At 37.8% G+C, this 72,089-nt stretch overlaps 1 protein-coding gene across 2 annotated transcripts; it reads right to left on the bottom strand.

The window, feature by feature from the left end:
- Positions 1-21,465: 21,465 nt before the first annotated feature.
- Positions 21,466-47,215, bottom strand: LOC134171354 (desmocollin-2-like). Of its 2 annotated transcripts, XM_062633521.1 has the most exons (17): positions 46,922-47,215; positions 44,255-44,339; positions 41,418-41,628; positions 40,817-40,934; positions 39,429-39,584; positions 38,428-38,572; positions 37,128-37,294; positions 35,915-36,049; positions 34,459-34,644; positions 32,777-33,036; positions 32,434-32,576; positions 30,692-30,907; positions 28,867-29,103; positions 26,777-26,898; positions 25,355-25,591; positions 24,681-24,726; positions 24,540-24,595 (listed from the first exon to the last, which is right to left on the bottom strand). In XM_062633521.1, exons 1-16 carry the CDS (start codon positions 46,958-46,960, stop codon positions 24,691-24,693), a joined length of 2,493 nt encoding a protein of 830 aa, XP_062489505.1. In that variant the 5' UTR covers positions 46,961-47,215; the 3' UTR covers positions 24,540-24,595; positions 24,681-24,690. The 2 variants fall into 2 exon arrangements, with proteins under 2 accessions (XP_062489504.1, XP_062489505.1); XM_062633520.1 differs by lacking the exon at positions 24,681-24,726 and having other exon boundaries at positions 21,466-24,595.
- Positions 47,216-72,089: the final 24,874 nt, after the last annotated feature.

Genomic DNA, 72,089 nt, shown 5'->3' with positions numbered 1-72,089 from the left:
GGAAGTACAGAGTCCTGTGTGTTCTGTGTCAGGTAGATAACTGAGGGATGAATGTGCACGAGATGAATGTGTGCCAGAGTGCTCCAAGTGATACGCCTTTTCAGTTATGCAAGAAAAAGCAGGTTTTGAGTGACTCAACAGATTTATATATTCCCAATGAGCTAAAAGATGAAAGACAGGATTATCCTTCACTGTGGTTTACTTTGCTTTATAAAGAGCAAAGAATTCAAGTAAAGTTCAAGTGGTAAAAGGGAGTACCACAGTGGTTTTGCAGCAGCTGAAACACTTGTCATGACCAAAACTGGTTCAGTGACTCACCACAGCTTGAGTCCCTATGCTGAACCTATCACCAAATGCAGTGCAGGATACTTCAGACTTCCTGCTGATTAGCATTTGTTTCTAGCGAGTATCTTGTTCTTTAATTGAGACAATCTTCTTAAATGTAATGTTAGTAATGGTATATTTTTAAATGGAACAGACGGAGAGAAATCCAGGTGGCAACTTCTTTAATGGGAATGGAAACTGTGAAAGAGATTTTGTCACAGGATTCAGTTTTAATAAAGTGATAAGAGGGAGAAATATCTGGAATATGAATATAAAATTTTCATTAGAAACAAGGAAATATTATGATAGTGGGGGCCTTCAGTCAAAGCAAAGTCAACTTTTAAGTAACAGCAGGCTGTGTTGCTCTCTAAAACTCTTTATCCCTACTGAGTAGAAGACTAACTTCCAAATCTAGGCCGCTATCAAAAGTGTGAATGCCTCCCAGGGTACAGGCTGATGTCACATAAAAATCCCAAAAGGTCTAGGTGGCCTTACCAGGCAACTTATTTCATGTTGTCAGCTTGTGTCTTATCTAGGAATACAGAGATTATTATACAAAGATTATTATGATCAGGAGACTGGAGCATCTCTCGTATGAAGATAGGCTGAGAAAGTTGGGGCTGTTCAGCTTGGAGAAGAGAAGGCTGCGTGGAGACCTCATAGCAGCCTTCCAGTATCTGAAGGGGGCCTATAGGGATGCTGGGGAGGGACTCTTCATTAGGGACTGTAGTGACAGGACAAAGGGGAACGGGTTCAAACTTAAACAGGGGAAGTTTAGGTTGGATATAAGGAGGAAATTCTTTCCTGTTAGGGTGGTGAGGCACTGGAATGGGTTGCCCAGGGAGGTTGTGAATGCTTCATCACTGACAGTGCTCAAGACCAGGTTGGACAAAGCCTTGGATGATACGGTTTAGTGTGAGGTATCCCTGCCCATGGCAGGGGAGTTGGAACTAGATGATCTTAAGGTCCTTTCCAACCCTAACTATTCTATGATTCTATGATTCTATGATTATTATTAACAATCTGACATAGTATTATAAAGACTTCACAGTCCCTTTACACACAGTGAGCTGTTGACTTGAATTTAATGAAATTTCTCCTGCAAAATCATCAGTGCTTTCTCCTTTGTTTTTTCCTGATACTTCTAATTGTTAAGATACTTAGTCATTCTAAGCCTGCTTCCCTGCTCTACTCCCTTTTCAGCATCTGATTAAGTGATAAGTGGAAATATCTAATTAACAAATCTTTCTTAGCTGTATTTTCCTCATTTTAGGAAACCATTCTTGGTCAATTTTGAAACAGCTACTGCAGCTCTTGATATGACTTCATTATTGTACAAACTTATCCCTCATCTAGTAAGTGATGTCCAAACTGGCTGCAAACCAAGAACTTCACATCTATGGGCTGCAGCAAACATTGCTTTGGAAAGACTGACATATTATTGTGTGATTTCTGTGCTTTTACAACCTCTCTAAATGGAGGTTCCCAAAGTAATTGCTATTTGATGAAACTCCCTCAACATTTCCTATACTTCATTTGGCTTGGATCCCCCATATACACACCATGAAAGGACAGTAACAACTTCGACTTTAAATTATACTTTTTTCATTACTCTTAGACATTTTCAGGATGATTCAGCTCTTCCCTAAACCTGGGTTGACTCTCTGAGGATCAGATGAACTGCTTCCTATTCACATTCATTAGTGGACTGTTGGTTTCAGAAGGAAGAAGCCTGCTTATTTATGTTCTCTACCCCTAAGCATTATTTTCATGAGCATACAAATAGTCTCTTTTCCCATTATCACAGTTGCAATACAAATCTATGTAAAGATTTAAATTCCATTTATTTATTGCTTTTCTTCCTATACTGTTACCTTCATGTAAAGTGAGATTTTCTAGCTCCCAGTGAATTCTGTAAAGAGTTTTGAGTAAAGCTCTTCTTGCTGTTTGAATAACAAGTGATCACCTGTGATATTTGATGCACGTTTGCCTCAGGTAGAGATAGTCAATGGATAAAACTGGAAATTATGCTCACTGTCTTTCTTACACATTTGATCTACTCTTCCTACCCTTGCAGCAACAGTAGAGCAACACATAAGAGACTAGCTACTGTTTCTTTCCAGTGTAAAACTAACCTGAAAGTCTCTGTTCAGTTTCGAGCACAACACCTTTAAATAATAATAATTACTCCTCTACTAGGGTTAGAGAACAGCAGTCATGCAATTCAACAAAAAGGGTTCTTAAATATGGCATCTTTTGACTTCTATCTGATGGGCATGAGGGAAAGAAATTTCCACACAATGTCCTTGATATAGGCCAAAAAAAAATAAAATAAATATAATCAGCTTCTTCTCTGACTGACTGACAGTGGGCAAATCGTAGATATGGAAGGGGACCCTGCCTACAGGTTCAGTAATGGGGTTTCTTGTTGTCAGATAAAGGGAATTCAAACCATTTTATTTCTCAAGGGGCTTCTTTCCCACCTAAGGGCAAGAAAGGAATCCTGTTTGAACATGGAAACTTACACTTAAGTGTTACATGCTGTGCAGGCAGGTTAGAACTAGATGATCTTAAGGTCCTTACCAATCCTAACTATTCTATGATTCTGTGATTCTATGATTCTACGATCATTATGATCATTGTCTATTAATCATCCACAAACAGATGCCAGAGGATAATTTAATAGAAAACCTAATTTTCCTTATCACGCTTTTGCATTAAGACTGACTTTAAGCTCTGATATAACTCTTACCAATGGATGCTATAGGATATTATCTGTCATTTATGCAACATTAGATGCAATAATATTGCTTGATTGGTCCAAATTCTGTGAAGTAACTGAAAAAAGCTTAGTAACATATAATTTGTTTTAAGGTGAAAATCACTTAGGGGATCTTAAAATATAAACCATTTTCTTAATATTGACTCTTTTAATAGCATACTACACTAAAACAGAGTTTAGAACATTAATTCAGAAAAAAAGAGATTATATTTGTAGAGTTACTCAGTGAAGCCTTTTCTGTTCTCAGTGATTTCCTTCTTTCTTTTCCAGTTTTCAGTTAATCTGTAAAGCACTGCTGTATACAATCGATTTCTCCCTTTCAAGACATAGATACAATCAATGGTTTAGGTTCTGCTTACAATGCCAGGGGAAAGAAATTTGATACTTTATCCTTCTGAGTGCCATAAATAACTAGCATCAAATAGGGAAAAATAGACCACCAATACTTTTGGGCATAGAAAAGAATTGAGAAAGCACATGCTATTACTTTATTTTTACCGTGTTCCCCAGTCTTCCTTTTTAACCTGATTGTGCCTGTGATTATTATAGTAAGCTAAGCATCTGACTATGTTTTGTTCTCTTAGGGTCTGTTGAAGCCTGCAAACAGTAACAGTGCTCTGAAAAACTGAAGTGATTCTGAAACAGGAATTTCTCTTTCTATCTTCATACGTATTCCAGAGGATCATGTAGGATGTCTTCACAAGCTGTTTTAAGAGATATCTGCAAAGACTTTTGTCTCAGCTTTCTAGAACAATCCAATATAAGCACTAAAGCAATGTTATACTGCATTAACAGTATACTATTTTATTCTCATATATTATTTCACAGTATTTGGGATTAACATTTTTAATTCTTTATTTCTTACCAATCAGGACAGGAGTAAGAAAAAGTTTTATTTAGTGAAAAGCTTTTTTAAAAGGAAAAGCATGCATGCAAATTTCTATTTGATTATTTATCAAGTATGTTTGAGTGGGGTTTATGTTTTGTAAATAAACATACAGTACAGTGAAACTTCTAACAAAGTCTACTGGAATTCTTTTCAGAGAACCAGTATGGTTGTGACAAGCTTATTTAAATGACGTTTGATAGGAAAAGAGGGGTTTTTTAAAACTAAGTTTTGGAGGTGTAACTGAAGACATCAGACTCCTATTAGGAATCTTGGTCACAAGAATGGGTAGAGAAAGTTTGTTATTAGTATTTTTACATTCTCATCATTAAGAGGATGTCCACAAGTCAAAGATGTAGTATGACTGCTTTTGAGAAGATTTTTCACCTTTTTTCAGTGATGTCTTATGAATGTTTTTTTTTCTTTTTATTTATAAGTGCCCCTTTGGTACCTCAAACTAAGGTACCTCAGAAGAGGTAATGATGCAAAGTTTGGATATTTCTATGCTTTTCCAACTTCTGTAGAGTTGTCAAAATAGTTTATTTTTAACAAAGACAAGCCTGAAGTATCAATATTATCAGTTCCACCTTGTTCATGTTAGATTACTGGTGAATTCATATTTGTTTAAACAAATTTTATAATCACAGAATAATTAGACTGGAAGGGATCTCTGAAGGCCATGCATTCCAAAACCTGCTCAAAGCCGGTCAAATCAGGTCCGAATGCTTAGGCTGGTATCTAAGTGCACCTTAAACCTCAATGATTCCCAGCCTATCTGGGCACCCTCATGTTTGACTCTCATAAGAGATTTTCTTTTTGTTTGGTTGGTTGGGTTTTTTTGTTTGGTTTGATGTTTGTTTTGATTTCGTTTGGGGTTTTTTTTATGTTTTCAATAATAATAATAAAAAATAATCAGAATTTACTGTTTTCCAATTTATGTCCAAGATCATACAAGCATTGCATCTTGTTTTATCACTATGCACCTCCAATAAAAGTCTGAAGGCATCTTCTCTGTATCCTCTGATCAGATAATTAGAATTAGAATTCCATTAAGAAAGGCATACATGAAAATTGCTAACAATAATAATATGTGGTTGATCAATTTTTAAATTAATTATTCATATTTGAAAAAAAATACTGTATAGGTAAAATGATATAGGCTGCATAAATTCCAATTCTTTCATCAGTTAATTTATTCACCCTCTGTTTTATGAAAAATATTTTTTTAAAAAGTAAGAAATCAGCTAAAACTCATAAATCTTTCAAAGCTTTATGAGATCTAAATATATTAGATAATTTATTCCTAGGAAGTAATTTAGCCACTTCGACTTATAATGGAGCTTGAAGTAGGGAAAACAGTATCCTCCTAACAAAAATCAGACAGATTGGTTCCTAATTACAATGTTATACATTCCAGAGCCATGTAGTCTTTTGGGTTTTGTCTGTATCTTTCTCTGAGAAGAGACATCCATATAAAACAGCTGCAGCTCCAAAAGGACTTTCAGTGGTAAATTGGTTTGATTGATTCAAATTTGATTACATACTGGAAACACATTTAGTTCAAGTTAAGCACATTAGCACACATCAGCTAGAATAAAATTCAAATTGCTTCTTTGTTATTCATTAATGGAACTTAATGACTCCAACAAAACATTAATGAAGAAAAAATATTGGCTTGCATAATTCCTTTGGAAAAAATTAATTAATTGTTGTATTAAGGGCAGCCTACTCCATAGAGTAATTACTGAAGCTTTGGTGGAGAATTACTTCATGATATTTGTTTTGCAAGCTGTTGTTTACTCCTTTCATTTCACATTGATTTCACTATTCGGATAGTATATTTTTCTTGCAGAAGGAAATTAAGCACACTTTGAAACGATGATCATAACTAATTACTTACAATTGATAGGGTGACTGTATTTTTACACTCAAGCTGATAACATGATGTTTACCACATTCAGCATCTATTGGAAAAATGAGAAAATTTGTCTAGACATAATATATGAAGTCAGGAAAGACTTTTGCAAGAGCTGATTTACCACTTCCAGTGGACAACAGAAACAGTCACTTTGGTTCAGCTATATTTTTCTAACAAGTACAAAACTACTTCTGAATCCATATTTTCTTCCTGTTAAGTTCCATTAAGAAATATGTTAGAACTTTCCATAAGATCTTAATATTAAGATAACAAAAACATCCTCTAGAAACAATTTTTGCTTTTGTCACATGTTTCTTGACAGCTACAAACAGAAATTTTATTTCAGTGAACCTAAAACTTTAAGTAGAGCTAGACCTAAATTAAGACAGAAATCCCTACAAGAGTCAGGCAGTCAGAGCTGTAGTCCAACTAGTTTTCCCTCACAAATGTTTTAATCTTTCCCTCACAAATGCTTTAATCTTATGGGTTTGTTTGGTCTGATTTAAGACTAAATCCAAAGCAGACATTTACAGGTGAGACACTGCAGTGCATATTTTCCTGGCTTGTAGCATCCAGAACTAGGGACCAATTAAGGTTTTAGTCTGCTACTTACACAGACCATGTAAAAAATACTCTGCAGCTCTCACATGGGTCAAAATTTCTTTATCATGGAAATCAGATCATCATTGGAAAGAAATTGAAAGAAGAGACTGGTTTCTCAAGGAGACTGGAGCTTGCCCTAAACCCCAGAAGAAGGAAGTGTTGTGAGGTTCCTGTACCCATTCATCCATCCACTGATGGTTCTAGCATCCATCCCAACTACTGTAGTATGTAAACAAAGCACCCAAAAGAGGGTCCAAAAATGCAACAAAAAAACTGCAAAGAATTTTTTCTCTCCTTTTGTTCTAGGTTCATGGTTAGGCATGTTCCTCCTTTTACTTTATGTTCATGACAGATCCATTTCAGTGGAAGGAAAGCATGAGACAAGAAATAATTCAGTAGGGCACTTGTTAGTGAGAGAGGTAGACTGAACAGATGAGGGTACTACTGTTCCTCAGGTGAGCATTCTATGCTACTTCTTCATTCAACCAGACTTTTGGAGAAGGTAGACACTTATGCAGAGATCATAAGTGCTCATCTCAGGATCCTGGCCCTATTCTGTAAATAAGGCAAATAGAAGGTCATTATGTAATTTTTGCTTTTAAAGGTGTCTCAGTTCTTTACTGGAGCTAACCCTTACCTAACAAAGTTAATTTCAATTGAAACCTGACATGAAAGTCATTTTGGGCTTAGCAGGAGGCAGTATCATGCAGTAGTCTCATTGACAGCAAAACCGAAGTTTGCCTGGAGGTATACAGTTGACTGGAGCCAAGTGTCACTTATCTAACAATGGACAGCCATGAAGAAGAAAAATAAAAACCCAGCACAACACTTCCTTTAAGGGTTCCCCAAGGGCAGTAAGATTTTGTCTTGGTGTGGTTTGGTTTTCTTTCCTTTGCTGGAAACGAAATGTTCTTTTATCAGTGTTATGTGAAAGGGAAATGCGTGAGTGAAAATATTACAGACTTCTAACCAGACTCCCAGAAGAGCCAGTTCACTGAACACTTACAAAACTTTGCAGGCTTTACATGTAAAGTGGAATCATATGTCATCATATGGATAAAACTGTACAAAATAAATCAGAGTTTGACTGTAGCTGGCTTCTCATTGCCGCTTAGAAATTTGGGAGGTTTAAGGAACAATACTTTCCTATTTAATTGTTGCTTTAATAGAAAAGCAAAAGCTGCTTATATGACTTTTGGCATTTCAATCACAGCCGATGTACTGTGTATGGCTTGGGTTTTCTTTTTTTCTCACTTAAATTAGTTTTAGCAATTCCTGTTGTCTAACTAGTAAAGAAACTGCTGCTTTTCTACAAAAATAAAATCCTCTTATTTTACTACTGAGGCATGAGACAAAACACTGTATTCAGTTCTGGTTTGTGGGTTAGGAGGTCCAGAGGGGACTTTTTCCTATTTTTTCCTAGTTAAAAATGTAAAGGACACTTTTTTTTATGTAAACTGAAGTAGAAAATGAAACTCTACTACCAGAGACAGAACTTTCCTTCATCATGGGTGAAAAGGAGATTAGTAAAAGTCTTAAACTTTCTTTTCATTTCATTCATCATTTTCACTTCAGTCTGGTCACTAGTATGTCAGACTTTCCAGTGAGGCTGAGAATATCAAAGGCTTAGGAGCTTCTATGACTTCTACCAGTTGGCAAGCACTGACCAGCACGACAGCCTGGATATTCTTCTCCTTTTGCAAGAGAAGAGCAAAACCAGGAAAGAATCTTAAGAGAAGTCAAAGTGTTACAAGGGATTCAACACTTCAGTCTTTCTCGTTAGAGGCTTTTTCAGGCCAGCAGCAAATGGAAGGGGAAGAAAGAAATGGTGGAAAACAGATTTTTTTTTTTTGGTTTTGTTTGTTTGTTTGTTTTTATTTTCAATGAACAAACACCTAACATACCACATGATGGCAGCACAGGCTGAAAAATACAAAGGAGTTGCTGTACCCGGTAACCCTGACAGAGAACATAAACTAATGTTGAATCTCCTGTCTTGCAAAGGCTTTCGAGCAGTAGGGTATCGTGGAATGCAAATGGCTGCAAAGTGTAAATCTGGGCTTTTCCTGTACACTACTCATGCCTGCGGAGAGCACTTTTCTAGTAAAGATCCCCTTCTTCAGTTCCTATAGGTGTTTCTGCTCAGAATTATAAGGAGCTACCATCTGCAGTGAACTTCTTTCATGTTCTCTCAACCCCAAATTATCTGTGCATTCTTTAAACAGTAATTGCTTCAGCTTATTATGCACTTGATGCACTCTGGGGCCTGCTCCACCCTCACATGCTTAAGGTTATGGGTTAGCAGGGCAGGACATGCTTGAAGGCAGAAACTGGTTCTAGTAGTAATCTTTGCTTTCTATGTACAACAGTCTCTGGCATCATTTTAGAAAACTGACATTTCAGAAGGAAAAGCAAAATGAACCACAGGAAAGAAAATAAGCTGTAATTTTGCCACCTGATTAAAGGCAAGCTTGGAAGCTGTGATGGAGAAGGGACATGGAGAAGGGATGAGTTTGAAAGCTGAGCAAGGTGCCATTCTCTGTTGCCTATTTAACATCCCTTCTGGCTTTGGGGGGATTCCTTTCTGTCCAAGCTTAATTCTTACCATCTGACTTTAAGCTCCTTTTTTAATCTGTAGCTGATTAAGAAGTATATAATAGACACACATGCCATAAATAAAAACATTAAAACCGTAAACTTTACAAACTGAAATAGAAGTCTAGAAACAAAGCAGATAAATCTCTTTACTGGGATATGGGATAGTGATGTTTTTTAATTCTATTTCACCCTAAAATTATGTATGGAGTTATTTTTGCAGTTTGAGAGTAACTGCAGATGTTTAGTCTGCGTTTCGCTTGTTTGCAATAGCCCAGAATGCAGTTTTGGGTTGGAGCGTGTATTCGGAACTCTCTACTACCATCGGATGCTGCCATCCTGAGGCCAATTCTCGCAGCGCACGTTAACCCTGCAAATTGCTGTCTGGCAGGGCGATTGCACGCTGCGCTCAGGTGCTTAGTGAAATGTAACTCCAGATCATCATCTGAATCTGTTCAAAACATTGCCATTTCAGAGGTAAATCAAGATAATTTTTTTTTAATTCCAGGTAGATAAATGAAATTTATTTTTTAATAAGCACACAAGCTTCTATATTGTGCTTCTGGTTTGTATTTTTTGTTTGATACTGTGCTAATTACTATTTTTACAACTGAAGCCTATTTTGATGCACTCCTTTAATAGATGTGTATAATACTGTCTGATGCAATTACTCTTTGCCTTTTATGGACCATGTTTATCTGTCTGTAACTGGGGTATAACCTATAACCTGTTATCTTTGAGTCCTAAATGCTGTCCTAGTATTCAAGGAATGAGTATGCTATCTTCATAGCTGCACGCTATTCCTAATGCATGTTTTGATCATAAGAAAAAACCCTGAAATTAAACTTAATATTAAAGTTAAGCAGTGAAATACAGAGGGAGGGAAGATTACTCAAAAAGCTTAGATACTTACCTAAACCTTTGTAGGTTCTTTCCTTTGTGAATTCACATGCAATATCTTTCTTCATCGACTGAGTCATGGAGAGTGCTGAACCTATTTTACTGCATCTGTTTCATGGAAATGTTCATCTTGATACTCATTCTTGCACCTGTTCTGCTTACCTCCCACCCCCATATACTCCCTTGTTTCCCAAGGAAGGCAATTAAGAATTTCCCTGGTTAGAAACTGAATCCCACAAGTTTCTGTTACAACTCACCATGGCAGAACAGATGAAAGATTGAGTGTAAGGTGAGATTTATTCCTCTGTTCAACTGTGTATTCCTGTGCACCAGGGAGTTCATCTGCTTTAGCCCAAATGGCAGTGGGAGTTGAAATATAAATCAAGTCATGTTATAGACTAGACTAGTAGTTCATGTAGTCCTATATTTTGCTTCTAAAATTGACTGCAAACATTTTAAATGATGAAGCATAAAACTTGCTATTATTGCCAATGAAATGGCTTGTTTCTAGCTAGTGTTGGTCTTACAATCTGAAACATGATAGCTTTAACTTTTGTCTCTGCCAGACTCCCTAACGTAATCCCAGTCTTTTCTCCTTTAATTAATGCATTGAATGCTTTATAACTAATTGTGTAAGTGATCATTGGATACATTCAGGGTGGTGTTCTACTGACAAGAAGCAAAAAGTGGAGCTTCATGATGTGCTCTTTCTATCAGAGGATACCAGTTTCCCAGGCTCTCGTTTAATCAATGTGAAATTGCTGCTACCAGGATCTCCAAGGAACACTGAAAAAGCTCAACTAACCTTCTTCCCAAGGAGCTGACAGCTGGACAGTGGAAAATGTAGCAGTAAGAGGTTGTGGGACAGGATAAATAAAGATTCCATGCTCTCCATACTTACTGTTGCAGAGTACATTCAGCTGTAAAAGTGATTCAGTATCTTCATGCTATGATTTTAATTTAAACCAAGAATACATACAGCCTGTAGCTAGACCTTTTTTAGTACTTCTGCAAACACAAATACATTAAATATGGAATTCTAATGTTTTTCTGCAAGAGTTTCTTTGGGGAAACTTGAAGGTCTAGATCCAGTGAAAGTAAGTTCCAGAAATACTGCCAACTCTTCAGGCAAGAATTGGTATAAGTCTATTTTATATCCCTAAGTACATGCAATTAGATCTGCATCCTTTCTTTTTTTCTTTAAAGCAAATTTATGGTTTGATCCAATTCTTGCCTATAGATTTCTTAGGTTATCAACTGAGAAGTGAGCTTAGAGAAAAACAGTGTGTAACAGATTTATGAGAATATTGTAATTAAAATACTAATGGTTTGTTGTAACTTGTATAATTATGAAAATCAATGCAGTAAAGACAGTTATATATGAATATTAGGAAAAGAGAAGTACAGATTAATTCAACAGAAATACAGAACAATTCCCTTTACAGTAACATGAAATAAATTCGGAAACATTAAGTTTGTGAATAAGTGTTTTACAAAACCTATAATTGTTATTCAAAAAAAAAAACAACAAAAGTCATCTTTTATTGTAAGATGGATGCAAATTTTTATACTCCTATGAGTACACAACAGAAACAGTGTAAAACATAGCACTGTATGATAAAAGCCAGGTCGAATACTTGCAGTGCTGTTGCATCTGCTGACAGGAGAAGCAGTCAACTGTGTTAGGCAGTGTTGTACATTTGATAATGCTGTCTTTCACCTTTCAATCAAATGCTTCTTTGGTTCACTTCTGTCATGGTTTAACCCCAATAGGCAGCTAACACAGCCACTTGCTCGCTCACCTGAAGCAGGAAGGGGGATAGAGAATCAGAAGTGTAAAAGTGAGAAAACTTGTGGGATGAGATAAGGATAGTCTAATAAAGAAAGCAAAAGCTGCACGCACAAGCAAAGCAAACCAAGGAATGCATTCACCACTTCCCATGGTCAGGCAAGCATTCAGCCATCTCCAGGAAGGCAGGGGTCCATCACACATAACAGTTACTTGGGAAGGCAAACATCATCACTCCAAACATCCCCCCCTTCCTTCTTGTTGCCCATCTTTATATGCTGAGCATGACACCATATCATCTGGAATATCCTTATAGTCAGTTGTCGTCAGCTGTCCTGGCTGACCCCCTCCCAACTTCTTGTGCACTCCCAGCCTACTCACTGGCGGGGTGGAGTGAGGAGCAGAAAAGGCCTTGGCTCTGTGTAAGCTCTGCTCAGCATTACTGTTTTGTTACCAAAACCACCCCTAACTTATCAACACTGTTTTCATCACAAATACTAACCACAGCACCATAAAAGCTACTATACCCCAGACAAAACCGGTACAACCCTTTGCTAATGACTTTCATGCAAGTGGAATAATTTAGACTAAAGCTGTGGCAAAAGAGGTTGTTTCAGCCAACAAACAAATAAAGAAATAAATAAATACAGTTATTGATTAGAATGTAGAAAAGATGTATGTTAAAATGAGGAATTAGACAAAAGTCTTCTCTCCTCTGTCTGTAGGTACTTCAACTATTCCAATCCCACAGGCTGTGTGTTCCTGTGTTTTTCACTTTTCAAGGTGAGGGCCAAAACCAGACAATGAAAAAGAAGGAAGAACAAAGAACCTTCACAAGCAAGAAATGCAGATTGTGTTGATGACATGTCCTAAGCAAGCTAAAATAAAGATCCACCTCTCAGCTTCTGAATTCCTGCTTCCAGGCATTCACTGATCACATTCGTAGTTTGGTGTTCTGTAATAGGTTTTCATTTTGAAGAGTTTAATCCTCCTTACAGTTTAATCTTCCTTTCAAACATGATTCTCTGATGATTGTGTCGGCCCAGTTGCCTCACAAAGCATTGTATTTTAATGTTATTTTCCAGGAGAGTAACTAAAGAGTCTTACATCTTTTGGCAAAATTAGTTTTACTGAATGCCTTATGTGGCAGGAGTCAGCTCTAGTTGCTCAACATCTCTCTTCTCCTATTGCATATATGTTTGATCTTGTCCATGACTGAGTCACTGTGCGGGAAATTTTGCAATCATTGTTCTTTGAGAATTTTTATTATCATAGTAATTTTGTTGAGAGCCAATTAAATCATGTTGGTAAGACATGTTTGGACAGTAGAAGGAGAATGCCTTGTAGCAGCAGAAATATACTCAGTAATAGTGTCAAATCATGTCAAGCAGCAAACCTCAGAAACAGATGCATGTATTTCAGCTTGATTTTTAAAGCAGGTTGCATGACCAAAATAGAGACTGAGAAGCAAGCTGACATAAACTGGATATTTGTGCATCTGGTGATGGATGAATAGGTAGAAGCAATACTTCTAATATATTCTTGTCCTCTTTCTTTTCCCTTTTACTTTCCCTGTGCATTAAAATTGTAATAGTTTTTACATAAGCTCAAAGATGCAGTTGGTGCAATATTTTAACTTTTTTTTTTTTAACTTGGCTTGAAAATTGTTTTGAGCAACTCATATTCACACAGCCATTATCTCCATTTAAGCTAGCTAGTTTTGATATGTGTCTTCTGCCTTGATCTTAACTACTTTTAATATTCTCTTCATTCTTAGTATGATGCTATCAGTTGTCCCAGATTCTGCACCTACTATGTCATCAAAAGTTTTGTGTGCTTCATAGCAAGACGTTCACCAGTTCCTGCACAGCTATATACTTACTAGTTGATCCAGACAAATAAACCCTGTTTCCTTTGTGCATTGGAGTTTCACAGCCTGGGGTACATGTGACCTTGACTTAAATGGTATCAACAAATTTCTCATTTGATGTTTTTTTATTAAACCTCTTTCTGCTTTTATTGAAATGAATCTGTCTCTCCACGTGGAATGCCACAGATAAATATGGTAGCTGTTGCTGAAGGCAACTAGGAAAATATTATATCCCCATATATTTCTAAATTTAGTGACATTTGATAAGAAGTCCATGAAGAACCTTATGCAATATTCATTTAAGGATGGCTTCTTACTGTTTCAGACAGAAGAGAGGTTTATAGCAGATCCCAGATCTTACATTCCTGTGATAAGCTGCTGGGTCATACAATCCCTGCATGAGGCAAGAGTGCTCCAGTCATTGGAGCGCTGTCTACGTTGACATTTTTCTCCAGAGCATTTTGAAGTGAATGTCCCAGTCATCCCCACCTGCTGCTTGCCAGTGCAGTTCTCAGACCAGTTTTGATACCAGCAAACTGGATTTGTTTAGGAGGAAACTCAATCAAAAGCTTTCCTTTGTGTGTTCATCAAACACACTCATCAACCCAAATGAAGCTGTAAAGATTCAGCCAATGAACAGCCCTTTGAATACTCTTTAATCACAGGAAGGGGACATTCAGGTCAGGGACCCAGGCTAAATCTTGACTGAGGCCACCTGAAATTGCCCTAACCATCTTCTGCGTGTAAACAGAGGCCTTGGCACCAAGTGCTGTGATCCAGTGTTCGTGTGCAAGATTGTTTGCTAAAGTAAACATTAGCAGGAGCCAAAGACTCCTACAGCCTCTGGCTGGATTAGCCTTTTAAGGTCTGGTTGCCCTTTTGTGTGGTGTACAGTGAGATTCTGGAGAACCCACCTTGTGCTAGCGATTTCCAACTAACTTGCAACAGTCCAGCTGCTGGATTTTAAATGAAATTTTAAAACTGAGTGATTGCTCCCTTGTAACCAAATAGATCTATGCAGACCACAAGTAATCTCCAAACTAATTTTTGAGAGTCTTATCTCACAATAATGAATTTATTCCACATTTTACTCATGCAAAAATGTTTCAGCTTACTTTCAGTAGAAGAGTTAAGCATAGTTTCAAAGTTAGGTCTGTTCTCATGATCCTTAGGGCTCTCTCAAACTCATTCTCTTTAAAACAGACTGTACATAGAATTTTATTAAGGTATAAATGTTGAATGATTTGCCTATTTTTCGTTGCATTGTCCATCACAGTATGGGCCATAGAGAGGAGATACATACTCTGCATCGCCTGGAATAGATGTGTTGACTATCAGTCTCTCTTATTCTAATGTCACAAAAAGTCAATTAATACTTCCTATTTTTAATCTCAGTTTACATACATCTTAGTACATTTATACTCTACCATTATGCCAATAGCTAAATAATGTTCTGTTCCCATTCTTATTGATCACTTTTTGCATTTGGGGAGGGACTCTTCATTAGGGACTGTAGTGATAGGACAGGGGGTAATAGGCTAAAGCTTAAACAGGGCAAGTTTAGATTGGATATAAGGAAGAAGTTCTTTACTGTGAGGGTGGTGAGGCACTGGAATGGGCTGCCCAGGGAAGTTGTGAATGCTCCATCCTTGGTGGTGTTCAAGGCCAGGTTGAAGAGAGCCCTGGGTGACATGGTTTAGTGGTAGGTGTCCTTGCCCATGGTAGGGGGGTTGGAACTAGATGATCTTAAGGTCCTTTCCAACCCTAACCATTCTATGATTTTCTGCCTCTACCCTACACGTTCCTGTCATTAATGAAACCAACTTTCATTTGTAGCTGTGTTCCTTGCAGACAGTAACAGTGCAGCACCAATAACTTCATGCACAAATAGCAAGGAAGAGAGTATTCTGTCAGTCAGGTCTGTCAGTCTCTGTACTCGCAGATCTATGTGTACACAAAAGTGTGTGAAACTGATGGCCCAATACCTTGCTGCAAATCCACATTTGGAAATATAACCACTACTTCCAGGATCAGCTGATTACACAGGCTATCTCCTGCTTAAATCAAACCATGCTTTTCAGCTGCAATAACAATTAATCAAACTTCATTCAGTCTGTTACAACACCTACCCTCCTTTGACAGATTAAACCATCTCTTATCGTTCAAGCAGAACTAACTACCTTGGAACAATTTTCCAACAACTTGCAAGGTTCATTTTCCCTGCTAAAGTCACATCAAGGAGATTCTTCATTCCATCTACACATTTTCCTCTTTTTTTACATAGGCATTATCATGTGCATGTACATCTCCCCCAAAAATATAGGAAGCGTTTAAAGGTTTGGAAAAGGAGTTCCAAAATGTGTATTTATCAGAAGGGTGGCCTGAATTTATACTGCACACTAGGCTTAATGTCTGACCTAACAAATTTTTTCTCCCATGTAATTTTTTCAGGATAGATAATAACTAATGAAGCTAACACTACAGAGGTTATGACTGGCTGTAGTGCTACCTCCCATAATGGTATTATCTTTAAATTTCATTTTGATGTTATTTCCTTCATCATTTTTAATTGTAAAAGATTATATGCTGTGTAAATTCTTGTTGGCTTAAAAGCCACTGTGACTCTGGAGTTCTCGCTGTCATCTGGTTAATTCAAGTTCAGAAGAACAATTAAAATTCTACTTTCAGTAACACATGTAGCTGTTGATCATCAGCAAAAAGCTCTTTGTGTACCACAGAATATAGCAGTAGCGTGAGAAAATCATGTATCCTTCATGTATAGATTATTATCTAAAGGCTTCCTGTACTTACTTTATGTTAGTGCTACACATTTAACTTCTGCCCTTTTATTTTTGTTACTGATGTAGTGACTGCTTGAGCTGTGTACAAAACAAAACCCAAGTTATAAAGTGATCATAAACCCATGTGTTAGGTGGCAAGGAAAAGGTGCCAACTGTTTTTGTGTTGTAGAGCACAGGTGGAGCATAAAACCTAATCACATACTCTTTGATCTGGTCAAATTATAACCTCCTTAAAGAGGGAGGAAAGAGATGGGTCTTTATGGGCCTATTTGATCTGTTTAAGCATTTGTGTGATAAGTTTGTAGTGGTTTGGTTGTAGTTATGGGATGGCTTAATTATAGGTTGATCCAGCAAAGCTACCTGTACTTAGAGTTGTGTAATGCTTCCTTGTTTGCTCAAGACTACTTTCAGTCACTATAATGATTTCAACAGATGAAGATGATTTGCATTGAAAATTTAAGTTGTTTGGGATCAGGTGGAGGCTTATTATTTTCTCAACAGCATATTTACTTTTAGCTTGAAAATCTAATGCTTTCTTAGAGAGTGGAAAAAAGAAATTAAAACCATCACATACACACAACATAGCTGTTGGAAAGTTTCAATGTCTCTAGCTTTTTAAATAAAAGCTTGACTGTCTCCAAGGGATTACTCTACTGTCAGATATCAGTATCGTGCCTGTCACACTTGATCAAATTGTGAGTCTGATTTGCACTTTGCAGATAACTCATTAGTGTCTGTTGGCTCATATGTAAAGAATTAGTTTTCTGAAGCGTGTTTCATCTAAGAATATTTGAGGTTGACTGAGACTTTCCTTTTGGTTGTTCCTGTAACCATAGGCCTTGTAACTGAAATTAGGTATACAGGTGAGAATCATTTGACCAAATGGAGACCTTTATCTTCAGATTAAATGAATCATGATCCAAAACTCCATTGTCAAAATCTCTGCTAACTGTAAATTCACTGTAGGATAATTACCTTATTTGTAGGTGTCTACACTTTTAAAGGCTTATGCTAAGTTACTTGCTTTTTCCAAATGTACCTGGGACTGCCTCTGCTGGGCAGAAAGCCCACTCAGATTCAGATGACACAGGAGATGAACTGAAAGAAGAGATAGTAAATTGAAACAAAGATGTTTCAAAAAAAAAAAAGACCTTTGGAGAAATAAGGGATGATAATAGTACTTACACAGTGACATGTCCTGGGGGCAGGGCTGAGAACAAAGAAAGCAAAGGAGAAGACAGAACAAGGGTAAGAGGGATGTGGAGTCTATAGCTTAAGAGGCCAAGTCTTAAAATAGGAGGAGGAGGCAAGGCTCAGAGAACAAAACAAATTGCTCTGGGAGTTTTTGAACATAAATAATGTTGTTAGCCAAACCATATGACTGTAGTACTTTGGAGCTGAAGTACCTGCTGGTGGAAAGAACTGCATGCAGAGTTTTCAATGTGCTCCAGCCCAAAGAAGACTATAGATGTTTGAAAACTGTGCAAAACAATGTGCCACTTCTGTAGATCTTGCTCAGGTTTGCTGATCACTGATATTACCTGGGCAACTTTTAATCTAGAAAAAATCTGATTTTTGTACATAATTTCTTTTAATGTCACAGTTTTATCTGAAAACATTACAGAGGTTTGAATGAGTATTTGTATTGTTCCACTGAAGAGTAATAATCAATGAATATTTGGGTGTAAATCAACAATACTTTATGGGAAAACACACTCTATCCTTGAGCAAAGAAACCTACTAACATTGTAAGGCCAAAACAAAAAAACATGGCAAACAACAATAGTTTTCATAGTAGTCTATTTTCAGTATAAGTAACTCTGATAGACAAGTCAGGGCCCTTCTCATCTCAGGTACATCTCTGTTCTAATAACACAGACATTTTAATTTAAAAAGCTTGCCTTAGATGCATTCAGAAAGCTTTGAGAGGGATTAAAAGAACAAGAATAGCACCTTGTGTAATAGCCTTCTGATAAAAGAATGCTTTGTCCCTGTACCCCTCCCCTGAGAAAATACTTAAAAGCAGGAAAAAAGAAAGATCAGCTGGAAACTCTAAAGCACATTTTCATCAAGGTGCTTAAGCATAGACTCAACTTGAGGTCTACTGAGGTTGACGTGACTCAATTTCAAGCCTTTTTTCTCTCCCCGCTCACAAGTTTCTTCCCAGCTCAGTTGCCCTAGCACTCAGAACTGTGGATGTAACAACCCTCTACTTCATGAATATGGCCAGCACACAAATCCTGAGCTCAGTGCTTTCACACCTCCTGCTCAATGAGACACCATGGAGTGCCAGGGCACAAGGAAGCCCTCCACTATGCTTGTGTGCCCACACTCACAGAATGGTTTGGGTTGGAAAGGACCTTAAAGATAATTTAGTTCCAGCTGGTGATTTGGAACTAGCAGGGATGCTTCCACTTGACCAGGTTGCTCAAAGCCTCATCCAAACTGGCCCTGAACACTTCCAGGAATGGGGCAGCCACAACTTCTCTGGGCAACCTGTGCCAGGGCCTCACCACCATCACAGTAAAGTTATTACTTATATTTAAACAAAATCTTCCTGTAGCCCACCTTCAGGCACTGAAAAGCTGCTATCAGGTCTCCCCTGAGCCTTCTCCAGGCTGAACAATCCCAGCTCTTTCAGCCTGGCTTTACAGGAGAGGTGCTCCAGCCTTGTGAGCATCTTCATAGCCCTCCTCGGAACTCACTACAACTCCTCCCCTTACAGGCCCCACAGTGTCAGATAACACAGGGCTGGAAGGAATAGCACCCTTTGTATGAGCTATAGCTGAAGCACATCAGTTGCCTGAATATTGACAGCATGTAATGAGCCAGGTTCATCCCCCTCAAAGCCGAAGAGGAGTCAGGTGTGCTGTCAAGAGAAGCATCAGGGCTGACTGACCTAAAGCCATGCAGATACACCAGAAGGAAGCAGTGAATGGTAGCAGTGGGTGACTCCCTGCTCCAAGGTATGGACACACCCATTTGCCAACATAGCATGCTGTCTAGAGCACTGCTTGCCAGCTGAGAGCGTATGAGCAAGGATTAAAGAGCAGACCCATATGGGTGACAAGGTAGTGAGCATCTGCTATGGGCTCCTGACCAGGAAGAACAAGTGGATGAGGCCACATATGGACAGCTAAAGGCAGCCTCCCATTTCCAAGCCCTGATCCTCATGGGGCACCTTAACCACCTTTCTCTCTGCTGCAGGGGCAACAGAGAAGGGCATAAGCAACCCAGGAAGCTCCTAGACAGCACTGATGGCAACTTCATGACACAGTGAAAGAGGAGCAAGGGAGGTGATCTGCTAGACATCATACCAACAAGGAGGAGCTTATCAAGGACGTGAAGGTCAAAGGCAGCCTTGGCTGCTGTGACCATAAAACAATGGAGCTCAGGATTCCAATAGGATAGAGTGGGGCAAAAAGCAAGACCACAGTGCTTAACTTCAGGAGAGCAGACTTTGACCTCTACAAAGACCTGCTTGGTGGAGTCCCACGTGATAAGGACCTGAAGGGAAGAGAGTCCTAGAAAGCTGGATAATATCCAAAGATCATCTCCTCCAAGCTCAAGAGAGTTCCATCCTAATGAATACAAAGTCAGGCAAAAATTCCAGGAGGCCTACATGGATGAACAAGTTGCTCCTGGGGAAAAAAAAAAAATCAAACACAAAAAGCCTATAGAACATGGAAGCAAGTACAAGGTAATGTGGGAGGAATACAGAAACACTGCCTGAGTATTCAGGGGTGCAGTTAGGAAAACTAACGTCCAAATGGAAATTAATCAGGCCAAGGATGTCAAAGACAAGAAGAAGGGTTTCACTAAGTACAGAGGTGACAAAAAGACTAGGGCAGATGTCATTGCAAGGCCATTCTTGGCAATATTTGATCGATCATGACAACTGGGGAAGTGCCCAATGACTAGCAGAGAGCAGGTATCATTCCTATCTTCAAGAAGGGCAAGAACTACAGGCCAGTCAGTCTCAGCTTGATCCCTGGGAAGGTGATGGAGCAGCTAACCCTGAAAACTATTCTTCAGGTACATGAAGAAGAAAATCATCAGCAGTAGTCAAGCATAGCTTCACCAAGGGGAAGTCATGCTTGACTAAGATAAACATCTGTGATGAAATGACTGGCCTGGTAGGTGGGCAGAGAGCAGTTGTAATTGTCTACTGGGATGTCAGTAAGGCCTTTGATAGTCTCCCATTAGATCTCATAGAACTGGTGTTGATGTACAGGCTGTATGAGCAAAGAGGGAGGTGGACTGAAACTCGCTTAAAGACCAAGCCTAAAGGGTTGTGGTACGCAGTGCAGTCTGGTTGAAGGCCAGTAACTGGCAGCACACACCAGGGGTCAATATTGGGTCCAGTCCTGTTTAACATCTTCATTAATGATGTAGAGCACAGTGTACCCTCAGCAAGTCTGCTAATGACACAAAACCAGGATAAATAGCTGATATGCCAGAGGGTGATGCTGTCATCCAGAGGGACCTCAACAGGCTGGAGAAAGGGGCCAGTAACAACATCATGAAGCTCAACAAGAGAAATGTGAAGTCCTGCACCTGGGGAAGAACAATCCCAAGCATGAATAATATGGTTCCTCAATCATAGTAACACAGCCATCATACAATGCCTACACTACTAATATCCTGCAGCTTTATGACTGCCAAACATCTCAAGTTTGGGTTATCTGCTTCCACTGGTTTTCATGAAGAGGTTTTGAAAATAGGCACTGTGTATTTTCTGTAATTTATCAGTGAGGTGACAGAGTAATGCTTTCTAATTTTAAGATCTTGAGTTCATCTAATGTTCTGTGATCACTTTAGAAGCACTAAAAAAGCCCCATAGGCAACTGGCCAGCTTGCACTATAAAACTTCAGCTACAACTCCTTAGTGCTCATGCTGCAAGGACATGATCAGAAATTCAGAAATCCATACAGATCCCCTTTAGAAACAGGCATGCTTATCTTTCATGTACAAGAAATGACTATTTTCATAGATACTTTTATTTTGCAAAACATTTATTACTCACTGTTGTATAAAATATACCTAAAACATTTTAAGGTAATGTTGACACAAGTAGGTAGTTTGCAAATTAACTAGTTGAAAAGAACAAATCTTCACAATTTTTAAGGTGATTCAAGACAGTAACAGCGAGTGAATTATACATTTTGAAATATTTCATTTGTAAGCTTTACACAAATGTTATTTGGTACTAGTATTTGTAAACCTTAACGCTTTGTATACAACGTTTCCATTCACGTGATTAGAAGATACAATGAAAAGAATGTTTTACAGTTCATTTTCTAAAGCATTTCCATTACCTTTCTACTTTTGGTTTTACAGAAATAGCTGGTTCAGTTCAGAACTTTAATTTTTAAAAGACACAAACAAGCAGTATTAATTACAAATCTGTGCTTTGTTTATAAATTAACAAAAATTGCAAGTAACTCATTACTGGTGTTTGCTGAAATGTAAAAGAAAAAAATGAAAACATTTTTAAGGTAAATTATACTAGAAAATATTAGTTTGATTTCAGTATTATTTTAACTCCTGGGTGGAAATTTGGCAAACATCTACTTAAAACAGCCAATGCCAATTCGATTAAAGTTTACACAAAACTGGTCTATTCCTTTACAAGAGTGCTACTACTATATTTCATGAGGCAAGAAACCCTATTTCCAGAGGTTTCTCTATGACACAGCCCAAGTAATTTTCTAAAGAGTGCATTCAGTTATTTATCTTAGTTCCTTCTGAACCACAGGATTTTTATATCATTAAAAAACAAACAAACAAGCAAACAAACAACAAAACCTAACCAACAAACATTAACGGGGGAGTGGAGGAGTAGGGGGAAGAAAGAAGACATTAACATTACCTTAAAAAGTGTATATCTGATAACTAAAGATATGAGACACAAAGGGGACAGATCTTACCTGGCATAAAGACAACATAGCTCCACTGGCATCAGCAGAGCCACTCTGACTTACATCAGCTACAGTTCTGCCTATCCATGTACAGCAAAAGCCATTTATGTTAGTGATAGAGTAGTGTTCAGAAGTACTGTTAATACACTACTACTAACAGTGTTAGCATGCATTTTTTAAAGCAAGTTCAGAACACCTTGGTTCTCATCTCGTATTTTGTTGCTGGTGACTATTGCTCTTACCACTGACAGTGTATCTAGTTCAGGATGAATTCATCATGACTTTCAAATGGTAGACTAAAATACATTTAACATTCATCTATGAAGTTATTAACCACAGCTAGTTCTTATCAGAAATATTCTGAAGCCCATTTACAGTGTGACACAGGTGGTTTTTAAAGTACTATTTTACAACTTTGGTTAAATTTTTATACTGTTACAGATTTCCACTGACCATAATTTGTGCTGAATAAACTGCAACCACTGGAAGTCAGCAGCAACTGAAATTTAGAGCAGCATGACTATTTGTTGTTAGTAATAATTTCTTTTACAGATCATTAACTATAGAAAAATTAATTAAAAGTATCTCCCTAAGGCTTTTGTTTACAGAGCAAATCCTAAAAGCAGAATTATAGGAACAGAAAAAAGTAATTGCACAAGTTTTTTATAGTCAGAAAGATGTTCTTTTAAGGCAGAAGAGAATTCCTGGAGTGCAGAGGACAGATTACTTAACTAGGAGTACAAATATTAAAAACATATAAAACCTGGGAAGCAGAGGCTGAATTCCAGAAACGCTTAAGGTAGCATTCAGGTCCTACTACTATCATCTGCCAAAGCTATCTCAGGCTTTTGGATATATATATAATGTATATGTATGCTTAATCTAGTAAAATAACAAATGGGATTCAGATGATTTCTGCCAGAGATCTGTACAAATGCTCACCTCCACAACCACCACATAATATACTCAAAACAGTTTATCCAAGTGTAATTTTGAATCTCAAATAAAGCTATCTGTAAAATACATTATTAATGCAGCGTATGCTCAGGTCACTTGAGCTCTATCTTCTGTCAAGTTCTACTTACAGAAAGAAACAATTTAATGAAGTCTGTAATAAGGCAAGTATAAAAGGGAGAGGTAGCTACACTGGACAAAACTCTTGGCAATTTTCATCATTTCTGTAATGATCCTATGTTAAAAATCTCAAGAAGCTGAGGTACAATCTTATGTCAAGTAAACATGAGATTTGTCTTGCATTCATTTGAAGTACAACAGTTACCCCTATTTCCTGATTTTTTTTAATCTTTTATTTCCTTAAAAGAAAAATACATACTCGCATACGATGCTGATACCCTATGTGTGGATGCCATAAATCCCTTAGGATAGGAAGTTTGATGGGTGGTAACCCATTAGGAGAAAAAAATATTTTTTAATATTATTTTACATATATACAATATATATATATTTAATTTTCAATCAAAATATAAAGATTTCTAATGTATTCATCAGTATTTTAAGTGAAAAATGAAAAAGTGTTTTGCATCTCAGTTCATATAAATTAAAAAATTAACAAGGTATCTGAGATCCACCAGTAATGTTTTTTGGTTTATTTCTACAGAATTAAAACAAAGAAACAGCAAGTTAAAAAGCTTTCCTTCTCCAAACCCAAATGTAATAAAATCCTGAAGCTGAATAATTAATTGAAAGGACAACACCAAATTTTGTACTTTAAAGCAAAGAATAAGAAATGGAATCTAAGTAGAAACTAGCACTATTATATCAACATAGTCCAAAGAAAAAATATTTTTAATCCCTTATTTTTGATGGAGTGTGTCTAGCAGAGATTAAAAAAAAAAGTTGAAAATTAAAGTTAAGTTAGTTACATTCTCACCAGTCTATACTAATTTGATAAACCTCTCCCCCCCCCCATTTCCAAAATACCTAGTACCACAGAAGTACGACAGCCACTTATTTACAGGGTTTTTTTCAGCACTGTGAAAGGCACATTTATCTTTTTACACATGTTTCTGCTAATGTCCTAAACTTGGGTTCCAGCTGATCTAAGAAGTCAAGTGCCTCTTCTTCATGCTGATCACTGCAGCAGCCTACAGAGCCAGCCAAGGATCCTTTTCCTTCATAGTTATATGAAAGGAGATAATCTTCAGAGTGCTTCTGTTCTTCATCCTGTCTGCATAGGTGCACCTTCTGCATAAGAAGAGAACACATCTTATTATTTTCTTAAATTGTTATCCTAAACATATTGCATAAAAATAATTTCTTTTTGATTTACCTTTCATTGATTAATTTTTAATCAGAGTGTGTCCTCTAATGGATTCCTACATACAAAAAATGCACATGATTGGTCTATATCATTAAGACTACAAAATATAAGTATTTAATAAATAAATAATTTCTACTAATCATGTATGTAACAATAAAAGAGGAAGAACCTGTTTAAATAACCTGTCAAGCAACACTATCCGAAATTAAAAGACTGATTTACACATAAGCAGTTAGGCAAGGAGTGAGAGTTTTTGATCTCCAAAACATGGAGCAGCTACATTTTTAATGCTGTACATTCATTCCTGCAACACTGCTAAGGTAAGTATCAGGTTTAAATTAGTACAAAGCCAGCAGTTAGAATAAGGCAAACAGACATTGTCAGAAAAATGTAACAAAAGCTTGAGTAAAGTAAGTCTTGTAAATGAAAAATAGCATATTGCCTATAGTTTAAGCCAAGAAAAGAAAGTTATTTACACTTATGTCTAAAATAAGGAAAGGATGATTTTTTGAAAGGGCAATATTCCAAAGGGGATGCAGAGGAGCAAAGGAAACAAAAACCACAGAAAGCCACCCTCCTAGCACAAATACATGCCTTCATTGAAATGTATGTATTTATTGACCATAGCCTACACTCAAAAAAAAAACCAAAAACAAAACACCAAATGATTTGGGTATACTTACTTCACCTAAACGAGGATGTGTGAAATTATGCCATTCTGAGTAGGAGTATCTACATGTATCCATCATAGTCTGTCCTCCTCCTTCTTTAACTGATCCCAGAGTCTGATGTCCACCTCCTTTGACTGATTCCAAGGTATGCCCTCTTCCTTTAGTCATTTCAAATGTTTGTTGATCTCCTGTTTTTATTCCATATCCTCCTTGATCACATGTATTCTGTAGAGGAATTATATTGTGATCCTAAAAAAAAAGATGCAGCAGTGGAGAGACCTTTAATTTTTTAACTCAAAAGATGAAACAGCAGTCAGGAACTGTCAATACTGAGAACTGGGAAGTCTCTACCTTTTTTGAACAAAAAGCTGTACTTAGTGCATAAGGATCACTAAGTGGTTTTTGGAAAGAATACTATCACAAGGAGCGGAAAAAAAAAATCTGCAATTAAATATGATACGAGATACAAATACTGAATCTTGAAACCAATGAGAGCTGTACTATAGTCCATATGCTAGTTTCTAACATGTAAAAATAATTGTTTTTTTCAAGTCAACAACCTGTAAGCCACTAAGCCAAATATAGTCATATACATAAGTTTCATTCTGTTTCTTCACCCATTAAGTTCACATAGCACGTTAAATGTGCTAAAACTAGTATGGGATCACAAAACTACATTATCGGTTCATAATGGCACTACATTATGTTTCATAGGCAACAAGTTTGACACTTGTCACCATTAGGATTTTTTTCAAGGTGAAGTTAACTGAATGGTTTTTAAACTAATCTCCTTTTCTTGGGGAGGGCAAAGTCAGAGGGTGGGAGACAGAGGAGAAAGGAAAGAGCTAAGTTCTTGTGTATGAATGCAGTCTTGGGCTGGACTATGTTCATGGTAGACTGAATCTTAAAAAAAATTTAGATGCCAAAAGCACAAATATATTTCATGAACATGGACTATTTGATTATTTACTATTCCCCCCCCCAATGGCTCAAAAATCGAGTGTAGTTGGGGTCATTTTCCAGAGAGAAGGCAGAAACTGCACCGGCAGTAATGTTCTACCACAGACACACATTTGACATAGGCAAAATAGTAGATTTCCACCTAATGTCATCGCTGAAAATGACTGAAGAGATTAAATAGTTTCCCTGAAATTTCCAACTAAACAGTTAAAGTCTGGAAGGATTATAAGCAGCCAGGCTAAGAACTACAGGATATGTTCAAATATACATGGTACTACCAACTCAGCCTAAAAAAAGAATTTTCAAGTTCTTCTTAAATAGCAAAGCACATCTAATGATCCCTGAGTGTATTCTTATTCGTATTGCTTATTTCCTTTACCAGATCACTTACTTGAACGTGGTCCTGTTCTCGAACTGAAATGCAATGGGTACCTTAATTCTACATTACTACACTGAAGTAAATAGACAACTTACCATCACTTCTTCTCCTGGAGCTTCTGTATTTGAAATGATTAAATTATGATTGGCACAATCATCAGTCACATGCCTGTGCATTACTCCAGAACCACAGCAGCCACAAATTGTGATCAGGATTACTATGGAAAGGAAATAAGTGAGGAAAATACTATGAAATTTAACTCATAATGGTATCTTCTGTCTGACAATGAATTTTCCAGTAGCAGCCTTTTAAAATGCCTAAGCATCAAGTATAGGTTAAAAAATACTTCATTTCAAAAAATGCCCATACACAAAACTGTACATATATACATTTTTTCAAACAGTACATGGCATTTTCACTATACTGGTGAACTATGTCACTCTTCTAGAACACATCTTGGTTTTCCCTAAAAGAAATGCAAGCATCCTTTATGAAAACACTGTGACTGTGAAATTTCACAGTAATAAATTTAGACCAAATCCTGGTGAAAAATCGTATTTTGTGCCTGCAAACTTATACATATTTTTCATTTATGAATATGAAGATGTCAAATTATATCATAAGGAACTATGATAAAGTCCTAAGCTAAAGGTCCCAATACCAGCAACTTCTGCTTCACAGAAAGGTCAGCAGAACCCTGGAGGACTTCAAGCATTATGTTACAGAACAGTCTTATTTAATTCCTTGTATTCAGTTTATCCCTCCTATACTACTACTTTGTGTTGTCATGGAGACTCAGCCAGAAATTACTTTATATAAAAGACTCACAAGCAACCAATACCTCTCCTAAACAAAGGATTAAACATTTCACTCAGAGAATTCTCTCTCCTTCTGTTTTCAAGTTGATAGCTTAAAAATAAAGAAGTCCACAAGGAACAGAAGAGTTCTGCCTAACTGCCCACTGCGCAATCTGATCTCTGAACACGTAAACTCTGGAAACTGGCCAAGAGCTACTTTCAAGCTCATTTAGCTTCTGCAGCTGTCAGTGAGATCTGCACCAGCAGTTCCAGCAGGCTGCTGCCTCATGCAGTCAGATGGGAAGAAGACATCTATGACAGTACTGACTAGAAGACACACAGAGTAAAACCTAGCCACAGTAAAACAATGGGTCTGTCTGGGAAGGCTGCAGTCAAAGGGTAGTGACAAAAGCTAGCTGACGTTTCACACAGTCCCCCTACTGAACATCCCCATATCTGAAAGCTACACCTCTGGGCTGTATCACAAATTGGGTACCTGCTCTCTTGGGATAAAATATGGACCTATCTTACCCTCAAAACGTGTGCAGGTCCCAGTGCTCTATCTACTTGAGTAAGAAAAGGGGAGAACTGAACAGGGGCAAGACAAGATGACCATTAATCAAGAAAATGGAAAAGAAAGAACTAAAAACAAACAAACCACAAACAAACAAAATGGGAAAAGAAAAAAAAACAACCAAAAAAAAGATCTAGCTTTGCTATTACACATCACAGCCACCATCACACTGGTTAACAGCAATATTAACCTGCTAAGTATCTGTCAGTCTTTGGGCAACTCAAGTAAAACAGTATGTTTTCAAGAATTTGGTCCATTGCAGAGGTATCCAACCTGTCCTTCAATATTACACTGGCTCTTGTAAAATCCCTTGTGAATGTCTCAGATACTCCATGTTTTAATCCATGACACAAGAAAGGTCACAAAAAGCTCTTGGAAACTGATTTCTGCATTCCTATAAACAGAAATGTGCATCCCAAAACAGCAGGTTTTACAGCACTAAACTCACAAAGTTTGCTGTACTTGCCTCAAGGCAAGATCTGATAAGCACTACAAATCTCACCCTCTTCTGGTTCAAGTTCTGAATGCAGGTTTTCTGGCCTTGCTAGCATGAACACACAGAATATTTTACATAAACTGTACTTAGAAGAATAAACAAAAATCTACACACAGTAACTGCAGGAGAAGATGAGAACAAGAAGCTTGTGATACAGATACAAACTGAGTAGCTAGATTAAGTCAGTGGTGACAGACATACAGCTGCCTAAATAAAGAAAGAAATGTTTGAATCAAGTTTGAATCAGGTGCCTTCAGCTAATTTTAAAATTAAGTATTTTGCATTTAGTGTTAAAAAAAACAAAACAAGTGTACTTACGCAGCAATAACAGTGACCCTAAGATCATTGCAAGGATGGCCCACACGCCAAGAGTAACATTTCCACCAGCAAGTTCACGGCTTTGGCCACCATTGCATTCGGTTGGAGTAACACAATCACAGAGGTTGACTTTTATGCGGTTCTCTCCTACCTTTCCTCCATTATCAATCACACTTATAGGAATATCATATGTACCAAATGGAATATCACCCTTTGGTGAAAGATACACAGAATTATCTGAAAAAAAAAACAAAACAAAACAAACAAAAAAAAAAATAACCAAACCAGAAAAAAACAGGTGTAGTGTTAATAATAACTGAAATTCTGTTGTCACAAATGTGAACATAGTCACAATATTCCCTTTGGTTACAGCTACACTGCTACCAGATCTGCATTAGCTAGTTTAAAGGTAGCTCAAATGTGTTGACACAAAACTACATCTTGAAAGTATTCATACATTCAGCACCTTTTAAATGTTAGAATTGAAAAAGCAAACCTCACACAGCTTTCTGAAAACATATGATTTGAAACTCTCATTCAGTTGATTATAATAAGTGAAACTATTTGGGCTTACTAGTAAAGACCATCAACTATTTATTAAAAGGACTTACGGTAGTGTGGGTGGAATAATTGTAAATTTAATTTATACTTCTTCCACTCTTTAGCTCTATTGCTATATTCATTGGGAAGTAAAATCCATTTAGTCTACTGCCCTCCACAGCAGCAATGATTAGTGACCATGTGTTTTAAAGGGCAAAAGAAATCATTTGTGAGAAATATGTACAAGACAGACACTGATGTATACAATGTTGCTTTATGATGAGATATATGAAACTACATGTATCATCCAAATATTTTTTTTTTCAATTTGCGCAATATAAACCTTAAGGCTCTTAGACATCCTTGCTGTCTTTAGCATTTCATTAGTGATGCTGGATGGAACACTTGAGAATCAGATCCTTTTCAGTCTAATTCATTACAACATAGCAGCAAATATATGTGCTGCTCTTGTTGCCATCACCTATCACGCACCAAGAAACCACCATCAGCTATAACTTCTTATATAAGCAAATTTTAGGAAACAGCAATTCCTTTGCTAATACATTATTTAACTTCTATTGAAATTATAAAAGTTAACAGAAATACATTAAGGGAGATAGTAATGTTTTCTTTCATCCAGCTCAGCTTTACTAAAAATGTGCTGGCTGACTGCAGTACTAAGAAAAAAAACCTGCCATGATTTTTTTAGTCAGCATCTAATCAATTTTAGGTAAAACTTCAGTTTTCCAGTTCTCCCCCATAAATAGCAGCTTAAGAAAAGTTGAATTTTTCTTTAGAGTACTAGTCATTTCATTCTTAAATTTCTTTTAAATTATGATGACACACTTCACTATACCTATTTTTATTCTCCCACCTAATATTTTTACATCATCATTTCAGACAGCAGCTGGTTGCTGACCCAAGGATGCTGGGGACGGATTCTGGTTTATGCTTTAAGAGGCAGAACATACTACCCTTCTCATTCCTTTTGTGACGCAAACAGTGCCACCTTCTTCTGCAAACTGTTTCAAACCCAGGACAGTTAAAATAAAGAATACTTTAGCTGTTTCCCTTTATTTCTGGCATAATCTTGATCTCCTCCTGCATAGTAAATGAAACAGAGGAACCACTGGAGATTATCAGGCCTACCTTGTCAGCCCCACCGAGTACACCAATACCTAACATACATTCAACTAATCTATTCTTATAGTCCCCCCTAGGCAGATGTAGCAAAGGCTCCTCTGGCAACCTACAGCTAAGTGAGGAAGACAAAGCATTAAGTTACCATTGTGTCGAGTTATCTTCCACATGGAAGCCAAGCTACGGTCAGTTATGCGATAGACGAAGGGTGTGCTGTAAGGAGACTCATCACCATCCTGTGCAGTAAGGCAGATCGGTTTTCTGTCTCTGCACATGATATACTCAGTTTTGGTGATTCGTGGGTAATTCTTGTTCCCAGGCACGATGAAAACCTGAATTGTCCCAGTGCCTGTTTTGCCATCTATGAGATAAAAATAACTACTTATAGTACTTACTTATAACATTCACATATTTATTTCTACTCCAAACTTTCACAATGAAATGTCGTAAATTGTAATATCCAAGTTCAGAAGTAAGGTGGAAAGCAGCTGCTGATCTAGCCAAAAAGAGAGAGAGGGGCTCCCAGAGATTGCTCTTGGCTGCTTCTCTTTGTTTGGCTGGTTATAGAATGGATCAACAGCTCCCAAAGTTCCATATTCTGCATGGGCACACAATGTATTTTGCTGAGATATGTGTGGGCACAGATAATATTCTATGATGATAAGAGGAGAAAGAGCCCATAAATCAAGGATAAAGGATGCAACACCAAACTGAGTCAAAAGCAGAAAGTGAAGATTTCCAGCCTTTTCACTTCTGGAAGGAGGAAATAGATTACACTTTCTCTACCCTCCCTTCCCTTGGAACACACTTTCAGAAGTAGTAGGCTTCTTTCTTGTCCTCTTCCCTCCGAGTCAGTTGTTTACTTTTTATGCAACAGAAATTCTAAACAATTTAAATTCATATTATCTACATTTAATTTGAATATGCAAGCTTTAGGTTTAGAATTTTTAGCTGCAAAGCAACTTTCAACAGTCTGCTCTCTACTCCTACTGTGGCTGAAGCACATAAGGGCTCATACTAAATCCTGCCACTGGATTTATAAAGGCAGTCTATTTTTCCTTTTTAATACAAGATACTTATTTTAGAATTTAAGGTGTGGCCTAACTTTTTTTTTGATAATCTATTTGGTACATTTAGCACTTGGAAGTGAAAGGTCGATTTAATCTTCTTGCGTACATGATGTTAAGGCAAAATTACATCTTTCCCTACAATAAATGCATATACACAAATTAATCAGAAATAGATGATCACTCACATTAAGTCAGAACAAAAACCTGTTTTAGAATGAGAATCTGAGTTTATAACCCTTCCTTTATGATTAGAGTAATATGTGACAGCTTATCACTTGAGCAACACATAGTGTTAACACTGTTACAGAATCTAGAGGACTGAGAATAAGAGCACAATAACACACAGCAATGAATACAGCTATTCTTAGAGGTCCTTAAATTAAGGGTTTCTAAATGCATGACACCAAGAAGTCAAACAGAGCAGGAAACAGAAAAACTTGCAAGGTTAACAACTTTTTCCAAGGAGTTCTCTCTCTCCTTTCTTTTATCAACTTCACAGCTGCCAAGTGGTACCATTTAAAAAAGAGCTGGGAAATAAAAGGAATGCAATTCACAGGAAAATCCCTCAATTTAAACCTAACTGAAGGATTTTAAATGGGAGCAGATAACTTTTAAAAACATTGAGAATTTGCCCCAATTTTTGAAATGCATTTCCTACTGTATAATATTCCCTAAGCATTTGATAGAGCTATCCCAAAGACAAGACAAGGGACTATGTGGACCTCTGGTCTGAAACAACATAGCTGTCCTCATTCTAAATTTTCACGTAAGTATCTGTTATAGACCACAAGGAATACCAACAACATTTAGTACTCACTTCTGTCTACTGCAAGGACTGTGATATTGCATTGACCTCTTCTCATATCTCCTACATCTCGGTCCAAGACTTTAACAGTTCTGACTTCACCCGATTTTTCATCTATGTTGATCCAATTACATTGGCCAGGTGCTATCCGGTAGCTATCAAGAATAATTTGTTTGGTTAAAGATCTCAAACATATACACACATGTATGTACATACATACACATATAGATACATGTATTCACATACACTCGTGTGTGCAGATGCACCCACACACATACAGCATCAACAACTATTTCTCCCTTCCCATATCCCACTCATGCTGTACTATAAACAAATTAGTAGCATTTTTTCATACCTTATGCCTTCACTATTTCCAGTTTCTGGATCTTCTGCTACGTATCTCCCAATAGCTGTTCCAATGTCCTCACATTCTTTAACATCTATGCGTAACAGACAGGGTTTAAACACCGGCCCCTCATCCACATCCAGGACATGCACTGTAACAGAGCTGGTGCTCTGGGAAAGCTGTTGTGAATGTGGTGCCAGCATGTAGGGTGCCTCATTGTTGACTGCGATCACAAGGATCCTTTGTTTGGCATTTTCATAGTCCAGTCCCTGTAATAAGAGGTGGGGTGTTGTTTTTTTCTTTTAAACCAATACAAAACTTGGTATTGTTTCCACTGCCCAACTATTAAATAGATAAAAATGTACCACATTTATTTACAAAAGAAGTCAGCTATCCTTCTGGAACATCCAGCTTGACACAAGGCAAAGGGGCATAATATGAAAAAAGTCAAGTTCTAAGTTACTCAAAGAAAACATGAGGAACTACCCCTAATAAGGTAAGCAGCACCACTGTAAAATTTTAGGTGAATATTCTGATAGTCACTTAATAATCAAACCAAGATAAGAATTACATGTGGTAGAGGATTTTCTAATCCTGTATCTAGTTGGCTGGGTTTTTTTAGGTTACGTATACTTCCTTTCCAACACAGGTGAATCATGCTTCTTGCTAGCACCTACACTGACTTCCTAGTAAGACTTCATCCATTGGAAATACATCTGAACTATCTGAAGTTGTGGTGTTGATCAGTATCTTCCATTTATCCTTCAGACAACTTCTCCAGTATCACTGTATGCCTTTAATACAGCTATTTATATCCTAAAGTCATAATACTCTTTAGTTTACTACAGCATTACTTTAAACATAAGAAATTTTAACAGAGTCTGTATACCAAGGATGTAGCTTTAGAAAAGGTTCTAATAATTGCCAGCAACAAAAACCAATAAATAAACCCCCCCAACTCTATCCTTATGATTTACATTTTCAAAATTAAGTATTAATCTTCCCTGATCCTTAGAAGTTACTTGCTATTGCAGTTTTAAGAGATAATAAAAAATAGCCGGGTGAAGCATGATGATAAAGGACAACCTGATAAAGAATGCCCTGATAAAAGGACACATCTGTAAAGTACTAGGTATAACAAGTAACTAAACTAAAATGTAGTCTTACATGTACACAGACTCCCTCACACATTAAAAAAAGCAAACCTGAAGTCACTACCCTGCAAAATAAAACCTGGAGAGGTTTATCCTGAATTAGTAAGTTCAAACAACTCCCACAGAGGGCAAGGCTAGAGAAGGTGTTCATCCTTCCCCTCCTTTGCAACACTCCCATTTCTCTTAAAAACCCAACCATTAAGTATTCCTCACTTACATCCCTAAGTATAAGCAACTCCAACTGTGGAACCAGGCAAAAGCACCAAGCTATTCTGGAATGACCAACCAAACAGAATTCCTTGAATTATGTGCAAAACTGCGGAGTAGTCTGGGTGTTGAGTTTTGCAGGTTATGTACCGCATATGAACCCAGCTGCAGCGCATTATGCAATGTGAACTAGAAGAGAGTTCAGATCAGGAGAAAGCGCGATTTGCCCGATAGTTACTGATATTCGTTGAATGAGTTCTAGATTATTGGTTTTAAAAGCAATACCTGAAAACATACAAATTTTCCTCTAGCAGCTCCATTTCTACGTACCTTAACAACACACAGTATTCCTTCATTTGTATTTTTGTCTGTTGTAATTTCAAAGGACTGATCATCATTTCCCTTTATAATTTCATACACTGCTCCTGAGCCAGGCGAACCAGGTTCATCAAGATCAACAACAGAGACTCTCAGTATTTCTACGTTCACTCTGTTTTCCTCCACTCGTGTTTCATACTTGGAGTATCCAGAAAAAAAAAACCAGAAAAAAAACAATTTGAATTGAAGAATACCATTCTATGATGCAGGACTGAAGAACACTGTATTTAGATAAGACTACTTAAACCCAAGGGGTCAATTTACCAAGTTGCTGTAATGATTTACTTTGTTTCCATGCATTAGCATAATTCTCCCACTTCTCCCTTACACCCTAAGTGAAACAGTAAAACCTCTCCTGACAGCACAGATGAAATCTCAGCTCCTTCATACACTAATATAACTAAGCCTGGAATTCTCCTTCCAGGAAATGTAAATTAGCACAGTTCTCCCCAGTTACCTCAGCTCTACATGCTAATTTGCCTACACCATCAAGCTCAGCATTAGAAAAGACATGGGGATAAATTAAAAAAAAAAAAAAACAAAACATATATATAAAAACCCACAGGAACTTGAAGGAAAGCCAAGAAGAGTGAAATACATCTGTACTTGGACAGCAAAGGATGAAAGGATCCTTCCCACTTTTTTATTTTTTGAAAGAGTTACGTTATCTGTGCTTCTTGAGCTTATACAGAATAAGAGTGATTCTGAATTAATATTACTGATGATATTCTACAGTAGTGAATGAAAACGACAAGGTATGTGTGCCTCATGGGTAATGAATTATTTTTTTATGAATTTCATATTACAAAATCTCCCATGGTATTTTGGCCTGTATATGTTGTTATTAAGACCTGCTCTCATAGAGATGGCTGCAATAAGCAAAGACTTAAGTATGAGTTGTAGCTATTGGTGAACAAGAAGTGGTTTAAATAATACTTCTGTGGATGAAAGAGAAGTTGGAAAAACTAGAAAACCTTGGTGAAAATACTTTCATCTACTTCATCGACACTAACTTTTACATTTGCAATAGACAAGTAGCCAAAAGCTGGCCAAATGGTAACAAGGTCATGACAATGTTCAGGAGTAAATCTGTCCTCTCCCTGAAAATGGTTAAATTATGGGATTTCTAAGACTATGCATTGCAGCAGAAGTGAATGAATGAGTCATGTCAGCTTCCTCTCAGGACATAAGGCAAATGAATCAAAGCAACTAACATAATAATAGGTCTAATTAACAAACAGCACATCAATGGACAGGGTGCTTTGAAATGTCTATACTGGCATTAGCTGTCCCAGGGCATTAGGCTTCACTGAGGCACTGTCCTTCAGGAAACTAGAAAGGTGATAAAAATAGGCTTTTTTGGAGTTGGTTCCCCCCCCCTTTTTAACAGACATTTAAGAAGACTTACTTGCATTTGTTTAAAGCATGGTGCATTGTCATTCATATCTTCAATTCTAATGACAGCAGTTCCTGTAGTACACAAACCAAAAGGCTGGCCTGCCATATCTCTCACTTCAACTAACAAAGTGTAACTGGGTACCAGCTGAAAAGAGGAATAAAAGCATAAAGAAGTTTGGCATACTCATTCTTCAATCACATAATTACACACAAGAGTAGAACTAAATATTTTACTCCAGTTCCCTAACTCTGCTCTAAATTCAGTGCCTGGAAAAAGCATTAGGTTTCTTAGGTGGAGGAAAAACACCCCTCCTGTTCCACTTCATAGATTTATCATTAGAAGATAGGCAGTAATTTTATCAAGCCTTTCTTCCCTCAGTAGTCACTGTGATATTTTCTTTAGTAGTCACAGTGACGCTCAGAGTCACTGCATTTTTCTCTTGCTACAGAAGTTGAGCAGTGTACCTGCAACTGCACAATTCTGCAATACACTGCTAATGTGGACTTTCAGCCATGAAGCAACATAAGTATGCCAGAATATGAGTCCTTTTATCCTCAGAAAAGATGTACCTGCAGCAGTGATTTTCTTCTAGAACGACTGTCTTATGCTAGAAATATTATTTTGAGTAACGCATGCCTGTCAGATTTTCTAGTATAAACGGTATCTCACAGCACATTTTACCCCCTCCCATAAAAAAAAAATCCCAAATAAAATAATAACTAAAACCCCTGTATCTTATTTACTTGAAAGTTAGCTGATAAGTATAAATGGTTTGCACTTTAATTTTAGGAAATGTTATATTGCTGTTTAGTTTCAGATATCAGAGATATTTCTGTTAAGCACATGATGACCAATTACTTCCAAAAGAGCTGGTTCATTTTCCCTGTAGAGAAGCAAGCAGCACCTCAAACAAAGCTTGATTAGGAGGAAAGAGTGGCTCATGGGATTCATGAACAGAAAAAGAGTGAAAATTCATGGGACTTTCAATCCATAGGTCAAGTAAGAGAGCAGTGGGAGGTCTCCTGCAAAGATTAGCTAGATTATGGCACATCTATACAGAAATTCTTTGGACAAATTACAGATCTCTGGAAAGGTTCAGAAGCTCATTAGTGAGGGAAATAAAAATCATAAACAATTATTTGTCAGGTGATTCCCATGCCAGCAGTTAAGAAGCTATCTGTGTGCACTAGATGACAGCTAAACATGCTTCAGAAAACATCACCTCTCTGTCCAGCTGTGGCAATAATACAGCAATGACACCTGTGTCACTATGTAAAGAAAATGCTGGAGTTACTGGTGGATTTTGTGACACAATGCGGTATTTCAACGTAGTATGCAGAGTATAAGGCTCATCTCTGTCCTCCGCAGTCACCTTTCCAACAATGACACCTGTGAACACAATACAGCAATTTTTTGTTCCAGAAAAATCTGGAAATAATCAAAAGCTATTTGAACAGGTATTTATATTTTAGATACATGAAAATAGCTTTAAATGAAAATAATATTAAAAACACAGTAAATGGTACTAAAATACAGTAATGGCTTTTTTTTTCTTCCCTTCTTAGACAAAGTTGAAATTACTGAGCTATCAGAAATAAATACTAAAATTTCTAGATTTCAGTTAGTGTTCTTGACAGTGTGTTCTAACTGACCATCTCAATCACAGCTGAAGAGAAGTTGCAGGGAGAATGCAAAGGGAAGGTTTAGTCCTGCTTTGTGGGGACAGCTGCTGTATTTTATGCCTATAGCCCCAGCAGTTTTGGAACTCCACTTTATATCAGCAAGTAGAGCAGCTCAGATAGTGAAATGCTATTGATGTTTTGGGGTGAAGTGGAAGATACTTTACTTCCTTTTTTGTGAAGCGCATTAGACTTTCCCCACTCTATAGCCTTAGCCTAAGAGATGAGCAAGGAAGGGTATACGATGGCTTTTGCATTCCTTATTCTCTGAGGTCCACCTTCCCCTCCTGCTTTTGTCCTCTGTAACACAGACAAGTGAAGTCAGTAACAGGCAAATCCCTACCTTTTACAAGTACAGGCAGAAGCAAAACTTTGTTCCCTACTGTCCTCTCTCAGGAAAAGTCCTTGGTTCATCAGCTCAGAAAAATGCTCTAAGCTTAATCAAAGGCATTTTACACCTTAGAACACATCTAATTTAGTTGCTTATGAAACTAATTGTTAAAAACTGCTGTTCTGTCAATCAAAACATTTTATGGAAACAGGCATCTTGGATAAAATGAAAAGAATAACATTCGGAAGTTCTTAGAAACATCAAATAATATCAATTTTTAAAAACTTCTACTTGAACAATGCTTTTCAATATGATTGAGATGGCATTTTGGATTTTCTAATCCTTAAGAAATCTTGATCTGCTCTTTGCAAATTCTGTCTTTGCTGTAAAGAAATACTCCTTAGGAAATGCCACTGAAAGTGATTAAAAGGCAAGATTACACTTAGTCACACTGGTATGCAAATGAGCCGAGTAGTGGTAATTGCATTTACTGATTTAGAACAATTTCTTACCAGGTTTGGAATTTTCAGGGACAGAAAACTCAAAAAGGTCCTGTGTAAAATATGGAGCATTGTCATTATCATCCTCTATCCTGATTGTATGCACAAGTGGTACCTCTGGTGAATAACCATCTGGAGTGGTTGCGAAGCAAATGATCTGTAAGACATAAATTCAATAATTCACTTCATGCTTAAGCAACATAAAGTATTATTACACTTTCAGTTCAAAGGAGGAGTCAATAAAGTGAAATATAGCATGCAAAGCATAACCTGCTCAAGCCCAGGCTCTTCAGCCACATGAAAGGGGAAGTGACTGATACCTTATGACAGCAACACAAACCCTTTAAATGCTTTCCAATCATCCCCCTTTCCATTCCTTGCACTACAAGTATTTGAAAATATTTGGTAAAAATACTTTTACCAAAAATTTTGATGTAAATATGTCTATTTAGAACAAAATCAAGAACAGCAGCAAAACTATTTGTCCATTACAACATAATCTAATTTGCAGTAATAGTTACTGCAGTAATAGTTACTGGAAATTACCTAACTCTTTGGAAGATGTTTCTACTGCCTTCTTACACATCTCAGCCAGCAGAGAGAGCAGTGTACCTTGCTAACAAAACACTGAAACAGCTTGAGAAAGAGAGGCTCAGGTCTATAGTTTCTCATGATTTTGTTTCTATGCCACCTTACCAACCTTCCCTGAAAAACTCTGGGATAACTTCAAACTCTTCTCAAAAGTGATGTAAATCCAATAGCTCACTTATGCTGTAAATTATAGCATAAATAGCTCATTTTTGCTGTAATTAGAGTCTAAGTAATAAAAAGCAAAACTACTCTGTAGATGCAGATGACCAGATATTTATTTGTAACTGATTTTCATCTCTGCAACACCAAAGATATTACTCAGATCTTGTCTGCTCCCAGTTTTTCCCCTGTCACCCAGCCTTCAAATACATGTACAACAGAAAAAAAAGATTTAATTATATTTACACACTTTATATCTATACCTGAAAGCTCGGATATTGTTCACGGTCTACTGCACGGGTAGCAAAGATATTCCCAGTTTCTCTTTCTATGTAAAACAAACCCTTTGGATCTTGATCAATTCCTGGTCCACTTGCAGAATAGTAAATGGTGTAGTTCTGAGCTGTGTCCGACTGGACCTATAAAGAATGCATTTTTTAAGCCCAAGGAAAACAGCATCACCCTTCTAATGTATTTCCCCCCTTTTTCACGACCATATTTAGCACAAGCAGGAACTCTTTGAAAGAAAAAAAAAACAAAACTTGATATACCTCTACTTCTTTACCAGCTTAAACTTCACAGAACAGCTTGCCATGCAATTGCTTTCCTTTTCAATGTGTGCACATTGGGGTAGTTAATTCATACTCAGAAATGTTTATGACTATCAAACAATTAAAGAAATAACAGTGTGCATAAAAAAAAAGTGTTTTCAAATCTAATCTCACTAGAATACTGCACAAACAAGGCACAGTCAGATACAGATGGCTTACTGTTTCTGTCCCTGTTCAAGGCATTTCAGGTTTAGTGCACCCACTGAGAATGTGGTTTGCAACAAGACAAGAAAAAGCAAAGTAGGAAGGGAGGAAATAAAAGGAGAGAGGAAGGAAGACTACCTATAGTCCAGAGATATGCCAATTCAGATAGTCTCTCTGCATTTCATTACAAGCATCAAGGAGGTGACATTAGCAGCTACCTATTTAAAAACACTCCCCTCCTCAAGTACTTTCCTTACCTATTGAATGCCGGAAGTTAGGAATGTAAAATTAGTAGAAGAATAATTGCTCTGCACAGACTCTGTTATTACACTTGTCTCTACATATCTGCTAGCAGCCTCTCTGTAATCTAGTGAAGGCTAGATGAATCTATGATAACTTTAGTTCTTGCATTTCTCTTTCACGCCTACTTGTTTTACAACAGTAAGTACTTTTCCTAATAATATAGGCTATAGTCAGTCTTCAATGCTACAGGTACACACCTCGTGCTCCAGAAAGGATGCAGACACGCAAGTAAGATTTCCCTTACCCTGTGTTTACAAAACCATTTTCTAGGCAATGTTTTCTGGGGGATTGTTGGGCTTTTTAATGACACACCTTATTGATTTCCAAGCCAATGAGCTCTCTTCCAATAGTATGCCTCCCTGCTTTTACAATTTTTACACACTTCCAGTTCATCCCAACAACTGTGATCACAAGTTGCTTCAGCAAAAAGATCTCAAGATACACACTGAACAGGACAGAACAAGACAGAGGAATAACAGCAGGAATGGCATCAGTAGGGAATACAAGAGAGCTCACTTTTGTTCTTCTTTTATGATAAAAGTCACACACAATACTAGTTTGGGTCATAAAATTAGGATTTGTATAAAATATACCTGCTGTATTTGTAGTGGAAAAGGTCCCAGTGAGTTCTCTATCATAACAGATGGAATAGGGCCCCACCTTCTTTTAGTTCGCTTGAGAACTGTATCTCTAGCATGCCTGGTCTTCTGTGTCTGGGCCCAGAAGAGAAAAAGACAGGTAAGAATATACCCATATATTCTTAACTTCATGTATTTTTGCTTAGCTATTGTTCTGAATTTTCATCTTTTTTATCCTCCATTTCAATTTTCCCACTAACCATTTTTTTCCAAAGTCTTAACTGCTGATTATGCCTGTAATAGTATTCCAAGAGTTTTTTCATTCATTGTAATACTTTGCATGATCAAAATCTGCTTTAATTGCTCAAACATGGCTTTTAAGATTCTTGACATTCCTATTAAGTTCCTTGCTTTCTTCCATTTCCTTGCATCTTCCATTTCAGAAAGGAGCTCTGTGTTGACTTAAACAACACAGTAATCAACAACTGCTAAATAAAAATACACTCTAACCTATAGTGCTTTGCCTAATTACTTGATTTCCAAAATTCAAATACAATTACTCAGCATGAAGCTGTACTCTATGATACAGCATTTCAAATAGGGATCTTGTAGCTAGAAGCTCACCTTTGTTTCTTCTTCCACCAAGCTAACATGTATTTTCTTTTCTACTTGTTCTTGAATATCTTTAAGTAATATGGCAAAAGTCTTTTTCTCAGCAGACAAAGAAACAGCAGATGTTGTATACACAGAACCATCCTCCAGAATTTTGAAGTTTCCATCACTGGAACTGATAAACTCTGCAGACTGAAGGCATTCTTTCAAATCAACTGTAAAAAATATATATATTCAGACAATAATTCAGATAGTGAGACAATAACATCCCTCAGAAAACAAAAAAGAAATCCCTAAGTAAAAATTACATTTACTGACACATGGAATCCTCAAAAATTTGCTCATTCCGCATTTAAGCATCACAAATATAGATTCTAGAACTCATTTATGCACTCAGATTTGACCAACACCACTCTTGGGTTCAGTGTTTCCTAAAGGATATGGGTGCTTCATGATTATCTTTCAACAAGATGCTATTACACTGATGAAACTACTGAAGCATGAGAGATGAACTAGTATGTTTAAATGCAAAAAATGCTGGAGACACGCTCATTACTGGATCAGTAGCTATGACATTTGCCCCACAAAATCAGTGAAAATGATTAATTAATGCAAATGCCTAATGGTGATACTAAGTCTTATAATTTTTGCCTTCAGGAAGAAAACACAGACTGGTACAAAGTGATTTAATAGTCTTGGGAGGACAAAAGCCTTTAAATTATGAAGCAGACAGATGGGAGAGATACAGAGTAACTCTAGAACAAACAACTGGCAATTTTTTCGTATGCACCTGATAGAACCCCATGCAGTTTATAGCAAGTACCAGGTAAGTTCAACATACTTCTTGGGTATTTTTTTACTGTATTTGCTATCTCTTGTGGCTACAGAAACTTAAATGCACTTTAATAAATTCGGTTCATTAGCAAGTAATTCAGCACTACAGCTTGAAAATAACCAAAATCAGGATGCTCATAATGAACTGCAGTAGGACCACAGCACTAAACAACAAGGATTTGGCACCCTGAAAAAGATGAAGGCCAGAGACCTAAATGCTAGACAAATGATCCTTGCAGAGTACAAGATGTGTCAGTGTCATGTTCTCAAAATCAAAACTTTTCAACACTCCTTCAACAATATGATAGTGGACAGCACCTTGTTCTATGAAAGCTGACTGCAAAATGTAGACTCAGAATTTCACCCCATATATGTAGTTGATATTTTCAATAAGCTAAATTTCACATCTCTTCCAAGAATGCAAAAACAGATTGCAAGCATAATTTTAATTATGACACGATTTCTTCTTCTCTTCCTTCTGAAGTCTGTCTTTTAACTACTGAACTAAAAAGTTTTCTAGACTTTCTATAGTACTGCAGAAGTGGTTCCTTTCCTTTGTCAATGAAAATTTAGTATTGCAGAGAATACCACTGCCTCACTTGAAGGTGTTGCATATCGCTGCATATTACAGCACTGCATTTCAAAAAATACCAGAGTGGAGATTTTGTTTCTGTTGCGTGAGTCAACATTATGCTCAGTTAGCCACAGCTTTGTGAGATCTTTTTCTTTACAGCTTCTTGTATTGTGTAATTCAGAAATATTAAAATACCTTACAACAAGCAGGAAAATCCTGACTCATTTTATTTTCAAGGTACGGTCCTTGTATCAATGCAAAATACATTATGCTTTCTCAATAAATGTTTAAGTAATGTCTTTCAAGCTATAAAAGTTCTGTTGAATTTTTGTTTAAAAAAAAAGCCAAAACAGTTAATTCTATTCTGTTCTATTCTTATGCTCTCAACAATATGCAATTCCTTTCATAGCACTATAATAACCTGAAGTTTTCGGTTCATGTAAATTAAGTTTATTTACACAGAGAAATGCTAAAGTCTCTGAGAATTTGCTAATTACTTAAACAGCTGTAGCAAACTTTCATTTAAAAAAAATAAGAGTAAGGGCAGTGAGCTTTTATTTTTAAAGCTATATTTTCCCAGCATTTGTATGTGATGAACTACTGATCCACTTTACTTGTCCCTTCTATAGGAACTTGGATTAAGATCACAGATTTGAAGCATATTCCTCTGTTGGTTTAGGATTTACACAGGAGATCTCTGAATCCTCAAATTCAGTCTCAGCCCTGTTGCAGCTCTTATGCCACACCTGTAAAAGCTGCCTTTCATAGACTGGTCTGGGCTAAAAGAGAAAAAAAAAGGAAAAGAAAACTAAAACCAAAGAGGAGCGTGGTGTTTTTTTTCTGGTCTCCTCTATTCCTCCCAGTAAATTGTGAACTGCCATAAGTCCAAAACAGACCATCCAGTCAGACAGGAGCACTCTCCCAAATGAAGGTACATGTAGGACATCTTTGCAATGTGTCCCCTCGCATGGCCTGAATGTCCCAGCACCACTGAGCAGTCAGTCACTTGTGTGTTTCACGGAGCAGCAGCTTCCGGGTGCTTTATTGTGTGGATTTTGTCTCTTTTTTTTCCTTTTCCATTATCCAAATGACTTACTACTTTCTTCATATGACTCTGTGGGTTATGGGTGCACTTTGGAATATCAAGCCACTTATATAAATATTAAGCCTTAGACTAAAAACATTAGACTCTCTCATTCTTGTTTTAAAATAAACACTGTAACCTGACAATAGCTGTTTATGCAGAAGTCAAATGGAGCTGGCGCTCAAATCCGTAACAGGGCGTATCCTTCACAAAAAGGCTGATCCAGCTGTTTAACTGGCTGTCCAGTCATCCATTCAATCCATTAAAAAAAAAAAAAGTTTCCTTTACTGTTAACAGCATTCCCAGCAAAGGTGCAATGTTGCATTGATAGGACCTTGCAGTTTCTCACCTCTGCCAACTAAGGTTTCAGCCTCTAGTTCAGAAGGAACATGAAAAATTACTGTCTTGCAAGCTTCACAGCACAAACTCAGTACCTAGAAAACAAGTTAAGAAATCATGAAAACAAAAAATAATTACATGGTATTTTGAATAACAACTACAGACACTGAAGCTGCCTTTGATTCATTTGTTTTTTAAGACTAGCCAGCTCAATAGCAGAGAAAGCTCTCAAGCTAAAAATTCAGGTACTATGCAGCATAGCATGTAAAGTTTCAAACTGGAAACGATCTGACTGCTGCTCCTGGATCTGTCCATGGCTTCTGTTTTTTCTACGAAAAATCACACAAGCAGTGACATTAACAAAAGTTCTCTCTCACTAGAAGATTTCACCTACACAATTACTTCAGTAGTGAGAAGATAAAATAAGGCTTGGCTGTGCGTTCCCTCCAAGCGCATTCTTGGTCGATTTAGATCCAAGGTCCCTAAGTATTAAAAATCAATCCATTAACACTCAGTTCAGTAGAACTGTGGTGATGTTTAACATTAAAGGGACAAGTATCTTATTAAAACCACATGACGACACCTGCACTTCCATATCACTATGCATCTTCAAAGTACGTTCTCAACAAACTAATTAAATCTAGCTTCAGCAATTAGATATGACATAAATAAAATGCCGTGTATCACATCAGTCCACTCCCATATAACCACTTACAAAATGGGGTCCTCCTCAAAATTCAAATGAATAGTAGATAACCAGACCTTTTTATAAAAAGAATCATGCGGAAGTACAAAGACTTTCCTCAGCACAGAGCAACGCAGTCCTATCCTCAGATTATATATATATAATGTGTATATATATAATGTGTGTATATATATCTTGCCTGATTTCTATCCAGATGTTTAAAACTGTAATCCAAGAATCACACAGCCAATTAAACAAAGAAATAGAAAAATGTAAATAAATGCATTCACCCTTTTAAGTATATTTTTCCCTTCAGGATGAAAGTCTAGCAAAAAGGAAAGTAATTTTTATTTTGCACATACCTTTAGGATTAAAGGTACATAAAAGTAAATAGCTAATGGAAATTCTGAAAATGACTTGCGATTCTTATTTAGAAAATAATTAAATAAAGATACTTTAAGATCTTTAAGACATTAGGAACCTTCAGAAAAGCTATGATCAGCTAAAAAGTGAAGCTGAAATGTGGAATTTAACCATTGCATTAAAGTAATTTAAATGTGGTGTCTGCATCATAAAAGCTCTTTATACTGTTCCTTATATATATATACACACAGAGACATAAAAATACTTATACATGAAACAATTTAAGCATTCCAGCTTATGTATTAGTGCACGCTTTCCCTATTAACAGACACTTACTAAAAACACTCTCTTCTGACAGACGCTGCATTGACTTTTAAGTTATTAAAGCACACCATCTTAATACGTTGTTCTACGATACTTTAAGAATAAATGCCATCTAATTTTGAAATACTAATGCCAAGTTAGTCTGGAGTCAGCACGAAGAACTATTGAGAAGTGAATCAAATGTAAATAGCAGCTACTTGTGAATAACAAGATACAAGGGAACACCAGATAAAAATAAGCCATGCTGTCCTTTACACAAATAAGTCACTTAAGGAATTTTGGGGGTTTGGGTGTTGGGTTTTTTACTTGATAGATGAATTTCTTTTACTCCCCCCCCCCCCCCCCCCATGTATGAGTAAACTCGCTTGGGTTTCATTAGCAGCCTAGCAAAGGCAGGCATGCCTAGTGTCTGGAATAGTAACACTTTGATTAAAATGTACATATATAATTAATATAAAAATATTAAATTCAGTGCTTCGACACTACCGAGTATTTTTCTTTCGGGCTCAAACGATCAGAAACGGGTGGTTTTTGTGTTAATACAATGATAATAGGAAAGAAAGGGGGTAAGAAACAAAAGACAAATCACTTTCATTCATTAAAAAGAAAAAAAAAAACAGATAAAGCGCTTTCCCCGCTCTCCCCGACAACGGCTTTTCTGCAGCTGATAATAATCTACAAATACAGTAAACTGAAGGTAAAGGAAATGGCTGAAATTGTTCAACGCACAGCCAACTCTTCCACGGGAGCTTAACGCCCTCCGCACCACACGCACGACACTTCCCACAGAACGGGACAGTCGTCGGGGGGGGGGGGGGGGGGGGGGGAGAAAGGCGAGATCTAAATAAAATGAACTGCGGTTTCATTTTTTCCAACGAATGACCAGAAGTATCATTAGCGACCAGACCGTGTGTCCCCCGCGCAACCTTACGGCAAAAACCTCAACCAAAAGCCACTCTACCACCAGTCCGAAAGCTAACTGAACCACTAACTGGCTTTCTCTCTCCGACGAAGCCTCCCCCGACACGCCGGCTGCGGCACCCCGAGATGCCGCTCAGCCACCACGCTCCCCTACGCGGGCGCCCGCAGCGGAGCGCGCCCCCCGCAAGGACCCCGCCGAGGGGAAAGCTTATTGGGAATCAAGATCAACACGCTATGGTTTCGCGGTGAAACAAAGTAACAGAGCGCACGAAAAGCTCCACTGCACACCACAAGTGCGTTACCGGACTCCGCGCCAGCGCACCCCCGCTCCGTTCTCCCCTACGTCCCCCACTCACTCCCTTCTCCCACCCCTTTCTCACTCACCAGGATACCGAGGACGAGGCAGGGGACTGCAGGGGCCATAGCGCTCGGGGGAAGGTGGCAGCAGCCGCCGTCGGTGCTGCCACGGCGGGAGGGCGGGCGGACGAGAGAGTGCGCGGTGCCGGCGCAGGCGGCGTGTCTCGGCAGCGGGCCGTCTCCCTCTGTCCCCTCCCGTCTGCCAGAGGAGCCGGCCGGTGGGGAGGGTGGGACCGCGCGGAGCGGCAGCCGCGACTTTAATTACTTTCTTCTTTTTTTTTACCCCCTCTTTAGGGTAATGCCTGTCCCGGGCACAGCGCTCGGACACCCCGCCCGCCCCGCCTCGCTCTGCCCTGCCCTGCCCGCCCACCTCTGCGGCAAGGCAATGATCCTCCCCTTAGCTCCCCTCGCTGTCCTGTCGCGGCGCCGATTCAGCGCTCAGCGACGCACAGGGCAAGGCGGGGAGGCACAGCCCCCCCTTGGGCCCGCACCCCGCCTGCCCCAGCTCCGGGACGCGGACTCCTCGCGCCCCAACGCCGTAGCCGTCCCGGGTCTGCGCAGGGTCCGTTCCGTCAGGGCAGTGTCAGCCCCCGACCGCCGTAGCGCAGGCCCGGCCGGCGCGGGACGGGGAAGGTGCGCCGGGCGGATTGGAGGAGTGCGGGTGTTTGCTGGGAACTGGGTTCAAGGGTTACTTCGACTTTTGGGGCAGATTTGTTTTTTTGGGAGGGTTGTTCTGGCTCAGGCCGCGAGTGCTCACCAGGGTTTCGGAGTGGCTTTGAGTGAATAATGGCAGAGATAATAAAGTTAGAAATGCAGTTGCACAGCACGGGCAGGAGGTGAGCTTTCGGAGGAAACGCCCTGCAACTGAAGACCTTTCAGCCTCAGTGGGGCAGGGCATTTCTGTTGCAAGCCAGTCGGTACTGAGATTTTTATTTCATACTTTGCTTCAGAAACAGTACTGATTTGCAACTTTTTTAATCTGCCAATCGAAAAGAAGATCAAGTGAATTGGTAAATACATTTCAGTATTTATGTTCAAATGCACAATTAAGCAAAAAAAAGTAAAAAAAAAACCAGAACCTTCCCGTTTCTTACTATTTCAACATAATAAAGGGCATCAATGACAATGTTGTGTCTGAAAGCATAAGACCTTCACTGCTTGAGGTCACCAACACTGCTAGTGGTGAGAAGATAGGGAGAGGTGTAACCATCAGGCAATTGCAGTGGGACACTTGCACATCTGTGTGGGTATAAGAAATGATAGAATGGCTGAAACCACAGCCATGCTCCCCTCTAGATGTTTGGGCAGTCTGTAGAGGTTTGAACTCAATGGATTAGTTACAAATGCATCCAGGGTGTGGTGTGCTGGGAAAGCAAGAGGTAGATTGAAACTGTTTCTTGGGCATAGGGCACTTCGATAACCTGTGATAAACTGTGATAATGCTCACAACTGTGTGCTGCAGTACACCGTGTGTATTGCAGACCAGCTCTGCTGATGGTTGCAGCATAAACACAAAACATTGTCCAAACTCACATTGTAATCCTACAGACTAAATGGAAGCAATGGAAAAATGGGTGCAGTTTTTCTTTTTTTTTTTTTGCTGTTGTTTGAACTGGTAAAGCCTGATTTGTCATAAGAAGCAGCCTCATGTTCTTGGCCTTCAGTCGTCTTCACCTCTCATGTCCCACCTCTGGTGTTCATGTGAGCGCATGACAAAAGCCCACAGTGCCCTGCAGTACCAGCAGCTCTACCCAACCTGCCACTTTGCCACAGTGGGTTTCACGGTTAAGTAGTAAGCATGGGGCCTAATTTCTAAATGTTTTAATTCGTTATGATCTGTTCAAGCAGTTGTAGACATAGGAAGGGAATGAATTTGTCTGGACCTGCAATAATTTCCAGAAGTAATAACCCAGAATACTAACCTTGTGGTCAGAACTTCATTTTCTGAGCTTTTTAATTCTTTGTTTATTGTCAGTGTGGGATAAACCCACATCTGTCAGGATAGGTGCCTAGACTCGGTTGACCCAGACTCTCTATTCCAAGCCTTAATTAACAGTCTTAAAACTCTGGCCTGGCTTTGTACCACTGCATTTTCCTCCTCCTACATGATGATCAGTATTTGCAGTAGCACACTGGACCCCCACACTGAATGTGAAGCTCCTTCTAGGGTTGTGAGAATTTCAGGAGTGCAAGGGGGGGGGGCAGGTAAATACTGGCAGGAAGGATACATGGAGGAATAGCAGCAGGATGGGGTCGTGATGCCCTCAGCCCAAGGCTATCTGAAGTGACAGCCTTGTTCTGATTTTTCCTGGCCATTGGCTTATTGCCACAGCAGAAGGCACACTGGGCTGGATAGGCCATTGGGTATGACACAACATGGTTGGTCGCTCATGTGCTCCTGTGCTTCCATGAGCTTCTCCTAGAAAATGTGGAGCCTTTCTTAGTGTCAGTAGCATCAAAGTTGCTCTGCTGTTCAGAAATCCAGTTGGAAGTTCCACCAGAGTGAGTAAATGCATTTCCATCGCAGCACTTTTTAGAGTCATTCATGCCTTCTTCATCACCAGGAAGTATTTGTACAGCAGAGAGTTATTTGAAAACGGGCTGGCCTGCCCATCAGAAGAGTTAGGTTGTGTAACTGCAGTAAATCCTTGCCCTGTGTGTTCTGTCCGTGAGCTTGTGGACACACTTCAAGGCCTTTGTTTGAATGTGAGGAATCTCCCATAGCTGGAGCTCTGCATTAACTTTCTTCCTTTTTAGTGCTTTTGACCTGGGTTATGCACGGATGTGCTTATATTTAAAGCACCTGTGAGTGCATTCTTAGGGCTAGAGTCTTATTCCTTAATAAGAATGTGAGGAGAAAAGCAGTCCTTTGTTTCATGCTACTTTTGGCACAGAGACCCTACAAATGTCCATGAAAGAGTCACACTGTTGCAGAATGAATCCTCCAACCGTGTTAGCTCAAAACTTTGATAGCATTATGCATCACAGACTTGAAAAAAAAATAATTAAAAATAAAGTTATTTGTAACTTGATTAGTTTGGATCCCACTTAATGTATGGGATTATTAAAGAGTAGGATCAGCTAGCATGTGAATACAAATGAAATATTGGAGAATTATCATGACTTTTGTAGAGGGAAATTATATCTCACAAATCACCAGCAGTTCAATGCTGGACTTAATGAGCATATTGCTAAGTTTCACCTAGTCAGTGCTGGAGAATTCAGAAAGTTTGATAAAGCCCATCACCAAAAAATCCTAGTGAAAACTGCAATAGGAGGAGAGGTTTTACTGCAATCATTGATTGTTTAAAGTGAGGAAAAGAAGAATCACAGAAGTTGTGCTGTAGGGGAGGCTGACGGCTGGAACCTGTCCATATATTCATAAAAGATGTGGGAAAGAAAATTAAGAGTAGCACAGTAACAGTAGAGAAACAGTCATATTCATGACAGCCGAATCTAAGACTGACTGCCCAAAGTTGCACAAGAATATTACCATACTGAGTGAACAAATGATAAATTGAGAACTGAAATTTCCAATTAATATAGTAATGGAAAGTTTACCTAAAGTGAAAAGAACAGAGTGACACTCTCTAGCCTTGTGGTTACCTTGCTGAAAACAGATTTGGGATAGTTCTCTGGGTGTATAGTGAGCTCAGTGACCAATGTCAATCAAAGGAAAATAAAACAACAGTAATTATTTGGAAAGAAGCAACATAAACCTCTTTTTGTTTAATTTTATATATTCTCTGTAACCACAGGTATCATCATGTTATTAAAACCAGTTTGCAATTCTGTTAAGCCATTTCATAAAAGGATTAGTAGAAATAAAAACAGATTTTGAAGAATAAGTGGAGCAGGATTCTTGAGCTTGGAAGAAAGAAATGGTGTGGTAGAGTCTTCAGTATTGGTAATGATACAGAGAAGGTGAGCTGGGAAGGACTGCTTACTGTTTCTCATAATCCAACTATCGGAATAAATAGACCATGGATATTAAAAGCAGTACCACCTTTGGTTCAGAAAGTTGTAAAATGCTTATTATTGGAAGCTGACAGGGTATATGGCAGGAAGGTATATTCAATTTTTTTCTGATTTCTGTTCTTTGTAGAAAGTCAGATAGTGCTAAAGGCAGCAGACTATTGAGCTGGAAGAGCAAACCAGTTCTACTCTGAACTGCCTAAGGAACTTAAGGAGCTAGATGCTCCTTAGGCAGTTCAGAGTACTTTCCTAGCCAGCTGTGCTGAACTCCTCACAGCATGTAGAACAATGTAATGCCAACAAAGGACTGGGAAAACATGGAGGCCACTTTTCCCTGTGCAACAGGATGGTGCAACCTTTGCTAGTCAAGTAACTGAGAACCTGTAGCGAGATGGTTTACGTTGGAAGCATGCTTGGATGTGAAATTTGCTTCCTTGATAGGCCAGTTGAGAAGACAGAGGCCCAGCATGTTTTGGTCAGGGGTTTCTGTTACTCTACATTGTTAATAAAATGTGTTAAATATTCTTAATTTAGGTCAGGCATGCTAATTACCTGAAGAGTGCCTGAACAATAAACAATAATGACCCTGAGAAACTAATTAGCTTTGAAAATTTGGCTTTCTTAATCATCAAAGAAGATGGGGTAAAGCTCATCTTTAATTTAGAAAATAATTATTATCAGTGGTCTGAGGCTTTACACATTACTCATTCCCACATGAGGGTAGGATTGAATAAGACTCCAGAGCCTATAACCTCATGCTTTTGCGCTTGTCTTTTTCTCATAATGAAATGAAAGCATACTCTGAAATTTAAGATTAAATCTCCCATTTTGAAATTGTTTTCATTTAAATGTTTGTCTAAATTTTAAGTTTTATCAGTTTTACATCACAGAATGGTTAAACGTATATTCTCTGCTGAAGCTAGCTTTTCTTGTTTGTGCTTAGCAATTCTCGTTATTTGTGTATCAAACCCACTATTTGCCTAGCAAAAGATGGACTTTTAATGATCTGAGTGTACCTGTTGTCACAGCAGAACTTGATTTTCATGTGCTTTTTTGGAACTGGGAAATAATCAGGTATTTCATTGTGCTATTTCCAACAAATGCTCAATAATTTTTCTTTGCTGTTTAAATACATATATACCTTCAGATCTTTATATAAAAATATATTTTAAGAAGTTGATACATTTTATCAAATAGTTTTTTTGTTTTAATAAAATCAATTTAAATACAGATAACTAATGTTTACACTAAATCAAAATAATTTATTTAATATTTCATGGGCCTATTTAACACTAGGATTAAAAAAGTTTCTCCAGGTGAAATGGCAGGAAAATAGTGGCTGCCATGTCAGTTTTCTTGGAAGTGAGGAACCTGAATATTCTACCTTAAAGTGACAGTGAAAGAAATATCAAAGTTTTTCTTGCCAGGCTAAAGCCAAAATACAAAGGGAAAAAAGAGCTCATATTAAAAGTAGCTTCTTTGAAATTAGATCAAAACTGTGTCCAAAACAAAGGATTTAAAAAGATGTGGTTCATGATGAAGTGTCGTAAACTAACAGTGCAAAAAAATCATCAAGAGTCAAAATATGTCTTGTAAATAAGAAATTCAGTGCAGCTTTTTATGTGTGTTTAATAAGTTCCTCTAAATGCTGCTTGTTCCTCTTTTGTTTTGATATGACAAATGACAGAGAAAAATCTACCATGGGTGATACGATCTAGACAGTCAAATAGTAGCTATGATAAGAACTAATGGTGTTTTTAACCAACTAGTCTTTACTATTACCAAAATATAAGTATTTGTTTCCTAGAAGTGTACACACTTGGTCCTGAATTACAGGAAAAAACAAACAGCTTTTAATGCAGAAATGCCCTTCACAGTAAAAGTCACTGTTGTTTCAAAGAAAATCCTAAATTATTACTAAGGGGCATTTGGAAAGCAAGTGGAATCTTAAGAATTATTAGCGAAGGAAGAGAGGATGCAAAATAGAAAACACAATCATGCCACTGTGTAAAGCCATGGATTTACACTTGGAATACTGCATGCTGGTCCAGTCATTTCTGCTTATGGGAGGCAGAGAAGCTATCAAGAATGGAAATAAAAATGAGTGTTTCTCATATAATGAAGCTAAATGCAGTATCAGAAATGTAAGACACTAGGTGGAAGGTCAGAGTTTTGAGAAAAAGGATGATGACAAAGTTGCAATGTAACAAGTGACATATAGAGAATAATAGGGAATGTTTAGTCACAGTTTCTTGCAAGCTGAGAATTTAGGTATCAAATGAAATGATCAGACAAAAGATATAAATCAAATAAAAGCAATCACTATTATTTGTATAGTAAATAGTCCACTCAGTGTTATCATATTGTGGAGGACAGCAGTATATATATGTCAGGAAAAGGGTAAACTAAAAATAAAACAGGGTGTGTTCATCTGTGTTTGCTAGAGACATGAGTATAAACTCTTGGCTGTGGAAGTCCCTAATCACTGATTGGCAGAGTTGGAGAGCATACATGGAAAAGACCATGCCACACATGCTTTGCTTTGTGTACTTTCCCCCCTAAACATCAGTTGCAATCTGCTGTGAGAGACTGGATTAATATAATAGACCTATAATAGGCTGTGGTAAAGCAGTTTAATTTTATTCTCCTCTCATAAAGTCTGCCAAATTTTCCTAGAGATCTAGCAGAGTTGAGGGTTCTAAGTGATATGAGACAAATGTGATTTCTTCCCTTGTAAAAGGTCATAGGGCTTATTTGAAGTTGGACTTAGTTCTGTATCATGCTTTCTTTTCTATTTTCTTAGTTACATATTAAGCAAATTATTAGAGTAGTATATCTAAATGGGAAAAAAAAATTGAAAATAGCTTGCTAAATACTTTTAAACAGGAAGTATTTGTTCTGCACAGCTTTATTTTGTCTTACATCAAAGATGCATGATAAAATTGCATAGGAGGGGCTGATATGGGAGGTGCTTGAGTATTATTCATCAAATATTTTTTTCCTGTACTACCTTTGCTAATCCTATGACTCCTTTTTACTCATGTCATGTATTAAAACTGAAACTGTCCATATCCCTTGCACGTAAGTGAATGATTAGGTAGAAATGTCTCGAAGAGGTTATTTTACCAGAACAAAAGCACTCCCCTAGCACATTGGAGGGTTTTTATAATCTGCATAACAAGAGTTCAATATGGGATAGAAAACTCATTGAAACTATGAAAAAAGTACATAGTAGTCCAAATTATGGGAAATTTTAGATTTCCTAGACACAGTGTTAACAAAAATAAATATACAAGTTCCAGTAGTAAGCAATCATACCATGATAACAGTTCAACATCAGACAGATTTTTTTACTGATTAAAAGAATGTAACTGCCATGTTACATTCACTTTAAAAACATGAATCTTAATTTAGAGCGGAGACTGAGCAGTGTGAAAAGTTGTCTGAGAAAGTAAACTTGGAATGGATGACCTCAGATAGATTCAAAACTGCCACAGTAGGTTCAAAAGCAGGGTGACAAACAGGTTGGTAATAATTAAAGCTTCAGATTTCAGGAGACCAAATTTTGGGGCTGTAAAGCAACTAAGAGGCACCCATGGACTGAAACATGAAAAAGAATCACATGAAGATAAGATTTCCTTAGTCTGGGCTTGAGTGTAAAGCAGGAGTAGTATGTGGATAGGGTAGAACCACGGACCTGCCTGGACCAATAAAGACCTAAGTACAAGACATCATAAAGAACCAGGGATTTTACTGAAATGGGAAGGTTATTGATCTGTCGGTCAAAAAGTGGAAAAATACAGTGAATTGTGTGAATAGCAAAATATCTATCTGAGCTAGATCTTCCAAAGAAACTAAAGGAAATTATGAGGTTTCTAACCACACTACGATAGCGATAATATGAAGAAGACAAGTGGGGACATATCCTCAGGATCAGGTGGAGAAAAAGGGACATTGAATGTGACAGATCTTAATGCTTTGCCCCAGTTTTAATATAAGAAATTATATATACAATTAAGGAAAGATTATCCAACAAGGACAGGAAATTGATATGATCACATCTATGGTGGATGCAAAAGTAAGCATGTATTGTGTGAAATCTGAACAGCCTGGGTAATATCCAGTAACAGTGATTCTTAAGGAACCTGCAGTTTGGGGAGTGGTACTTTATTTATTTCAATTAGAGAATAGTAAATATGATAGATATATCTGAAAAGGAAAAGTGGGATATCCAACAAAATTTTTCATTTATCCTTAATACAGTATGCTGTAGCAAATTCTGAGAGGAAGACTAACCAAAACCATATAGTTTAAAAAAGATAAATTCAACATGATTTTGGCAAAAGTAGATTGTATCATGTTATAGTATATCTTTCTTTTATATCCTTCAGCTGGGATCAGTGTGGACAATTTAATAATCTAGATTTAAGTAAAGCATCTATTCAAAGGAATTAAAATTAATATCAAATGAAATGAAAGTGGGAATTAAAACAAGGAGTATGGAAGTATTATCATGATAGCTGAAGGGAAAACTACAATAAGATATGTAGATAAGAGACTTGCCCAGCTGGATAGAGGCTAAAAATTAAATTTTCCAAAAACCTTAAAAAAAAAAAAAAGCCTTTAAAACAGTTCTGTTTAATATTGTTATTCATGATACTGCTTAAAAAAATTTAGATTAATATTTGCTTTAATAATCCATGCTATGGATGATGCAGTGCTTGAAAAATAGTGCCAGTGTTGATAGCAGCAGATGTGTCACACATTGTGAACTGGAATTAGAAAAAGAGGATAAAATAGCATAGTAGAAAGCAATGTACATAGTAACTAAATCCAGAATTTTCACTCTAAACAGAAGGCTTATCAGCTGGAATTGGAACTTCAAGAGGGGGAACTGGAACTTCAAGAGAGGGAACTGGAATTACTGGCAGATCACAGGACACTACCCTGTCTAGAATGAAAGGGAGTCATTTTAAGATCACAAAAATTATTTACAGTAAAGATTGAGGAACTGTAGCATTAGTGTCACTTCAAGTTTTTACCATCCATGCTGTCCTCCTTTCCCTTAGCTTTTATTGCTGAGCAGACATCACAGAATCATAGAATCATAGAATAGTTAGGGTTGGAAAGGACCTTAAGATCATCTAGTTCCAACCCCCCTGCCATGGGCAGGGACACCTCACACTAAACCATGTCACTCAAGGCTCTGTCCAGCCTGGCCTTGAACACTGACAGGGATGGAGCATTCACAACCTCCCTGGGCAACCCATTCCAGTGCCTCACCACCCTCACAGTAAAGAGCTTCCTCCTTATATCCAATCTAAACTTCCCCTGTTTAAGTTATAACCCGTTACCCCTTGTCCTATCACTACAGTCCCTAATGAAGAGTCCCTCCCCAGCATCCCTATAGGCCCCCTTCAGATACTGGAAGGCTGCTATGAGGTCTCCGCGCAGCCTTCTCTTCTCCAGGCTGAACAGCCCCAACTTCCTCAGCCTGTCTTCATACGGGAGGTACTCCAGCCCCTGATCATCCTTGTGGCCCTTCTCTGGACTTGTTCCAACAGTTCCATGTCCTTTTTATGTTGAGGACACCAGAACTGCACACAATACTCCAGGTGAGGTCTCATGAGAGCGGAGTAGAGGGGCAGGATCACCTCCTTCAACCTGCTGGTCACGCTCCTTTTGGTGCAGCCCAGGATACAGTTGGCTTTCTGGGCTGCAAGCGCACACTGAAGCCGGCTCATGTTCATTTTCTCATCAACCAACTCCCCCAAGTCCTTCTCTGCAGGTCTGCTCTGAATCTCTTCTCTGCCCAACCTGCAGCTGTGCCTGGGATTGCTCCAAACCAGGTGTAGGACCTTGCACCTGGTATGGTTAAACTTCATGAGGTTGGCATCAGCCCACCTCACAAGCGTGTCAAGATCCCTCTGGATGGCATTCCTTCCCTCCAGGGTATCAACCGAACCATGCAGTTTGGTGTCATCGACAGACTTGCTGAGAGTGCACTCAATCCCACTGTCCATGTCAGTGACAAAGGTGTTGAACAAGACTGGTCCCAGCACCGATCCCTGAGGGACACCACTCGTTACTGGTCTCCAGCCAGACATTGATCCATCGACCCCAACTCTTTGTGTGCGGCCATCCAGCCAGTTCTTTATCCACCGAGTGGTCCACCTATCAAACTGATGTCTCTCCAATTCAGAGACAAGGATGTTGTGTGGGACAGTGTCGAATGCTTTACACAAGTCCAGGTAGATGACATCAACTGCTCTACTCCTGTCCATCAGTTCTGTAGCCCCATTGTAGAAGGCCACCAGATACGGTAGGGAATATCCCTTCGGTCAGTTTGGGTCAGTTTTCCTGGCTATGTCGCCTCCCAGGATCTCGCCCACCTCCCGCCTACTGATGAGGGGTTTTTGTACGGGAGATTGCCTTGATACCATGGAGCACTGCTAAGCAGTAGCCAGAACATTGGTGTGTTATCAATACCTTTTTAGCTACCAATGCAAGGCACAGCACTATGAGATCTGCTTTGGGAAAAATTAACTCCATCTCAGCTAGACTCAGTACAGTAATCAATATTAATTCCAGAAAAATCCATTAGTAGTTCATCTACCCTTCCTTGCATATCCACTGGGGGACATCACAGAGATTTGACATTTGTTATAAAAAGTTGAGGTTTTTAGCAAAAAGCTATGTCTTGGGGCGTGTTCTCTCTACCTGGAGAGAGAAGAAATGTTTCTTTGGCCTCTGGTATAAGAAGAGCATGAAATATTCTGAAATGATCCAGCCCAAAGAAATAAAATATTAGGCTTTCTAAAAAAAGATGCAAAAATAAAGAAGGAATTCCAAAGCAATGGCTTCTACTGGGATCTGAGGGAAAACTACTTTCTGATCCTAAGTGTAATCATTGATGATATTTTATCCATGACTTTTGCAAGTCTTTGATATCTTCCAACCTTCAAAGTAAGAGAATAAAAATTCCCCTGGAGTCTAAAGAGTGCATCATAACTTGTAAAAATTCCTTCCTGTCTCATACACAAGTGAACCCATGGTCCATGGGGTAAACTGATTTCAATAAAAGACACTGCAACAAATATTGCCAGCATATTAAAAGCAAGTATGAGTCTGTAAAACACTTCATAAATTTTATCAGCATTATTTAAACAATGAAGGTTTCTTCCCTATTTTATTGCATTTGAAAAGCACCTACAGGGTTTTACTCTCTTAACAGTGACAGACCTTATACCTCCAGTGCCTTTCATGATTAGGCCTAAAAGTCTCTCCAGCTCAGATGACTATCCAGATGAATTTTAAAGAATAATCATATTCAAAACTTCCACTTTCATAGTTTAAATAGACCTTTTAACTTTCTGAAATACATTCTTTTATTATTACATTAGCCTTTCTCTATTTACGTTCAAATTTATATTTTTTCTAATAATGTCTGAAGGGTTGCACATAGAGAACAAAACATCTTTGAAGAACACACAGTTTTGCTTTGGACCAAAAAGAAATTTTTGCATACTTTTGATTACTTTCATATTGAGTTGACTATGTATTATGTATGTCAGATAATTATAACAATATCCTTATAAAATCTGATATCGATATTTTTCCACTTTAGTGAGTAGATACCACTTTCTGTTTATTGTTGAAGTTTCAGGGTCTTGGAAATGTCATCATCCATGTGGAGGAGTAGCGAAAATCCCAGAGTTTCACTCTCAGAATTCAACTGTAACATTCATTTAGCAAAAAGCAGTAACACAATGGAGGTAGTTTGAGTTTCCTTAGCTCCCAAAGCAGCAGAAAGTCAAGCTCTAATAGAACAGATTTAGGAGACATTTGAAACAGGGGACTTGAACAGTGTGAATGCAACACTACCACTGTCATAGAAGTGTTGCTATGCTGATCTGTGAAATGATGCTGCTGATTGTCCTTAACAGCTATTCTACATTGACCAAGTCTTATTCATGCCTTTTGTTCCTCCTTTCCCTCTCACTCCCTCCTTTTCCCTTTTGTCTTCCTAATCTTGTTGGTTTGCTGGTGGTACTAGATCAGGCAGTGAACCCTCTCAACTCACTAATAAGCAATAATTTGTTATTTGTCTTGCATTCATGACACTATATTTATTCTGGACTTACTTACAACTTTATTAAATTCCCCATCATAAAGAATACAGATTGTATTCTTCTATCATTTAGCGTGGTGCAATTTCCTAGACCTTAATTTTTACACTGCTGAAAACTCAGGAAATTTAAGGAAAGAATCTGACATAAGCTTTCTTTAGTTCTGCAGAAATAAAGTTGATAATACTTTTTAGGAGTTAATCTCTATGCACACAGCCTATGAATATTGAAATTGTCCTTTAAGCTTAGCAAATATTTGCAAATATGTAGACATAGAATATACAATTAACACTGTATTATTAAGGATGCTTTTAGAATATGGATTACTATAGAATAATTTCCAGTTGAAGCAAAACAGTAAATAATTTTTAACAGAAAATATTGATTTACTGACAGACTTTTTATGATGCTTTTGCTTTGATTATACTCTATGCAGCAATGTAATAACTGGTGCAGTAGCAATAAAAGGAAGATAATAGAATAGCAATATTGTGATGTGGATGGACAGAGTATAACAAAGGGTAAGAAGATTAATATTAAGGACCTAAATCTAAACATATTTTAATAATACAGAGTTCTCATCAAATATGTGAGACAACTATTGTCAAAGTAATGAAAGAAACTTGATGGAACGCAGCAAAAGGCAAAAATGGCAGTCTGACATTGAAAGCTTGCCAGACCAATTGTTGTTTAACTCTAATTAATGAATCAAGCACAATTTGTTCAGGCAAATGAGGTACTGTAGTTCAAAGTTGCGTGTTATTATTTTTCTGGTAAAAGATTTGGCTAAGTTCCTAATAAATTAGTCTATCTTTCAGACTGGTTTCTGTTGAAAACAGAGCTATAATCTATGTGCATATCATTGAACTGTAGACATGTTTCTCTGTTCTCTTTCCTAAAGCATCAGATGAAGACCTTTTGTGGAAGGTTAACTTTCCTTACACAAAGAAGAGGAACTTTCTAAGAGAAATGTCAATATTTTATGTATGTCAGTAATATAAGGAAAAGCTCTGCAATTGCCAGTGAGAAAAAAAAGCCAGAATGGTAAGGAGTCAAAACTGTTTGGCATTCAATGTGCAACCACAGAATGACCCAAGAATGCTTTTCCTCTATTTTTCTGTGTAAATTCATTATTCAGGTAATCTGATTATTTAAACAGAATCACAGAGTTAATTTAACAAATGAGAGTGAATTTAACAAATGTACATATGTTCTCACACCTTAATTTTCTCATCCTCAAGAAGAAAATCTGTTGAATACTGTAGAGAAAATAGTAATTTGGCAGCATTTATATACTGTAGCATGTCAGAAAAATAAAATTGTATTACAGACACAAGGAATAAAGTAGAATGACTAAACAGGTTTGAAAATCTTACTACATCTGGTGCTACTTTTGTAGCTGTATTGTTTTGTAATTCTATTACTGCATCTTGTACTGCTACATCTAGTACTGCTACATTTAGACTGTTTCCTTGCCCTGCTGGATACAAATATCCTAGGGATAGGTGTCTATAGGTGTGTAGAGAAATGTATGCAAATAGCATAAAGAAAGTGAAAAATGAGTTACAGAAGTGTGATGCTTCAGCTAATGAATGGCATACATTAGCCTTGAGACTCTAAATATAGTCATTTGCATTGGTAACCAAAAAAAGGCCTTTCCTTTGGCAGCTGTGCATAGACATTTTTCATTCTGTTTCATTCATTGTGGAATCTTGCTTTCTCACATACAGGTGAAGGCAGCAAACGGAGATGTTGGCAGTGGATTGTTTTACAGCATTTCATCTTTTGTTAGAAGAAAGAAATAAATCCCAAGGTTCCTGTGGCTTCTCTTGGCTGGTACTTGGAAATCTGTACAACTCAAACATACTTCTTCATATACTTCTTCATTTTCCTCTCACATAAATATTTGCATTCAAAACAGTTTCCTACAACATGCTTCTACAGTGTCCTTGAAAATACCCTCCTACTGGAAACAGCATAAATCCCAAGGAATTGCTTTTTTTTTCTTTTTTTTAAAGTAGTAAAATGTACAGGTACAAAGGATTTCTGAGAACTACAACATTTGGAAAGGTCTCTGCTCAGGGAACTGGGAATCATGAAAAAGAAGTAGCATTTCTTGTGAGTAAGGAAACAGATAACTGTTTAGCAGAAGGGGAAGGAAAAAGAGGGAACAGGAAGTTTTGAAACCCAAATTCCAGTGTTCTGCTACTGAAATCCAGAATAAAACTGGAGATACAACTTTTATTTCACAAATACAGCTTTGACATATTACAAAATGTTTTTTGTTTTCTAACCAATTTTTCCTTTAGATCATTTCCGTAAAGGTGGTCATGTTACTATCATTAGGCCAATTCAATTCATATGAATAGGAATGTAGGTGAAATGCCAATGGCCAATTTGCTTTAAGCAAATGGCAACTGGAGCTTCTGTGGGTACAATTAAGTGACACAGTGGTACCAGTACAGTTGGGAGCTTGAAATACTTGAAGCCAGTACTTTGGCTGTCTTACTACTACTATTGTGTATACATCTAGAATTGCTACCAAAAATATGGAAAGGGTTTGTAAAAGCTTATTTTTCATTAAATATGGGATGAAATTATTAGGGCTTTCAGAAGGTATTAATGAGATAATGAGCACTCTCTTTATCTGTGTTCAAAAGTATAGATTCATGATCGAACAAACTCATATATCAGTGTGACAAGTTCTAGAAGAAGGTGTTTCAAAAGTTTTTATTTTTATACGTTCTAGAATTAATTCCATGAAATAAATAGAAAAAATAAAAAACTAAAAAAAACCACAAAACCCAACTTGCTTTGCTCTCTACTATGCACAGTTTCAATTGGTGTTCTGAAATTAATGTTTCAAGAGAAAGTTTATTCTTTGCAGTCACTAGGGCTAGTACGCTATCCACAGCATATAAATTGTATACCTGACCAGATGATTTTTCTAAGTGAAAGCTTTCTACTTAGATTGTTTACATTGGGTTCTTTTCAGTTTTCTGTGGCCAGTAAGGAACAAAAATAATTAAAATATTTAGAGATCACTTCATTTCAAACAAAAGATACTGTTTGCATTGCTGATTTAAGAAAACCAGGAAGATAATGTATCTTTTTGGGGGTTCTTAATCTTGACTTGAATGATTTGATGTTGGGTATAACCAGTAAAATCTGTACTTTAAGAACTAATACAAGTCTTTAAGATTATTTCTTTCTCTGTTGTCTTTAGTTGGCTTCAGCACTACAAGGTAGGGTTTGCCTGAATTCATGCTAGTCATTAGAATCATAGAATAGTTAGGGTTGGAGAGGACCTTAAGATCATCTAGTTCCAACTCCCCTGCCATGCCCAGGGACACCTCACACTAAACCATGCCACCCAAGGCTTCATCCAGCCTGGCCTTGAACACCGCCAGGGATGGAGCATTCACAGCTTCCTTGGGCAACCCATTCCAGTGCCTCACCACCCTTACTGTAAAGAGCTTCCTCCTTATATCCATGGAAAGAGAAGCAGCCCTGTCCTGCATATGCTGGAGCACCCAGTATGGAAGGATAACACGTATAACCCTCCCATATATCTCCATGTGGGAGGTTGAGTTGGCTGCTGTCTGTGAGGCAGGTGGTCCAGATTTTTGAATCCAATCAGCTGATTAGGGATTTTTCAAAGACAAGAGTGGGAAGAGAAAAAAGAAGTTTCTGGACCTTTTCTGACACTTTCTACAGCCTCTTGAAACTGTCCTAGATCTCTCTCCAACTTCATGGCCTACAGAGTCACTGAAGTTTTCCAACCCGCAGAATCCACACAGGCCTTTCCTGTTCCCTCCAACACAGCTCATGTATCTCATCGCTATCTCATTGCACACAGGTCTCTCTTGAAACCCTCTGAGTCTACCTACCTCACCAGATTTCCAGTCTCTGACCAAACTCCCAGTTTCCCCTATCCTAACCCACTTGCATTTGAAATGGTATTTGCCACCACCTAGTTTTGCCTACATTGTTGAGGTGCCTCAAGCCAGTTAAGAGATTAGTTTTGAGATACGTGTGCCCTGAAACATGTAAATAGCCAGTCTTTATCCTACCATAATTCAGATAAATCATTATCTCAAAGCAGCATTCACAGAACTATGATTCATTCATTTTGTTCCCAGTCACCTGAAGTTACCAGAGGCTTTTAACTCTGGTGTGTGTTGGTTTGGAAGACTGGCCAAGAGTCTTTTTTTCTGCTGTTTAGATACTGAAGTCACATTGACTCATGAACACAATCTCCCAGATTCTCTCATTACTCTATAGGGTGAGATGAGCTTCCTGCAAAAAGGCTTGGTGGTGATGGGGTTCGTTTTTAGGAGATGCTTCTCTGTTTTCAGTCACTTCTGGCCTTGCCTAGGGGTCATAGCATATTGTCATGTATTAGATGGTATAAACCCAGGTAATTCTGTGTTTGCTTATTTGGGGAAAAAAAGCAATACATAAAGTGATATTTAGACTTCTATTTTTGCAATTTAGTAATTTATCACTCTTACTTTCCCTGACACTTTGCATGGAAGCATCTTTTACCCAGCTTTAAAAATCTTTCAACTTCTGCCTTTATTGCTGTCCTGTTATTTGTTCTGGCCCTAATATGATCTTTTTGCACTGTTCTGTTACTTTCTGTAGCAATTTCTTCCAGGGATGGAATACCATTATAAAATTAGTAGTGATATCTGAAGAGAACTGACAATCAATAAAGACTACGGAAATTACCCGTGGAGACTTTCAAAGTTTTCTTCAACTTGTACCATATCTTGAGTATAAGAAAATAAATTGCATTGAAATAAAATATGTCTGTTCGTTGAAAGAACATGCCTAAGCTGCACCCAACAATGTAATGCTATATACTGTCAGTGTTGATTTACAGAACCGTAAAATCCCAGAATAACTGAGGTTGCAAAGCACCTCTGGGGATCATTTCTATTTAGAACAGGGTCAGCTGGAGCAGGTTGCTCAAAACAGTGTGCAGCTGGAGTTTTAGTATCTCCAAGGATGAAGACTCCACAGACTCGCTGGGCAACCTGTGCCAGTGCTTGACTACTCTGATAGTAAAAAAAAAATTTTCTTTTAAGAAGTGAAATTTCCTATGTTTCAGTTTCTCATTGCTCCTCATCATATCACTGGGAACAACCTGGCTCCACATTCTTTCTTCTTGTCATTAGGTCTTTAAACGCATCCAGAAGATCCCACCTGAGACTTCTCCAGGCTCAAAAGTCACAGCTCACTCACTCTGACTGCATGCCAAATGCCTCAAGATATTAACCATTGCTGTGACTCTTTGCTGGACTTTTTGCCCCTTGTTTCTGCAGCCTGTCAAGGTCTCTCTGGATCGCGGCATAACCCTCGTGTGTATCAGCTGCTCCTCCCAGTTTTGTGTCATCTCCAGACTTTCAGAAGGTACACGTTCTGTTCCATCATCCAGATCAGTAATGAAGATGTTTAGCAGTATCAGACTCAGTATTGACCCCTGCAGTACTCCTGTAATGCTGGACTTCATGCATCTGTTTGCAACACTTTGAGCCCAGGAGGTGAGCCAGTTTTCATTCTTCCTCACTATTCACTTTTCTAGCCCACATAGTGCAATATTTTGTCTGGGGATGTTACTGGAAGCAGTGTCATAGGCCTTGGTAAAATCAAAGCAAACAGCATCCACTGTTTATTTTCATTGTCCAGTGAGCTAGTCATTTCATCAGGTTGGTCAGACAGGATGTCTTATAAATTCATGCTGACTACTCCCAGTCACCTTCTTATCCTTAGTGTATTTGGAAATAGCTTCCAGGATTACATGGTCAATCACATTCCCTGGGATTAAGGTGAGCCTGACCAGCTTGTAGTTGCCTGGATCCTTCTGTGTGGCCTTTTTGAAGATAGGAGTGACATTTGCTTTCTTCCAAGCCTTAGGAACCTCCTGCAATAGCCACAGCTCTTCAGAGATCATTAAGAGTGGCTTTGCGATGTCATCAGCTAGCTCCTTCAGTGCTCTGTCCCATGGATCTGTGTTTGTTCAGTGTGTTTAAATGTTCCCTGACTTGATCCTTCTCCACCGGGACTAAGACTTGCTGTCTCCAGGCTTTCCTTCTGATGTCAGGGATGTGGGACTGTTGAAGGCAGGTCTTACCAATAAAGACAATGGCAAATAAGGTATTGAGTACCTTGGCCTTTTTCATGTCTTAGTGGAGAAAGCACTACTAGAATCAGCAAGTGAACACAAGTTTCCAATGCAAGGCATCAACAAATCAGAGTTACTATGGCCTCAGATATAGAGATTGGGGGGGGAGGGGGGGGGGGAACAGAAGATTTACATCTGTATCCAAAACTGGTGAGAACAGTACTAGAGCAAAGTACCTGATTCTTATGATAAAATCAACAGATAAAACCCAGCAATTATGATTTGAAAATTGGTAGATACTCTATACTATGAGAGATTTTAAAAGATCAACATGTTAAATAATAGGGGTGGAGGAGCTGGAGACTCACGCTTCTGAAGGTCTCAAACCAAGAGCAGAAAAAATTCAGAATAAAAAATTCAGAATTCTTCTTAAGACCAAAAGGATTTTTAAGTATTTATCAAGCAAAAATTACTGGGTCTAGTGGTAGAGGAGTTGACCTGTGATGTAAAAAAAGGTCAAAATATCGGTTACCAGAACACTTCTTATTTAAATTCTCAGAATATTGAATGGAGATTGACTGTTACTGTATACCATATGACACAAAAGAAACTGAAACTTTTAATGGCAACTAAAAAAGAAGAAATCTTTTTATGCTTTTCATAATTTTAGTCATATATAACAGTACATTCTTTGTGTTGTTAAATAAAACCCCTCATGCAAATCTGCAGGCATTGCTAACACTTATGGCTGCATTTAACTGGTGAGTTTGGGTGTCCACTGTGCTTCCTGCAGACTTGGCTCTGGCTTGCCCAAACAGGGAACTATGTAGCCATGCTGACATACAAAGGGCTGTCCTCATGCACAAGGTCCCATTCAGTGCAAACCAGGGCACAGAGGAGAAGAGAGAGTGGGAAGTTGGGGTGGTTTTGATTTCCATCCGGTTAGGGTTTTCTGCTTGGTGTTGGAGCTCTCCCAAGTCTCACTATACATGCTATAATAGACATAGAATTTTTATACTACAAAAGGGTGTTTTCAAATTACAAAATAAGTATTTAATTTTTGATAGAAAGTAGAAAGATACTTTAAAATATACTGAAAATAATCTCATGTTTCACTTTGCATATGACTTTCAGATTGCTTACATTTGGTCTTTTTTTTTCTTTCACTGTATAAAGCTCAGAAATATCTGCAGATGTGTGACCAGCTTGAGAAAACAAAACAAAACAAACCATCAAACAAAAACCAACAAAAAAAAAACAAAAACAAAACAAAAAATGACAAAACAACACCTTACCTTGCATTACTAGAGCAAAATTTGAGTTTGGAAATGGGCATCGCAGGCCCCAGTTGATGTTTTTACATTAGTGAGGATAGACTGTCCCTGCTGAGATAAATTTCAAGTTCCACAGAATTTTGCTACGGTGTTCTGGTTTGGTGTCTACAGAAAAGCCCCCTTGTACTTTCTATAATGCTTAGAGTACATTTTGGATAAAGTTACAACCCCAGAAGTATTAATGTAGAATGTTTTCATCCTGACTGCACCCTGCATTAAAGTCTTGAAATTTTAGTTTAATGCTGCAAGGGTTTTTCCTGTAAAATCTCAGTATTATGGCTTGCATTCACAAGAAACATTAAAACTCTGACAATAACACAACAATTAACAGATGAAACGTTTGTTTAATTATTGCATTGATCGGATCTTATTGTGTCATGGGAAGAGGAAGCTGACCAGGTCTACCTCATCCACCCTGCGTTAGTGATACATTCATTTAATATCACCACATTAAGTGGCTTATACACACACATACAATTTTCTTTCACTCACTCATGCTCTTTCATGTTATTCAGTTTTACATGCTTTACAAGGATAGGCGTGGTTGTTCCTTTATTTTTCTAATTCCTTTGCCATGTTCTGTTTAAATTATTCCATTTGTAAGCACAGACAAGTTAATACATGTACGTTAGTTTCGGCACACGTTTAACATTTATTAGTTTAGATGGTTTCTGAGATTGTAAAGGAAGATGGCTGCAAAACCAAAATACTTTCCAGTCTAATTAATTTATACTATTTCTTGTAATCAGTTTGGTTTATGTATCTTTTCTCTCCTTCATTTGATCTCTGCTTTTGTCTGATACTCAAAAGAATGAGCATCATATTTTAAAATGAACATAAAACAGTTTTAATTTCCTTCTTTATTGCATTACTATGAGTAAATGACATTAAGAAGCTTTTATCTTTGGTACGTTATTGCACTGTTGACTACCACAGTATAAAACAGAGCTTTAGCTAATTATGTGAAGGTTAAACAGACCTGAGTTCATATTATATAAGAATATCATATACTGTACATAATATTACCAGCACATATATATCTCATTGACATACACAGTCAGCAGATAGAGACCTGCATTGTGAGGGTGCACAGCTGTATAGACAGCATGAGCTGCTCATGACAAGACAAACCTCCCTGGTTTTCCTCCACCTTGAAACTTGTTCTTGAGTTCTTGTGTGAAGAATTAAACTTTATGTCTTTCTTCTAAGAAAGAGTTGGTGCTTCAGGTTTCAAGTTCTACTATAGAACTCTATTTCTGGTGCAACTCAGAACCAGAAATATGGTCATAGCAGTCCTGCTTATGGGTATGACTCTGCTTCTTGAAGTTCTTTATAAAATCTAAGCATTTGCAAAGTAAATGCAAATTAGACATTGATCTTGCTTTATGACTTTGTGCTCACTTCTTTTTAGAATTCTAAATAAAAATACAAAGATTAAGTCAGTTGTAGAAGAGTCCTATAACATGTTTCTTTCTCATGATAAAATGAGAAAACGGCTTACAGGGTGACACATTTTTCCTAATTTTCCTTTCTGGGGAGATGCAATGAGAGTATGCTAATCAGAATGCATGGAGGAAGAAAGAAAAGAAAATATAGGTAAGAAATCAATAATATCCAGTTGGATTTATTAAACCATCCAAATTGGCATTAGAAAAGAGGAAAATAAATAAAAATAACAAATATAAAAGTCAGACATTATTGGCATAGATGGTGGTATTCAAACATAAAAGTCAAGATCCCTGAAGTGACTTACCAGCATTACTAAGGTATTTTATTCAGTATATAGAAAATACTTGTCATCAGTTATCCACCTGTAAAACCAAGCCTGTATTTACAGTAAAGAAGTTTACATCTCGGACATTTACGAATAGAAAAGTAATTCTTCCACTTAAACTTGCATGAACTGTGTTTCTAATATAGACATCTTGATTGGCTGTTGTATACTGATTTAGGTATTCTGTATGAAAATAGCCTAATAAGATCTGCTGAGGCACCTGTACTGATGCTAAAATCGAAACCTTGTTGTCACTGCCTTATGAGTATAAATTCTTTCTAACCTCTCAGTTAAATTAATTCATGAATAATCTAAAATGTCATTAAATACATTGAAACTGGCAATTGCTATAGAGTTGATGACATTGGTCTTATTCAGACTCAGAAACAAAACAGTGGACTGCAACAGCCTCACCAGCTGATGGTCAATGAAGGCCAAGACAACTTATTCAACTGTTGATGCTCATGGTGCTTGAATTCCTTGCCTTTATCTCTCATCATCTTTACTCTCCAGCCCTCCAGTCTTTCCACATCCTTTGTGCTCCGCCCAATGGCTTTGGGGAAGTCCTCTTTCATGTTTTCATTCTTCAGGGAACCACCATTCGTCTGAGGCTCTCATTATCCTAGGAAAGGAGGTTGCTACTCAGTATGGCGTACAGTGAGTCAGTGAAACTGTGTTTACGGACTTTGCAAAGATAGCACTTTTTTTTCCTGTAGGACAACAGTGTGTTCAAGTCAGCCTCCGTCCTCATTTTCTCTCCTCCCAGTCCTCTCCCTTCCCATCCCCAGGGCTTGAAAGGCTGAGTAAGTCATACAAAACGCTGCCTGAAAATTATAAAGAAAATAACTCCAGAGGAATTAGAGGAGAGATAACAGTAGTAAAAGAGGAACATGAGGGACAAACTGAATGGACAGATGGGAAAGAAATTCAGAAAGGAAAGAAAAAAATTAGTGAGTAGGGGAAACAAGGTAATAAGATTGGCAACAAATAAAATAAAATAATGAAAAAAATACAACAAAAAATATGGGAGTATGAAAATAATTAGGAAGCAGGAAAAATGAACCAAACTAAAATAAAGCTACCATGGAAAACCATAAAAATAATTGAATTAAAAAAAAAATTAAAAAAAATTGTTTTCACTGCTGGAGAAGGAATAACTACTACTTTGAGAAATGTCACTGCATAAACTAGGGGCATGATTCACAAAAAGAGAGATATGAAAACAAGGAGGAAAGTTGCAAAAAGTACTCCCATTAAAAAAAAAAAGTTACAATGGAAGGCAGAAGAGAAGCAGCTTGGGCCTTTTTAATGCTTGTTCATGCCTCCTTTCCTTGCTGATGAGCTGTCACTCCCTGAGCAGGGAGTGTTTGGCTAATGGAGTCTCAGCCCCAGGGCAGACAGGAGTGCCTTAGCTCACCCAGTAGCCAGCACCTCTCCCCAGTTTGGGAGTGGTATTCACAGGCTGGAAAGAGGCTGCAGGAGAATCCCAGCAAGGAAAAGGGGTGGACAATTCCATACCAAAATTCATGCCCTTTTCCTCTTCCAGACAAGAAAAAAACATAGCTTAGTGTCGGTGTCGCAGCTCAGAAAGCTCTCAGCACTTCTCTCCTGCGTGTGTTTAATATCAGCTCTTGGACTTTGTCATAATTGGAATGGGGAGGCCCAATTTTCTTCAGCAGCTGTGCTGTTTTCAGCTGTTATAAAACTACTGGCATTGTGGCATGAATGCCTTTTTGCCTCATTAGAAATTACAAGTGAATCGAAGTCCTCTGGTGGCTAACGGGGCACCACAGAAGGTGGTTAGGCCGACATGGGGGTTGTACATTATTCAGCAGTCTGACTGATTTAGATTTAAGTGGTTTCCAGTCTCTGAGCAGGAAAGTAGACGCGAGGAAAACAAAAGCTTACGTTAGACTTGTTGGCTTGTCTACAGAAGACAAATTCAAGGTCTCATACCCTGATCTGTTACATGCAGCTCTTCTTATGAACTTGGCTAGGTAAAAAACAAAACAAAGGAACATACATACACACACACACACGGGTTTTCTCATGTTTTTTGGTTGATCTTCATGTGAACATGTTTAGTGACGTGACAGTGCCAAATTCCCTGCATACCCCAGGCCTATGTTTGCAAGTTAAGCTGTTGCCTTGCACTAACTAAAAATAAGCAAATATATACTGGTGTTTCCCATAAGCTTGCCTTTATTTTTGAGTGCATTATACCACATCTTTAACTGCAGAACACCTTGACAAAATTTTGTAAGTGTATACTATCATTTATTCAAATGATTTTTAAAAAACATAATTTTAAACTTCCAGGATATATTGTATACAAATACATTCTATGGGTGAAGAGATGTTTTGAACCAATTTAAGAAAGTTGCAGCAAGTGATATCGTTTCTGATGAGTTCAGCAAGGCAAGCTTAGTCATGTCAGTTGGGTGAGAAAACTGAACCTCACCCAGCTGTGAGATTTTGCACTGGAACCTCAAAGCATCATGAGCAATTACGTTTGAATGTGGGCAATGATTCTAGCTAAAGCAGCAAAATACTTGGTAAGGGTGAAAAACAATCTACGTAAAGTTAGCTTAAATGTTGTGGTTGAGGCTTTTTTTTTCCCCAAGAGAGTAATTTCTGAATGACTATGTGAAACGTACGCAGTCTTTGCATGGGTGTACAGGAGGAGAGAGGAGCTGCTCTCCCACTTAAGAGCTACCCTGGATGTCCCAGCCTGGGGTGGCAGTGGAGGACCAGCACAGCTTGCGGTGTTGGAGGCAAACACAACTGTGGTGCAAGAACAGCACTGACTGCTTTCAAGAGATCCTGCTTGCATGTAAACACAGCCTGCACCACTAACAGATTTAAGAGCTAGCTTTCTACAAAAGCAGTGAGAAAGCAGAGACACCAACTTTCCCTCTTTTCAAGGATGACTCTGATATGGTCCAGTGGTAAAGTAGTCCTCCATAAGAAAGATTAAACTTCCAGTGCTGGTGTTTATGACACTTTAACATTTAAAAGAGACTTCCTGCAAATTCAGAGTACTGTGACAAAAGCAGATCTTTGAGGGCTGCCACACTGCCAGTGATTAATGGTTTCAATTGAATGATTACCTACCATGACCAGTTAAGACCTTCCTTCAAGGTGCAGCTAGAATATGTGTGGGAAATTCCAAAACACCTCTATTATACTTGGCTTTCTGCCAGGACAGAAGGGAAATGTTTAGAATTCAGCATCAACAAAATAAGTAATGGTAATAAGAAAAATAAAAGCAAAGTAGTTATAAGTTTGGCTTTTATAGTTATGAAGAGCAGACAGAATTAAAAACCCTGGCTCAATGAGCAATTAATTTGCAAAACTCCTATCATTTCTTTGGATTATCTTTCACATCTTTGGGTCATCTTTTCTTTCTTGTTTTCTGTGTCAAAAATTGATATTCAGACAAATCTCTCTGAAAATAAGCCCTGTATATTTGTAATAAGAAACATTCATCAAGACTCAAAGTAAATCCATTTCCTATGAAATGTGGAACTGCTAATGTAGGTCCATTTCAATGCCTTACTAACACAAGCGATATCAATTATCATAGTATTAGGACAAATAAGATAAAATCACAACTGGCAGATTCCAGTTAAACATCTCAAATGCCACTTCAAAATAATAGATGATTTCTATGGTTTTAGTTGCAGGAAGAAGGTGAATGCAAATGCTTAAAGATCGGAATTACAACAAAAGAAGCATTTTTTTTTTTTTTCCCACCAGTGATATTATTTTAAAGAGCTGCTGTTATGCAATATCACTTGGCATTAATACACTTCAGTGCAAAAGCTAGACTTTCCAGTACAGGTTTTTGGAT

This window comes from Pezoporus occidentalis, unplaced genomic scaffold (assembly GCF_034315485.1).
Source record: "Pezoporus occidentalis ecotype Australia unplaced genomic scaffold, CSIRO_AGI_Poc_V1 ctg4, whole genome shotgun sequence".
Taxonomy (NCBI): domain Eukaryota; kingdom Metazoa; phylum Chordata; class Aves; order Psittaciformes; family Psittacidae; genus Pezoporus; species Pezoporus occidentalis.
This window is presented reverse-complemented; position numbering and strand designations above follow the sequence as displayed.

What these genes read in the sequence shown, in the direction of transcription:
- LOC134171354 (XM_062633520.1), bottom strand. Translation starts at nt 46,960, where the DNA reads ATGGCCCCTGCAGTCCCCTGCCTCGTCCTCGGTATCCTG. An exon ending in TTCCACTACAAATACAGCAG is followed by an intron (nt 39,585 to 40,816) that starts GTATATTTTATA and finishes CATTCTTTATAG; the next exon opens with GTCCAGTCGGACACAGCTCA. An exon ending in CACATCCTCGTTTAGGTGAA is followed by an intron (nt 24,596 to 25,354) that starts GTAAGTATACCC and finishes CTTCTTATGCAG; the next exon opens with AAGGTGCACCTATGCAGACA.